Source organism: Meriones unguiculatus, chromosome 14, assembly GCF_030254825.1.
Source record: "Meriones unguiculatus strain TT.TT164.6M chromosome 14, Bangor_MerUng_6.1, whole genome shotgun sequence".
NCBI classification, from domain to species: domain Eukaryota; kingdom Metazoa; phylum Chordata; class Mammalia; order Rodentia; family Muridae; genus Meriones; species Meriones unguiculatus.
The window spans coordinates 3,691,594-3,752,541 of record NC_083361.1 but is presented as its reverse complement, the minus strand read 5'-3'; the positions used below and the strand labels follow the sequence as shown (position 1 = coordinate 3,752,541).

At 53.6% G+C, this 60,948-nt stretch overlaps 4 protein-coding genes and 1 non-coding gene across 7 annotated transcripts; 3 read left to right on the top strand and 2 right to left on the bottom strand.

Annotated features, from left to right (window-relative positions):
- Positions 1-524: 524 nt before the first annotated feature.
- Samd4b (sterile alpha motif domain containing 4B) lies at positions 525-38,328 on the top strand. The gene is made up of 13 exons (XM_021662234.2): positions 525-704; positions 14,045-14,446; positions 24,846-25,316; positions 30,363-30,602; positions 30,948-31,057; positions 31,195-31,281; positions 31,918-32,236; positions 32,563-32,648; positions 32,992-33,110; positions 34,622-34,820; positions 34,940-35,063; positions 36,663-36,746; positions 36,952-38,328. Exons 2-13 carry the CDS (start codon positions 14,251-14,253, stop codon positions 36,978-36,980), a joined length of 2,064 nt encoding a protein of 687 aa, XP_021517909.1. The 5' UTR covers positions 525-704; positions 14,045-14,250; the 3' UTR covers positions 36,981-38,328.
- An 878-nt stretch (positions 38,329-39,206) lies between these two features.
- Positions 39,207-45,062, bottom strand: Paf1 (PAF1 homolog, Paf1/RNA polymerase II complex component). The gene is made up of 14 exons (XM_021662243.2): positions 44,537-45,062; positions 44,151-44,180; positions 43,147-43,239; positions 42,759-42,880; positions 42,603-42,669; positions 42,425-42,526; positions 42,234-42,339; positions 42,089-42,157; positions 41,904-42,007; positions 41,592-41,708; positions 41,371-41,499; positions 40,054-40,159; positions 39,847-39,937; positions 39,207-39,772 (listed from the first exon to the last, which is right to left on the bottom strand). Exons 1-14 carry the CDS (start codon positions 44,581-44,583, stop codon positions 39,348-39,350), a joined length of 1,608 nt encoding a protein of 535 aa, XP_021517918.1. The 5' UTR covers positions 44,584-45,062; the 3' UTR covers positions 39,207-39,347.
- Med29 (mediator complex subunit 29) lies at positions 45,051-54,587 on the top strand. Of its 3 annotated transcripts, XM_060366544.1 has the most exons (6): positions 45,059-45,296; positions 45,909-45,967; positions 46,152-46,236; positions 49,030-49,221; positions 50,874-50,975; positions 52,027-54,587. In XM_060366544.1, the coding sequence occupies exons 1-6, from the start codon at positions 45,084-45,086 to the stop codon at positions 52,132-52,134; spliced, it is 759 nt and encodes a 252-aa protein (XP_060222527.1). In that variant the 5' UTR covers positions 45,059-45,083; the 3' UTR covers positions 52,135-54,587. The 3 variants fall into 3 exon arrangements, with proteins under 3 accessions (XP_021517920.1, XP_060222527.1, XP_060222526.1); XM_060366543.1 differs by having other exon boundaries at positions 50,874-54,587; XM_021662245.2 differs by lacking the exons at positions 50,874-50,975; positions 52,027-54,587 and having other exon boundaries at positions 45,051-45,296; positions 49,030-49,544.
- Positions 54,588-55,591: 1,004 nt separating this feature from the next.
- Zfp36 (ZFP36 ring finger protein) lies at positions 55,592-58,096 on the top strand. The gene is made up of 2 exons (XM_021662244.2): positions 55,592-55,890; positions 56,347-58,096. Exons 1-2 carry the CDS (start codon positions 55,867-55,869, stop codon positions 57,205-57,207), a joined length of 885 nt encoding a protein of 294 aa, XP_021517919.1. The 5' UTR covers positions 55,592-55,866; the 3' UTR covers positions 57,208-58,096.
- A 2,681-nt stretch (positions 58,097-60,777) lies between these two features.
- On the bottom strand, positions 60,778-60,870 carry Trnai-uau (transfer RNA isoleucine (anticodon UAU)). The gene is given in 2 exon segments: positions 60,778-60,813; positions 60,833-60,870. It is a non-coding gene; the product is annotated as a tRNA-Ile (tRNA).
- Between the last annotated feature and the right edge of the window lie 78 nt (positions 60,871-60,948).

Sequence of the window (60,948 nt, the reverse complement as noted above, 5' to 3'; positions counted from 1 at the left end):
GCAGCACCGTGCCCCCTCCCCAACCCCCAAAAAAGCGCAGGCACCACAGGACGCAGACCCCGGGCGGGGCGTGACCGCGGGGCGGGGAGAAGCGGCCCTTGAACGCCAGAATGAGGAATTGTGACTCGGCCCGCCGCCGCCGAGCGAGACGGGCGCGAGCCTGCCCCCTGCGGGCCCGGAGGCCCAATCGCGAGCTCCGCCGGCCCGTTGCCCGGGGCAACGCGGCGCGCGCCCCGCCTCTTCCCGGCGCTGTCCCCTCCGCCCGGGGCCCGGCCGTCTGCCCGTCATCCTACGTCAGACCAATCACAGTGAGGAGAGGGCGGGCCCGCCGGGCCTTGTTCCAGCCCCGTCGCTCCCCTCCCTGCCGGGACCCCGCCCTTCTCGCCGCACACCTCCCGCCCTCCGGGCTGCCCCGGCCGCCAGTTGGCTGCGCTCTCCGTCTGTCAATCTGGTGTGAGCTAATGCCGGCGCACAGGGGCCCTCCGGGGCGGGGCCAGGGGCGGTGACGCACGGCGCGGTGACGCAGCGCGACGGCGGCGGCGGCGGCGGCGGCGGCGGTGGTCGGTGCGGGAGGAGGGAGGGGAGCTCGCGGGCCGCAGAGGGGGCGACGGCGGCGGCAGCGGCGCTGGTGGCGGCGTCTGCCTGAAGAGGCGCAGGTGGCGGCGGCGGCGGCGGCGGCGGCGGCGGCGGCGGCGGCCGAGGCGGTGAGTCTCGGGCAAGGCCGGGCCGGCGGGCGCGGGGCGGCGGCGGTCGAGGCGCGCGGCGCTCCCCTCAGGGCGACCCAGGCCGCGCGGCCGGCCCCGCCCCCTCAGGGACCCCGAGCCGCGCAGCGCGGCGGGCGCCGGGCTCGGGCCTCCGGGGCCGAAGGACCCCCAGGACCCCTCGGTCCGGCTTCTCCCCGCCCGGGCCCCTTCCTCAGCTTCCCTCGCGAACCCCTCACGCCCGGGAGCCGGCCGAGGGGCTGGGCCCGGGGACCTCTGCCCCGCTCGGCACTCCTCCGCCTGGCCCTCCCGCAGGGCGCCAGCGGCCTCCCCGGAGACCACCTCAGCCCTCAACCGCCTCCTCTGGGGACCTTCTCCGTGGATCCCCGCCCTTTGGTCCCTAGTTCTCCCCCCACGTCTTCCTGAATCGCAGCACATCCCTTCGTGGCTACTTTTCATCTGTCTCCACGGCATATATACTCAGGCGTCTCCCTCAGGAACCTCCCTGGAGCCCCCAAACCGACCCCAGACACTCCCTTGGCATTTACGCCCCCCCCCCCCAATTTGCATCACATATTCAAGCTATCTTCTTCAGACTTCCTCATCACATACCCAAAGAATGTATCATCCCACCTTTCACCATTCCAGAAATATCAGGGATATTTCACTCTTATCTCCCAGATCTTTCAGGATGCCCCTGGTGAACCCTACATCTTCCTTGAAGGGCTTGCCTATCCCAGAACAGTCTTCTTCAGGTACTACTGAAGTGCTCATTAGATACCAAAACTCATCTGGAGGACCCCTCCTCTCAGTGCTTCCAATTCCCGTATGCACTCCATCCTCTTCTCATACCTCCTGGACCTTTCTGTCGATATCCAAAATCTGTCCCCAGATCCTCTAGAGTGCTCTAGAGATCATCTCTCATGTACCCCAACCATTTTCTCCTGAGCCCCACACCTGCCAATAAGAGAGTCTCCAGAGAATTCCTCTTACCTTTTAAAAACTCTTCCAAATCCCCTCATCCGTATCCCAAATTCTTCCCACACACTACGTGTTTTAAAAATTGTGTGTGGACGCCCAAAAGTTCCCTCATAGCCTCTGTTCTTTAGAACTCTTCTTGGATAACCTGAAAATCTGAAGCTGCTCACTTGTAGCCTTAGATAAACTTTGTGAAGCACCTCCCTGAGGTAGCGCTTTCAGGATCACCTCTCATCAGAGACCCAGGAACCTTGAAATGGCCCTTAAAATACCCCTTAGGGATCCTGACACCCCTAGGACCTTTTGAGTTATTTCAAATATTAGTAAAAGACTTTTCTAGCTAGCTCTTCCTCAGTCTCCCCACCCACATTCTCTAGAGCCATCTTTAGAAAGCCTTACACATCTACCCATTCTTTCTTCAGTATAGCTGAACACCCAGAATTCCTTGTGGAAAACCTACTCTGATGCTCCTAGGTCTTCACTAGGAGTCCCCTAACCCTTTCTCCCTCCCCTGTATGCTTTATTAAAATTTTACTTGAGGTTTCTCATCCCTCTGTCAGGACCCTTCTCAAGACTACTCCCCAAGATATTGTTTTAGAGAATTTCTTCCCAAGCATTGTGTCAGTAATCTCCAGCACTTTCTGGGAACCCTCCCTCAGTTTTTTCCTCTGACATCCCCAGTCTTATTTCAGGACTGTGAGATTTGTGCAAGTTAGGATGAATCTATTCCTACTTTCTCTTATGTCCTCATTCTCATTCCTTTGAAATCATAGACCCTTCTAGATTGCCAGCCTACTTTCCCAACTATTTCTTCAGAGGCCACAGCATCCTTCAGATTCTCCTTTCCCAGACTTCCTCTACTTCTGGAAATCCCAGTGCTTGGAGACTCTTCTCTCGATAGACCTACCTACCAACCTACCTTCCTTTCTTCATTTATATATTTATTTTTACACCTGACCCTTATAGGTCTCTCCTTTCACAGTTGGGAGGATCCTTAACATCCACTTAGAAACTTCTTGTGAAGGATTCACTTCACTTTCTTCCCTTTCATTTTAGAGACCCCTTACTGAAGAATGTCCTTTCCACTCTGTCAGTGGCTCCTAAAGTATGGTTAGACCTGCAGCAGCATTGGTTGGAAAATGTCAATTCTTGGGTCTTACTCAGACTTACTGAATCAGAAAGCCTCGGAGCAGAGCCCAGCAATCTGAGTTTTCAACAAACACTCCTGGTAATTCCGATGTATGCTTAAGTTTGAGAGCCACTGCTTCTAAGAGGATCTCCCTCTCTCTATAAAAAGCCCTCCTGGAAAAGCTCTAAAGGTGTGCCTCTAAGCCCTGCTGTACACCCCCTTTTGCCTAAGAATCCACTATGTGAAGTAGCCATCCTCCAGAAAGACTTCTTACCCACTTTGGAGGGATCCTGGCGTCTCCACAAGCTTACCCCACCCTCTGAGTAATTACTTCAGATTCTGCCTTTGAATGGTTCCCTTTCAGCCCTTCCTCAGCACTTTCTCCCTCTCACCCCAGAGCATTTGCTGCTTTTGCTTTAAATTGCTATTCCCATGAACACACATGTCCCTCTCATCTCATTTCTCTTTCCACATGGTCTTCCATTCTGTGCCTTAACTCCCAAGGACTGTCCATGCTTCATAGAGCACCGTTCACTTTCCTGCTTGAAGTTTTTTATGCGATTGCCCATTTACCCTCACTGGACAGGAAGCTAGAAGCACAGGATGTATCTGAATGTGCCAGGTGTTCCTCAGGAGTTAGTTGGCATTGGAAGAATGGGTACTCCAAGTTTCTCAGATCCCATTCCCTTTCATGTCTGGCACCCCTTCCCTGCCCCTTCCTCTCTTTCATCACTCTGTCCAGACTCCTTGCCTGTCCTCCTGCCCCACAGCTTCTGCTCATGAAACTTTTCTTGGCACTGATTCTGAGCTATCCTGTATTCTGTTATGGTGTCCTACCTCACTCCATTGTGGTTAGTGTTGCAGTCTCTGTAAGCTTCGGGTCTCTCTAGTGCTCTCAGCTTTTTTCAAGAGGATCCATGTCTCTATAGAGCCAAGAAGAGGAAATAAAGACCCCAAGGTAAACACTGTCTTTAGGGAGTCAGTAGAGGGCTTGGGCAGGTGTACCACAAAGGACATGAGGTACACATTGTATGCTTTGGGGATTCAGCTATTTGAGAAGACTTCATGGAAAAGGTGGTGTTTAGGTGAGGTGGTGTTCCGTGGGAGGGGCTCCTAAACAGGTGACACAGTTTCGACAGTGTATGTTTTTATTTTTCTCTGCTGAGAATTGAACTTAGGGCCTGGGGCACAAAAGGCAAGTATTTAATGACTGAGCTACATGTGAAGCCGCAAGTATCCCATAGTATCTTCTGTATACTGGGCAGAGCTAAAGGAGGGCAGCACGCTTTCATTTGCGTGATATCCCACAGCTGTGCTGGGGTGACCCGCAGCTATAACAAGGGATTGCTGGTTACTGAATTCTTACTGTGCTGGGTGCTGTTTAATCGTTTCTCTGTCTCAGATCCACAGGAACCTGAGGTAGATAAACTAAGATTATTTCCATTTTACATATGATGACGTGGAGGACAGGTGGGACTAAAAGCCAGTCTGTGGGTCCTGCCTGTTTCAGAATGATAGTGCTCTTGGGTCAGAGAGTTGGATTTTCTTTTCAGACAGGGGTTGGGCTTGACCCTTAGTCTCCATAGCTGGGGGAAAATGAAGGCGATGACATCTTCTTGTACTAAGTTAATGCACATGAAGTGCTTAGAACAGCATCTTACACACACTGAGTGCTGTGAGCAGAAGGTAGTTGGTGTTAACCAAGGGCCTAGAAGGTAGTGGGATTTTACCACAAAACACTTAAAAGGGGGGATTTTGAGCCTCAGCAGACAGAAAGGAGGTGTGCAGGGGAGTGGGGTGAGGGCTAATTGGTTCATGTTCCTGAAAAAAATCCAGACTACTTGTAGTTGCACCCAGAGGTTCAGGTAGGAGTCCCGGTGTTCACATTCTCCACCGAGTTAGTGGCTTCTTCCTCAGTAGGTTTCTGCTTGTGGTGACAGATTCTGCCCTCAGCAGCCCCAGCTTTAAGCTCTACCTCTTTAACAGCTGCAGTGGGACAACAAAACCTCTAAAGAGTCCCAATTTGAAACAAATTTCCCTCCCTAGTAGGTGTGAGACAGTTGATGGTAGAAGATCCTTGGACATACCTGGGGTTCTGTACTCCACAACTGGGGTTCTTACTTGCTGAACCAAATAGGATTGTGATTCCATCCCGTGAACTCTGAGTACTGACGGTTCCTCCTTTTCTTTGTCCCCATCCTCAGTAATTCCCTGCTCTAATGGCCAGAATGACCCTATTGACTTTGTTTCAGGGTCTTATTAGGAGAGGCAGGAAGGAGGTGAGTGGCCTCCCTTGCTGGCCTTACAGCATAGAATGCAATAGTCCTGGGATTGAGACCCTTCATCCTGGCTTTGGACTTCTGGAGCCTAGAACTTTGGAGATGTTTTGTTTATTTTAGTGCAAATTTGTCAAATTGTGGTTGAAGTTAGGTCATAAAACAGTATATGAAGATTGTAAGGTTTGTTTTGGTTTGTTTTCCAGACAGGGTTTCTCTGTGTAGCCCTGGCTGTCCTGGCACTCACTCTGTAGACCAGGCTGGCCTGGAACCCAGGTCTTCCTGTCTCCGCCTTCCAAGTGCTGGAACTAAAGGTGTGGACCACCAGTGCCTGGAGAACTAGAACTTTGTAGATCTTAAATGTCCCTACCTGCAAGTGTTCATTAAGTAATCCTCGGAGGGAGACTTTTTGGGTATTAGAGATAAAGCTGAGGAAAAAATAGTGAAAGGCCTGAAACTCATAAAGTTCCCATTCTGACAGGGGAGAGAAAAAATACTGCATTAAAAGAAATGTGAACCCCAGTGAGGTGGTTCATCAGGTAAATGCTCTGCAAGTCTGGCAGCCACGTTTGATCCCCAGACCCATGTGAAAGTGGAAGGAGAGTGCTCACACCACATGCATGCTGTAGCACATGTGTGTTCACATACACACAGTAATTTTTAAAAAAATATGAGTGTGACATATGCTCTGAAGGAAATGAACAAGTATAAGAGGTCATTGAAGACAAGAGCAGCCAGAAATGGCCTGTTGAAGAGGTGACAGCTGAGCCTTATAAGCAAGAAAGGTGAGTGGTATCAGTTGTGGGAAAACCAGGAAGTGAGGCTTTGTAAACCTAGCATTGCTGCAGGCAGGGGAAGGACTGCTGTGCAGTGGGGAAATGTGTCATAGCTGTTCAATGAGAGCCTGCTCTTTGCCAGATGCTATGGTGTACCAGTGGATCCTATAACCACAACCCTCCTTCCCTCTTACAGTCTAGGCAGTATGAGAATGGGAAGAGCTGCAGCCTTTGAAGAAACACCACCTGTGAAGATATCAGATTCCTTTTTTTGAGGAAAATTGGGGATAGGTCTTACCTGAGGTCTGATGAAGAAGATTGAGAACATTTATTTGTGTTTAAGAACATATCTGTGCACACAGTGACAATGCACACAAGTGGCAGTCAGGATAACTTGTGGGAATTGGTTCTTTCCAATAAGTGGGTTTCAAGGGTTAAACTCAGGTTACCAGGCTTGGTAGCATGCTTCTTAACCTGATTAGCCCTTTTGCTCACACAGATAATGACGAATGAAGCTGCCACTAAGAAAAAAGAGCCAGGGGCCAGAGTGATGGCTCAGCAGTTAAGATCACTCACTGGCTGTTTTTCCAGAGAACCTGGGTTCAGTTCCCAGCATCCACGTGACAGGTCACAATTATCTCTTAATTCTGGTCCCTGAGAATCTGATACCCTCTTTTGGCCTTTTGGGGTATGGCACACATGTGGTATACATACGTGCAGCAAAACACACATGCACATAAAATGAAAATAAAATAAACCTATAAGGATGAAAAAGAACCAGGGAGATAGTTCTTCTGTTACTGTCATGCCTGCTGTGCCCAAGTATGCTCAATGAACTTTTTTTTTTTTTTTTTTTTTAACTTAAAAACAAAAACAGGTGCATTTGGTGGCTTATGCCTGACATCCCAGCATTCCAGGGTTTGGGGGGGCAGAGGCAGGAAGTTCATCATCATGAGTTCAGGGGCAACACTGGCCTATATGAATTCCAGGCCAGCCAGGGTCACATAGCAAGACCCTGTCCATTCTACCTCTCCTTACCCCCTGAAAAAAATGTGATTGTAGAGGCACATGCTTGTCATCCCAACACTCAGGAGGAGGAAGATCTCCAGTTCTAAGCCAGCTCAGCTACAGAGCAAGACCCGGGCTCTGGAAAAAAAAAGACTGTGTCTTCAGGAGAGGAAAGAAACAGAGACAAGAGTCTGAGATGTCCACAGAAGTGACGATTTATTTTATAGGAAGAGAGGAGAATAGGGAATAGTCTGTGAGAGGCAGAGTCAAGAGATTTTGGGATAGGAAGAGCAATAGCAACTTCCTTTTACCCCAGGGTTTCCCAGAGTCTCCATAGTGCACTTAGCTTCCAGTGGCCATGCTTGGCTTCTCCTCTGTTTCCCCAGAGCACTTCATTAACAGAAAAGGCTCCTTTTTGCTGAGGCAATGGTGTACTTTTTTGTGTGTATTTTAGAAGTTTCTGAAAACAATAGTTCTTATGAAAGAGACTTTGGCTTATTTTACTTATGACAGGTTCCTGTTTGTTAACTAGCCTGTTACTTTGTTTATAAACTGTCAGAGACCTAGGTCAGAAGCTATAGAAGAGCTAGGAATGGATGGGAGTCTGATAGGACCCTTAGGTCTGGTTGGTATTAAAGGATATCTTATAAGCCCAACTTCTGGTCACCAACAGGGACTTCCAAGAAGCTTCAGCATTTTTATTAAGAGCAAGAGTTCTGAAAGCATAATGCCTGGGCCTTGCAGATCCTACACAGTCCCTTTCAAATTCATTTTTTCTATCTGTAAAGGGAGACTATTCATGTCTTACAATTGTATGTGCCATGTATGTGTTGTGTGTGTGTGCGTGTGTTACAGGGTTTAAATCTCAGACTTTCACATGCTAGGCAACCATACTGCCATTGAGTTACACCCCTTCCCCCAAGCCTTACATATATTTTTAAAATAGATCCCAAGCACTTGATACATTGAAGGAGGGAGGTTGTAAATTCAAGGCCAGCCTGGGCTCCACACAGAGAATCTGTCTCAAACAAACAGCAGAGATGTCTGGGATCAAGGTGAACTCACCTGTGAAGAAGTGTTAGCATAGGGTCTGTGAGGGGCAGGGTGTGATGCAGGAGAGGAAGGCTTCTGGCTAGCTGTATTTCTGTACATTGTTTCATCTCAGTCTTCTCACAGCTTCACTGAGGAAGAAGCTGAAGTCATAGTAGCAAGTGTCAGTGGGAGAGCTAGGAGTTGAGCCAGGTCACCTGACCATCCAGTTCTGTTTCTAAATGAAGACAGCTGGCTGAGCCCGGCACTGGTGGCTCAGGCCTTTAATTTCAGCACTGGGAGAAAGAGGCTGGTGGATCTCGAGTTAAGGCCAACCTGGTCTACAGAGTGAGTTCTGGAACAGCCAAGGCTGCACAGAGAAACCCTGTCTCAGGGAAAGAGCGAGAGCGCTGACTGAATGCTTGCCCTGTCTGTGATCCTTTCTCATTTTGGAGGGCCAGAGAAGCCTGGGGAAAAGTTTCCCTAGAGCCTCTCATCTTTTTGTTTGGTTCCATTTTTTACCTCTGGAGTTGGTAGGCACTTCCCAAGAAAGGTACACATTCCAAATCTGGCCAGATGCCAGCCCTGTTGCTGGATGTCTATAGGCTTGCTATGTAGTAGGCCCTTTCTCCTGGCTTTCCTCAAAAGCAAGGAGATCCTGGTTTGACCATGTGAGGACAAAGAGACCAGAGCAGCAGTGAATGTAGTTTTGTATTTAAGCAGCCAAGACCGTGTTAGGTTTTAAGTGGTAAAAATCCAGTTCAAACAGGCCTACGGAGTGTAGTTACTGGCTTGTGAACCGAAAAGTCTAGGGACTTCAGGCTCTGTGAACCTAGGTCTTCTCCTGCCCTTACCTCTTGATGTTCCATCTGTGTTGGCTTCACTCAGAAGCAGGTCAGCCCCAAGGTAGCAGAGGTAATAACTAAAAAGCCAGAGCTACTTTCCTCAGTAGTTACATTCAAAGCTCCAGAAGAACTCTCCTTGTTCATGCTTTATTCCATGTCCACTTCTGCTGCCAAGAAAGATGATTGATTGTTGAAGAGAGGAACTCATTGCTAGAACCAGAGGCTAGAATGGCTGTTTGACAGATGAACCTGTCGTAATAAGATGATACTTCCATGATATGCCATGGCACAGTTGGTCCTGATGCCTTATCCAGGTGCTGTCTCACTGTAAACAAACAGCTGGGCTGCAGGGACCAAGGGCCTCTGGGAAGCAGCAGTCCATTTCTTCTCATAGTTACCATCTACACCCAACTCAGCATCCTTCTGTCCTTAAGATAGAGATCACTTTTTTTATTCTCTTTCTCTTTCTCTGTGTGTGCGTGAGAGAGAGAGAGAGAGAGAGAGAGAGAGAGAGAGAGATCGATCTGTGGGTGCACTTGTGTTTATGCCATGGCAGGAATTAAGAGATCCGAGAACAACTTCAGGTATCAGTTTTTGCCCTCTACCGTGTTTAGATAGGCTTGCCTCTTGTTCACCATTTGATAAAGCTGGGCTGTGAGTTTCTGGGGGCTCTCTCATCACCACCTCTCACCCTGAAGTAGGAGCACTAGGATTGCAGACAGGGTTATCATATCTGACTTTACCTGGATTGTAGCAATCTGAACTCAAAATCCTCCAGCATGTACGGCAAGTACTTTACCTCTGAGCTTCTCCCAAGCCTAAGATCATTACTTTTAACTTGTTTTTTGAGATAGAATCTTGCTTTTTAGGCATGACTGGCTTCAAACTTGCTGGGTAGCCCAAGTTGGCTATAAGCTTCATGCCAGTCCTTGTCATTGTTTCCCCTTTTTTTCTAATTTTTTAAAAGATTTATGTGTAAGACTGTGTTGCTTGTGTGTTAGGTACACATGCACAATTATTTGCAGAGAACAGAAGAGGGCATTGGATTCCCTGAAACTGTGTGAACTGCCATATGGGTGATGGAAACCAAACGTGAGTCCTCTACAAGAACAGCAAGCGCTTTTAACCACTGAGCTCTCTCTCCAGCCCCATTAGGGTTGATTTGTTTATTTTTATTTCGTCTAATTTTTTAGACACTCTTACTATTGGCTGACCTAGAACTTGCTTCATAGATCAGGCTGGTCTCAATTCATACAGCTCTTTTGTTTTGTTTTTGTTTTTGAGACAAGGTTTCTCTGTGTAGCCTTCACTGGACTCACTTTGTAGACCAGGCTGGCCTCGATCTCACAGAGATCTGCCTGCCTCTGCCTCCCGAGTGCTGGGATCACAGGCTTGTGCCGCTGTGCCTGGCTCACAGAGATCTTTTAAAACAAATTGCTTTTGGATTACATTTTACTTAGTGTGTTGCAAGCAGTGTGCTCCGTGTGCGTGTGCATGTGTGTGTGTGGGTCAGAAAGACAATTTGGAGTTGTTTCAATCATGTGGATTTTGGAAAATCAAACGATCTTTGGGTTTAGCTAAGGGATGGTTTTTCCACAGTTTGTCTTTGGTGGATTTTGGAAGCCCTGGTGCCCACTGCAGACTATTAGAACCCTGCTTCACCATTGTGTACTCACCAGTTATCTTCCTTGACTATCTGGGGGGCTTGAGGATACCCAGAGAGGCCCCAGGGAGGGAATTTTAGTTGGCTTTTGGTCTATTTCCAGTTTGTTTCAAGGACCATGGCCACAATGTTTTGGGGTTTGTTGTTGTTCTGTGTAGTAGTTCACAGTTGCTGTTTTAATGTGAATTAGTTTCCAGCATTTAAAAATAGGGAATGTTTTTTTCAAAGCCAGATTTCGTCTCCTATTTAAAAAAAAATGTGAAGACCTAGTATGAATCTATTCCCACATGGCAACAGTTGATTAGAGCAGAATAGTGTATTCTGCCTTTAAACGGGCTGTGTACTTTGCAACTAGCTCATTGTAGTCCCTGGTGGGCAGCTCTGTTCAGAGGCTAGTCTGGTAAGCATCACAATTGAGACCTCATTCTGTCCCAAAGCTTGCCTGGAAGACACTGGATTGATGTTTAGTCAGCAGTGGGAATATAGTGTTGTAGCTTAGGAAGAGTAACAACTCAGTAAAAGAATTGATGGGTGGAAACGTGCGCCATTTTTGCCTGAGAATTTGGTCCTTTTGCTGTAAATGCTTTTGGCATATCAAACCTCCCATCACAAATGTCCCCCCCCCAAATAGTAACATGGTCTGGTATCACATGAGTTGTCACCCAGTGGAGGAACCACTCCCACTCCCAAGGGGTGTCCACCAGCTTCTGCTTGACCACTTCCAACAGCCAGGCACTCCTCCTCAACGGTGGCCAGTGCCGTCCTTGGGTGTCGTTACATAGAAAGTCTTATGTTGAAAGCAGCTGCTACCTCCTTGGGACCCAAACCCGAAAAATGCCGGAGCAGGGAAGGCAAATACTGCTTCCAGGCACATACATTCCATTCACCCACCCTCAGACAGGGCAGCACAGTGCTCTCTCACTTTTTTTTTTTTTTGCTTTGTTTTTTGTTTTATTGTGTGGTTCTTGTTTTTTCAAGGTAGGTGTTCTTGGTGTAGCCCTGGCTGTCTTACTGTATCGACCAGGCTGGCCTCCTTGAATTTATAGCATTTTTATCTGCCTCTGCTTTCCTGAGTGCTGGGATTAAAGGCTTGCTCCCAGCTGAAAAATCCTTCTTTTTTCTTTAATGACAAAAAAGAGTATTGCTCACGTGTATGTAGTGAAATGGTGTGCATTTTAAAGCATCAGTGACTCCCCTGTCTCCCCAGAGTAACCCTTCTCAACAGCGTTGAGCTTGGCCCTCCACATGTGAAGCCCTGGCAGTGTACTGTGCATAGTTCTAGATAGCTTTCTTTCACAGGGTCTCACTTTGTGTCTAGGGTCAGCCTAGAACGCACAGCAATTCTCCTGCCTTAGCCTCCTGGTGGCTGGCATTCTAAACAGTCACTGCTAGTGAATCCCATGTCAATCCCATGCTGTTCCTCTTCAGTAAATAAGCTTTTTACACCCCCGTCCCCCCCCACCCCCACTTAGTATCTGCCTTAATTAGTCATGCCCTGTTGATGGATATTCCCACCGAACCAGGTAGGTAGTACAGGACTGTAATCTCAGCTTTTAGGAGTCTAAGGCAGGGAAGATTTTAAGTTCTTAAAGATCCTGTCATCACCCCACCCTATTATTTTGGGTTTTGTTTTGCTCTGAGACAGAGACTATGTAGTCCTTGATGGCCTTATAACTCTATATATAGAGAACAGGCTGTCTTTAAACTCACAGAGATCTGCCTGTTTCTGCTTCCCAAGTGCTAAAATTAAGGTGTATGCTCCCACAGCTGGCCGATTTTGTGTTTTAAAGTCTATTTTGGACCAGCAAGAAGACTCAGTGGGTACAGGTGCTTTCCACCAAGCCTCAATTTCCTGGGACCCACATAATTGAAAGGGAGAACCAGCTCTCACAGTTGCCCTCTGACCTATATGTGCTCTGTGGTGTGTGCCAATACAGGCATTCAAACACAAAGTAAATAAATAAAATAATTTTTTAAGCGAGTGAAGTATTGTTTTAGGCTCAGGTTGACTGCATAGCTGCATTTTGGTGAGAAAAATGGAACATAAGACAGCATTTCATAGTGTCGTGCTCTAAGGAAATGAGGCACTAATAGAATTGTGACCATGGGAGAGTATCAGGCATACTGTCTCTGAGGAAGTGATATTGTGCTGAGACACAAGTAGCTTAGGAGCTAGCCTGTAGAGGACGGGGAGTCAAGTGAGCAAGAAGGAACTTGACGTGTCATGAGGTTGGAGAGACTGTCAGGGTCATGCAGGGCACTTTTGGTCAAGGCAAATTTGGATTTATTTAGGTTTACGTGCAGTTGGAGGTCATTGGAGACTTTAAGCCAGGAGGTGACTTCTGATTCCTTCTCTGAAATGGGTGGTGGGAGGTCTATGTAATGATTAACAGCTGTAATAACTAGTTTCTTTTGAGATCCAACAGGGATCCTTCAAGGCAACCCAGCCACACACAGCTATCCCCAACAGGGCTGTGTAATGTCAGGGTAATGGGAGTCATGCCTAAACCTGGGCCCTGCAGGTTCTAAACACAGCAGGTCTGTGTATAGAGTTCTTGGTTGTTGGGCCCCGGGGGAATGGAACTGAGGACACTGGTTGCAGAGAGGTAGATGGGGAACTGTTGATACTTAAGCTGCAGACATGGGAGAAGGGCCTCAGAGTGTCTAGCCAAAGTTAGACACTTCCCTTCAAGTTGGCACGCTGTTGGCTCTTGGATGGCAATCTGTTCTGAAAAATCAAGGGAACTTTCACCTCAGAGTCTTGAAGTCTTAGGCCTGAAGCTGACTTTAAGGACTGAGGAGGAAGGCTGGGAGGGTTTTACCTCATAGTAAGGAGGTAGAGTCTTAGAGCTCAGAGCCAAGCCTGTTCCAAAGCAGAAGAGCTGAGTTGAAGGGAGATCCCTTCATGGTGGTGATCTTTAAACGGGCCTCTCCATGTTCATGCCCTGGCGCTCCCATTTACCAGCTGGTTTGTGACCACATAGTTCTCTGCTGTCAACATCTGCTCTCTGCATACCTGAGACCTCTACTGGGTCACTGCCTCACCTTCCACCCTTGAGCCAGAATCGTGGGTTTAGCTTAGAGTAGTCAAGGAGCCCTTAGGCTCTTTTCTGGTGGTGAACATCCGTGTCCAGCTCTGAGAGGAGGCAGCATGAGATAGCAAGGTCATAGTTCCGGGTCACATGTCTGCTTGTCAGGGCACCTTGAGCTACACCTTTCTTCACTCAGATCTCTTCCCAAGTGCACAGTGTCTCTCCCTCCCTGTTTCTGAAAGCCATTCTGACTTAAATCTTTTGATTTGAGGCCACCTCCTTTGGCCCCTGTGCTGTCCAGGAGTGAGGCAACTTTTTCCCTTGGTTCTGGTCTTGGGTGCCAATCATACCCGTTTCCTGAGTCTACAGTGGGAGAGCAGCTGGTTCAGTGTCTGAAAGTCTGGTCTTGGGTGCCAGTCATGCCTGTTCCCTGGGTCCTCAGTTGGAGAGGAAGCTGGCTCAGTGTCTGCTGCAGGCTTCCTCCTTCTCCCAGAACAAAGTCCATGAAACATGAACAGGGTCCTCAGCCTATATTCGCCATGACAATTTTATTCCATGACAGTTTCAGCCCCTGTACTCCCTCTGATCCCTTTGCTTTCTTTTCCAGGAGCCTGGAGAGGTGTGGCTGGACCAAGACCTCCCCTGATGTAAGCAGGCTCCCTCCTCCCCCCACCACCCGTTGCCACCACGCCAGGGGACATCTTCAAGCCCTGGCCCTTAGGGGAGAGGTAACAAGAGCCCAGAGCCGAGACCATGTGACGGCGCTGGCCCTTGCCACCGCCGTCCCCCAACCCTGGCCCCAGGCCTGGCACCATGATGTTCCGAGACCAAGTGGGCATCCTCGCTAGCTGGTTCAAGGGCTGGAATGAGTGTGAGCAGACAGTGGCCCTGCTGTCACTTCTGAAGCGGGTCACCCGTACCCAAGCCCGCTTTCTGCAGCTCTGCCTGGAGCACTCGCTGGCGGACTGCAATGATATCCACCTGCTGGAATCAGAGGCCAACAGTGCTGGTGAGTTCTGCCCCTAGAGATGGTAGTACAGCAGGGAGAGCAAGAGCAGGTGCCAGGCACCAGGTGCCACAGAGGCCAACCAACAGTGGTGCTGAGAAGTGTATGTTCTGTGCTTGTCTAGTATCCTAGGGCTGTGTTGTTGTCAGTTGTCCTCAGGTGTGGGATGGGGACTCCCAGAAGGAGGAAACTGCCCATATAGAGGATGGTCTTGGGTAGCTTGTTTGAGCTGCTGAAAGGAACAGGAACGTCATGAAGTAGCTCAATGAAGGCGAGCAGAGATCTGCTCTCCTAGCTCTAGGACAGCAGAGCTAGGAGAGGATCTCAGGACTCCTCCGTAACCCACAGGGTTTCTGTGCCGCTTCACCTCCAAAAGCAGATGGGTCTTGGTCATGACCAGAGTTCTGAATGTGGATATAGTCCTTTATGTCAGTTCTCTAAGTACCCAGGAAAGAGGCACTCTGTCCCCGGAAGCTGGCACTGGGGTGGGTGATCCAGGCATCCTTAGAACCTGTCCCCAGAGTCCAGGAACTGTCTGTCCAGAGAACTGTCAAAAGGGCAGCTGCTAAAAATGTAAGAGCCTCCTGAGCCTTGACATAGCTGAAGCTGCGTGCGGAGCTACTGATTTCAGTGACACAGGATGGAGATGGTGGTCAAAGAAGTGGGGAAGTTGTTGATAACCAGAAGCTAGCTGGGAAGGGGCACCAAGGGACCCCTTCCACAGTCAGCCTTGTTCTTTCTACCTTTACCTTCATAGCAGCAGTTTTCCTGAAGCCCTTGCAAGGCAAGTGCCCCTTAACCTGTGTCGAGTCCTTTGGTGGCTCTTAAGTCACATTGCCTAGACTGAAGTCACAATTGTTATTTGCCGTAATTATGCCTCAATTTCCTTTAAAGCAAAGATGATAATTCCACCTGTGTTTAGGGTGCTTATTAGGAGCCTGTGAGTTCATGCAGTGGGGTTCTTCCCACAGGGCCTGGTAAGCAGTAAATACTTAGTAACTGTCTGCTGTTTTTATTGTCAGTCACACTCACCCTCCTCAGAACTACCCTGTAAGGTTTGTTTCACAGGTGAGGACTCCAGCATGGGATTCTAAGGTGGGGATGTGGGGAGCCACAGAGCTACTTGGCCTCTGTTATCTCCCCAGGCCCACTCATAGAAACACCCTTACTTCTTACGGAATTGGATATAAAAAGGCCAAATGTGGGGTTGCACACCTTTAATCCTAGCACTCCGGAGGCAGAGGCAGGTGGATTTTTGAGTTCTGAGCTCCAGGCCAGGTCTACAGAGTGAATTCCATGATAGCTAAGGCTACCCAGAGAAACCTTGTCTTGAAGAAAAAAAAAAAAAAAAAGCTGCAGAAACATCACAGTACAACAGAAGATAGTTATATAGATTAGGAGTCTTGTTGGCCTTGATGCTCAGTAAGGCAGACAAAGAACAGTCAGAGCCCAGCTCAGCTGCAGCAGGCTCAGAGCTCAGTCACCTTCCACCCTTGCCAGCCTTCCACACCAGAGAGAAAGGCTCCCCTGCTCTGGCACCCAAGGATGGAGGTCTGTATGATAAATGGCTCTACTGCACTGGAGAGGCAGGGTGATGTTCCCTGAGACAAGTCAGTACTTTACACAGCTTCATCACATCCTGTGCTGTCATCCCTGAGCACCAGCCAGCCTTATCTGTCTAGCAGGTCATGCTTTATTGCTGTGGTTTATTAGAGACTTCCAGTTTTTGCATTTGTTTTTAAAACTTTCAAGAAAAACCAATAGATAGAGGAGGTTAAAGGTGGGGGTCTCCTTTCCTGATTCTCATGTTATGAGATGCTCTGTGCAGTATGAGCACACACATTTTGGGGTTTTTTTGTTTCTCTGTTTTTTCAGACAAGGTCCCATTTTGCAGCCCCACCTGGCCTGAAACTTTCCGTATAGATCAGGCTGGCCTCAAACTTGAGGTCCACCTGCCTCTGCTTCTACTTCTTGGGTGCTGGGATTAAAGGTGCACATCCCAGATTTGGCCTTTTGAGACAAGATCTCAGCTTATAGTCCAGCTTAAGATCCAGTTTATAGTCTTATAGTTGGCCTCAGGCTTGCAGTACAGTGATTCTTCTGCCCCTACTTCCTTAGCTGAGGTTACAGGCATGCAGTCATGCTCAGCAGTGCTTTGTCTTTATTGCTGTCAAACCCTCACAGCACCTGCAAGGAAAACCTGTATTATGGATGAGGGAGCCGAGTGACTTGCTCTGGGTCGTAGATTAGGCTAGTGCAGTGGTTCTCAGCCTTCTTGATGCTGCAGCTCTTTAACACAGTCCTCATGTTGTGCTGGCCCCAACCATAAAGTCAGTTCATTGCTACATCATAACTTTGCTGTTTTGAATTATAATGTAAATATATAGAAATGTAGGATATCTGATATGTGACCCCCAAAGAGGTTGAGAACTGCTGGGTTAGAGGATAGGAATCCACTTTGACTTGGGAGCAGTTGACCTAGCTCTGTCTACCATATGGCCCCTTGGTTTTGCTTCTCCAACCTGTAGTAAAGATGTTTTAAGCAGCTCTAGGATGAGTCTCTAGGGGTTTCTGGAGCTGCTAGTTTGGAGGTATGTATTTCTAAAGTATTTGCAGTTGCTCTATTGCCTGTGAACAGTATGCTCTACAGAACAGTGAATGCCCTTTCCAAGCAGTTATACTGGCATACTGGGGAGGGCTCGGCTGGGACTGGAGGACCGCTGTTGAAGGAATTGCATGAAGGTGGATATATGAATCAAGGTCTTACACCCTCTCACACGTTGAGAAGTTTTCTGTGAAGCTGGGGCTTTGATGGGTAAAGAGGTAAGGAAAACAGGATGAGGGGGGAGAGGGAGGCCATGACATATCCCATAGTGAGCTGGAAGGATGCCTGCCAGGATTATAGCAATGTATCACTTTCAGGGAAGTGCTCATGGGGCCTTGAATGCTTCTTCCTAATGGATTTGAGTCTAAAGAGATGGCCTCTCCTGTTACTTCCACCCTCAGGTAGACTTCCCCACTCTCCAGCTCGTTTCTACCTCTGGGAGCTAGTATCTGGCTCTTGGGAAGCTGTCTCTCCTCTGATAATTCTCTGTTTCTGCTCATATGTCTCTTCATTCTTTTGTGTTTCCCACACTTGTATTATCAGCATCTCAGGGAACAGGGTCAGACTGACTTAAAATCCAGATTCCCAGTCCTCACCCCCAAGACACAGTAAGTGAGACTCCTTAGGGAGTGGCCCAGAGAGGGATCCAGATTCTTGTAAGGACCAAGCACTCTGACACACGTCCTTCTGATCTACTTGTCTTGAAATGGCGGGTACATTGGGGTTCGGGATCCAGGTCTGCCCCTTTGGCTGTGTTGTGCCATGGTGGGCTTTCTGAGCATGCTGCCTTTCTTTTTTTTTTTGGGGGGGGGAAAGAGGTTCCAGCAAATTATAAATCAGTAGCTCTTAGTATGCACAGTGGCATGTAGTCCAGTGTAGATTGCCTAGCAAATATAAAGCCTTGACTTGTCTACCCTTTGCACTAACAAAAATAGATGAAAGCATAATGGTGCCTCATGATATCTGTCCTCCCCAGAAAGTTAGTCCTCAGTTAAGACACATGTGTGCCAGTGAAACTCCAGTGGGGGTTTCTCTGAATCCTTTGGATTTCCTCAGATCTGGATGCCTGAGCAATAAGGTGCCTTGTGGTTTTTCAGGACTTCATGGCCCTGCTACTTCCTCCAGTTTAAGACCTCTGGGTTTGGGTCTTTGCTGCCCATCTTCATAGAGAGGTCAGGGAGAGAAATTGACCTAAGTATGTCCTAGTTTTGACTTCATGTGACAGGGACTTCCCAAAAATATGCACCCAGTGTTCTCTTAGCTTTAACACTCCTAGGTTGGCTCCAGCGTACGCCCAGTGGACAAACACTAGGCTGGGTGCTGGTGCTACTGCAGATTCTGGGTCTGTCCAGGGAGGTGGTGAGGGAGCAGCCATGTGAATGACTTACCAAAATAGGGAATGGTTTTACTGCTGTGCAAGGGGCTCCATCTCAGGCCTGCTCTTTACAGAAGCATCTGAGAGGGTTGGGGTGACCCCGAGGCCAGGGAGCCACATCGGTTTTAAGGAAGCAAAATCTGAAATGACATCCAAGCCCAGAAAAGAAAAGCAGGACTGCAGGTCCCTGAGCATAGGAGGAGAGGCTCTTAGTTTGCCTTCTATTGCTGTGATAAGACATTGATCAAAGCAGCTTGGGAAGGGAAGGGCTCATTCATCTTACAGCTTCCAGTCCGTCCTGAAGGAATGTGAAGGCAGGGGCTAGACACAGGGACCTGGGGAATCAGGAGCTGAAGCAGACACCCCAGAGAAACACTACTTGCTTTTCTTCATGGCTTGCTGGATCTGCCTTCCTTTTGGGGGGAGTTGGGGGAGGGGTCAGGGTTTAAAACAGAGTTTCTCTATGTGGCCTTGGCTTTTCTGGAACTCACTCTGTAGACCAGGCTGGCCTGGAACTCAAAGATCCACCTGTCACTGCCTCTGAGTGGTGGGATTAAAGGTGTGCGCCACCATTCTCTTGCTCAAGTTGCTTGCTTTTTTTTTATTTTTATTTTTTATTTTTTTAAGAGTTTCTCTTTGTAGCTATACCTGTCCTGAACTCAGCTTTGTAGACCAGGCTGGCCTCAAACTCACAGAGATCTTCCTGCCTCTGTATCCCAGAGTCCTGGGATTAGAGGTGTGTGCCACCATACCCTCCCTGCTCAACCTGCTTTCTTGTACCACTCAGGACCAACTGCCCATAGTAGTCTGGGCCCACCCACAGAATTGTATCAAGAAAATGTCTCACAGGCTTGCCTATAGGCCAGTCTTCTAGAAGCATTTTCTCAGTTGAGGTTCCTCTTCCCAGAAAAATTCTAGCTTGTGTCAGGCTAAGGAAAAAACCAACCAGGACAGAGAGGTGTAGGGCTTTGCATTTGTCATCGTCCCTACTTCTCCCAGTTTTAGTCTGCCATTTGGAACTCGAACAGCGATCCTGACCCTCCTTTCCACTGCCTGTGCCTTGGACCATAAGGGTGTTCCCATAGTCTGGTAGGAGGAAATTGGGCCTAGGCAGCTAAGATCTCTTCTCCCTCATTCTGTGGCTTCCTGGGCTACATTTCCTGCATTTCTCTTACATCCAGTCTTCTGAGTCAGCCCCCATTTCCAGCAGGTTTAAGCCTCACCCTTTCTGGCTCCCTGAGTTTGGGTGGGAAAACTGAGGTCAGAAGGGGCCATGGCGAGTGAGTCACCAGAACTCATCCTCTGATGCTCCCACCCTTCCCTTTCAGGCCCTGGTGACATAGTTCATCAAACAAAAATGTGAACCCCTAGCCCTCCCCCATGCTTGTGTGAGCTGGGGTGAGGCAGAGGAGTATGTCTGAAGCCAAGCTCCAGCCCCACTAACTAGTGCCAGAGGCCAACATGATTGTTGCGACAGCTAAGCACGTCAAAAATGGGTTTACTCTTATGATAGTCTCAGAGATATATTTGGCTCCTATGATTTGCCAGGACCCAGGGTCATGACCTACTTTGCTTGGGTCACCTGGCCAGTCCTGCCCTGCAGCCATTGTATTAAGAACACTCACATAGTCCTTTACCCTTCCCATGCCCTCTGAATCCACTTTGCATCTCTGAGGGAAGCAACTGCTGGCATCCCTGTATTACTTGGTCCCACAACCCCAGTCCACCCATCTGCAGAATTTCATCACTACAGATTATGGCTGTACGACCAGACGTGTCTGGTTTTGGGTAAATAATTGTGCAAAATTCCCCATCCCTGTGGGGAATCTTAAGGGGGAGTCTCACATGTGTTCTGCTAAGTGAAGCACTGGCTCCACGGCCCCGAGACAGCCTCAAAGATTTCCACCCAGGAGCAGTGTCTGTAAGATTGTATTCATTTGCTGAGCTCTTGCTCCTACCAGGTGCTTTGCATCCTAGTGTTGACTCTGGAATCGTCGTGTGATCTCAGGTCTTTACAGCCAGCGTTACGTAGACAAATGACCGAGATTCAGAGAATTTAAAGGTCTGGCCATGGTTACAGTACAGTGGTCATGAAGACAGAAGTAGATTTTTTGCCTGGCAGGTTTTTCCTTTTGAACTTGCAGAATATGCTCTGCTGGAAGTAAAGGCCTGAATCTGTGAAACCCCATAGAGGGCACATTATACACACATACTGCTACCTACCAACACACGATCTGGGTTCAGTTGTGCAAGGTATTCATTTGGCCCCTGTGGTGTCTTAACTCTGGGCCAGAGTTTTCTGATCTGGGCAGGAAACCAGAAGTTCCATCCCCACCCATCATCTGCGGCCCCAGCTGGGCTCACCCCAAGGGGCCTGAGGCCGTGCACATTCCTTGGACTCATTCCAGTGCTCATTGATGCCTCCCAGCCCTGGGAGGCCCGCCCTTCCCACCACCACTCAGACCCATGAGCACATTTCCCTAGGGTCAGCCTTCATTGGTTCAAAATTACTCTCTCCTTTCTGAGCAGGAGAACAAGGTCCTTCTTTGAGCCCAACCCTTGAGGCTGTTCTGTCACGTCCCCTGGCAGTACCAGAGGAGAAGCTGCATCCCGTAGCCCTGGGGTCCTGGCAGTACTCTGGGGGTGGGGGAAGTTTTAGACAAGGCTTCTCTCTGTCCTAGATGCCTCTGGCTGCACTGTAAGGCCTAAACAACAGCATTGAGAAGTCAGGGTAGGGATGAAGGGGCTAGCTGACTACAAGAGGAACACGGAGAAAAACACCCATCCCTGCGCCACATCTGCACATTTACCACAGTCACTGTTAATCCTTCATGAATACTGTTGCCTAGAGCTGAGCAGCCCAGATCCCAGCAACCCTCTAGCCTTGTACAGAGGAGGAAGCATATTGCTCTGACAGCTAGAATGCAAGGCCTTTGACTTTGTCCTTAATATTACTCTAGTTCTTCATGCTAGATATTAGGAACTAAAGTTCGGGAACTAAGTCCAAAAAAGAGGGATATCAGACGATCATGGTGCCAGATGGAGGCAGGAGGCTAGCGCAGAAAAGGCTTCCTGACCTGAGGAGGCACTGCCCCACTTTAAGGGCGTGTAAATACTGGGATGGCTGTAGGAAGAACTTTGTAGGCACTGAGAGCTGGTTCACATGAAGGTGGATGAGGGGCCAATTTCCTGGCCTTGAGTGGCAGGTACAGGATGAGAAGAGTGAAGGCTGCATTGGCACTGGAAGATGGAAAATTACGGTGAGGGCCGGAGGGGTAACTCGGTAATCGCTGGCTGCTCTCACAGAGGCCCAGCTCCATTCCCAGCACCCATGTGTTGGCTCACAAGGGTCTTAACCCCCAGTACCTGGGGATCTGATCTCCTGACCTCCACAGGCCTTGCATGCACGTGCTGCACAAACATACAAGCAGACAAAACACCACGCACATATAATGACGGAAAATGTTCTTAAAGTTGTGGGGAAAGTTCCTTCTAGCTGTCAAGGCAGGACATGCAGCTTAGGCCGTAGTTTTGTCACTTGCCGGTTCTGTCACTTCACCTTCTCAAGTCTTACTTGTATGTAGAAACAGTAAAATGGTGAAGGTGAGGGTGGGCAGCAGTCATGTTCTTAGCATGTGCTCAGTATCAGGCATCGCTGCTGACCTCAGGAGTGCTTGCAGGACTGCTTGCTCTGTCACTCCTGGGCGGCTGCTGTAGTTACACAGTGAACTGTATTTTTAAGTGGATGGACTCCCTGGTCCAAGAGAGTACAGAGAAGAGACTTGCAGGCCCCAGGAGTTGTGAGTTGTGAGATTCATTCCGAGAGCTACAGATGTACATAGAACTAGAAACTGATGTGAATTCCAGGCTACAGAATTAGGATAAAAGATACAGAGGAGCAATTTGCACGTTATCTACGTGTTCATTCTGCACTCTGGGGCTGCGGAACAGATCGATTTGTTATGTGTACAATGTTCTGTCTGCACGCCAGAAGAGGGCACCAGATCTCATTTTAGATGGCTGTGAGCCACCAAGTGGCTGCTGGGAATTGAACTCAGGATCTCTGGAAGAGCACACGGTGCTCTAACCTCTGAGCCATCTCCAGCCCTTTTCCCCCATTCTTGAGTGTGGGGCCTGATACAGGTTAGGTGTGCACTCCACCACTGAGTGTGCCCCAGGGCATGCTCCCTCTGTCCTCCTCTCTCTGTCTGTCTCTCTCTCTCTTTCTCTCTCTCTGTAGGATCTTGCTAAGGCTGCCCTTGAACTTACCCAGTAGCTCCTGTGGGCCTTGAACTTGAATAGGGATTATAGGCTTGCATCACCAGGCCTGGCTCTATCTAGGTTTCTGAGGTCTAATTCCGTTCTGTTTCCTAGGCTGACTGGTTGGCCAATACCTTTAGAATCTTTGGATATTGTTAAAACGGAAGAAACCACAGTAAAGTATATTAGCTGCAATACTAGTAATAAATGGTAGACACAGCTTCCGCAGGACTGGCCTTACACTGTGGATCTCACTTAGTTCCTGGCAGCCATGCAGAGCAGGATGATTCTGAGCTCCCTTTACAGCGACCGTAGAGCTGAAGCTGTGGCCAGCAGGGCGCTCAGGAAACTGAAGCAAGAGGATTTAGAGTTTGGGGCCAGCCTGAGCTACCTAGTGAGACCCTGTCTCAAAGAAAAGAAAAAAGATGTGGGATTTGGAACTCACTTTTAACAGCACATATGCTAAAATTGGAAAAATATAGGGGAAATTTGCATGAGTTCCATGCAGTGATGATACTCAGATTCATGAAGTATTCCATATTGGGTTTTTTTGTATCGTGTTAAAATGCCAAGCTGGGCCTGCAGATGGCTCAGTTGGTAAAGGCGCTTACTGGCAAGCCTGACACAGTAAGTTGGATTCCTGGGATCCATGTGGTGTGTGAGGAGAATTGACTCTACAGGTCGTCTTCTGACTTCCATGAGTGTACTATCACACATACACTCACTCACACACTCACTCACACTAACCGATCTGGGCCTTGTGTCTCAAGCTTGTAATAGCAGCTAGTTGGAAATACTGAGGCAAGAGGGTCACCGTTTCGTTGCTCCTCTGGGTTATAGAGTGAGTTCAAGGCTAGCCTGGGTCACTGTTAGTGAGGCCCTACCTTAAAGTGCAAAATAAAAAGAAGGCTGGGTTTGCAGGATAGTGGTAGAGTGCTTCTTTAGCACACTCAAGGCCACAGGCTCGGGCTACAGTTCTGCGGGGAAAGAGGAAGACCTAGGCTTTGGCCAGGAAAAAAGGGATGTTACAGCTGAAGCCGTGAACCTCAGCCTCACTGTGGGAGCTTGAATGAAGACAGTGTCTGGGGAGCCCTAAGGAAGGCAAATGGCCCCCCAGCGCTGAGTCAGCATCTGCTGAGTGGAGGGGTGACCTAGAAATGAAGCTGTTGTTGGACTGTGGGTCCTTGGATTTAAGTCTGGGTGCAGGCTGCTGTAGTAAACTGTGCAAAATCTGATGTAACTTGAGTGTGATTTAGAAAGATAAACCCGCCTATGTGGACAGGACGGACTGAAGGTAGTCACTTGGAGGCAGAGAAGCCAGTTAAAAAACGGTAGCAGCCATTTATTGTATTTTTGATGCCAGGCCATATTCCATTCTTTTTAGCATTTATTCTTTCATTCATTTGGAAGATACATTTGTAAGCCATGGCAGTATGGAGGTCAGAAGACAACTCACGGGAGTTGGTTCTTTGCAGACTGTGTCTCCTGGGAATCAAAATCAGTTTGTCAGGCTCAGGAGCAAGGGCTTTTCCTTACCCACTGAGCCATCTCACCAGACCTACTTTACTTTTCTTATTAGCTCATTAAGTCTCAAACCAGCACTGTGAATCAGGTGCTATAATTTTCTTTCAAGTTTTGCAGGTAGCAGTATTTTGGGAGTTTGAAGGCCAGCCTGGGCTACATAGCAAGACTCTGCCTCCAAAAGCAAACAAAGAAATCACTGTTCAGTGAGATTTAAGGTGACTTACTTAAGATCCTACTGGTGAAGAATCTGGGCCATCTTATGCCAAAGAACAAGGTTCTAACTTGTATTCCAGCACCTTCTTTTCTGTTTAGCCAGCAGCCTGTGTGATGGAGGAAGTATTGGTGATGGTGGTAGGCAGGTAGATACAGCAGAGGCACAGACAGGCCTTCATGTTGTAGGAGGACCCCCACATGACCGACTGGACTGTAAGTCACTGCAGGTTTTGAGGCCAGCTGTGATAGAACTAGGAAAAACAGCGTCAGTAGCAGGGAACATGTGCTTGGTCTCAGTTCTGTGAGCGACAGGTCAAGGGTAATTGGGTAAAGCAGAAGAGACTAGAGCTGAGGGGAGGCCGTGGGCTTTGGGTTTTCATAGTGTCTGCTCACATTCCTGATGTCCCTCCTTACTCCCTCTGCAGCCATCGTCAGCCAGTGGCAACAGGAGTCCAAAGACAAGGTGGTGTCCCTCCTGCTGTCCCACTTGCCCCTGCTGCAGCCAGGCAACACGGAGGCCAAGTCCGAGTACATGAGACTGCTGCAGAAGGTGCTGGCCTACTCCATCGAGAGCAATGCCTTCATTGAGGAGAGCCGCCAGCTCCTCTCTTACGCCCTCATCCACCCGGCCACCACTCTGGAGGACCGCAATGCGCTAGCCCTCTGGCTAAGCCACCTGGAAGAACGACTGGCTAGTGGATTCCGAACCCGGCCAGAGCCTTCCTACCATTCACGCCAGGGCTCAGATGAATGGGGGGGACCTGCAGAGCTGGCCCCTGGAGAGGCAGGGCCAGGCTGGCAGGACAAGCCACCCCGGGAAAACGGACATGTACCCTTCCACCCATCCAGCTCAGTGCCGCCGGCCATCAACAGTATTGGGAGCAATGCAAATACAGGTGAGGGCTATCTTCCCAGGTGAAAATAGACTGGGCTGTCTGCTCTTGCTCTGTGGCCTTGGCAAGTCCCATGACCCTTCTGAGCTTCAGCTTTATGAGGGAAGCGGTGCAGAGGTTGTGAACCAACCTTCTCAGAATGTGACCTGTAGTTGTGTCTTAGGAACTCACATTTGATTTGGTTTGTTGTTGTTTTTTGTTTGTTTAATTTTTATTTATTTACTTATTTGGTTTTTCAAGGTAGAGTTTCTCTTTGTAGCCCCTGGCTGTCCTAACACTAACTCTGTAGCCCAGGCTGGCCTCGAACTCAAAAGACATCCACCTGCGTCTGCTTCTTGAGTGCTGGAATTAGAGGTATGTGCCAGATGGCTCCTGCTGCTGCTTCTATTCCTCCTCCTCCTCCTTTTAATCTTTACTTTCTGTATATGGTGCTTTGCTTGCAGGTATGTCCTTGTACCATTTGTTTGCTTGCTGCCCTTAGAGGCCAGAAGAGGATATCAGATCCGCTGAAACTGGATCCTTGATTGGACAGTTGTGAGCTGCCATATAGATGCTAGGAATTGAACCCAGGTCCTCTAAAAGAGCAGCCATTGCTTTTAACCACTGAGCCATCGCCCCAGCTCTTGATTTGCTTCTAAATAAATTTAGTATACAAAGTTTTAAAAACCAGATTTCTAGCAACTCTTGAAAGTCCTGAGATCTGGAGCTTCACAGCCTATAGTCCTAGCGGCAGCCCGAGAGAGCTCCGTAGCCACACCTGTGTATGAGCCCCGGTGACCCTCTCAGCATTGGTTAAAACGTGTGGTGGGTGTTTGCAAGCTTGTCTGTACCACCTACATAGAGTTGCAGAGGCCGGAAAAGGTGAACTCCCCTGGAACAAGAGTTGTGGGTTCTCTGCAGAAAGTTGAGATGTTGGTGTGTGAAGAACTGCCCAGGTGATTCTTTAGAGGCCGTGTGTAGTGGGCAGCACAGTGAGGGCTGTGTTTCCAGGACAGGCTGGGCGGCCCTGGGTGGGAAGGCTGTGTCTGCTGTGCACCAGGGGAAACCTCAGAGGCTGTCAGAATGTCATATATGCTCTGTGAGGTCTGTTGGTACATGCACTTGGGAAGCAGAGGCTGGAGGATCTCTGAGTTTGAGGCCAGCCTGGTCTATAGAGTGAATTCCAGGACAGCCAGGGGCTACACAGAGAAACCTTGTCTTGAAAAAAAAAAAAAAAAAAAAAAAAAAAAAAACCAGAGAGGGAGAGTGGCAATTTGGTTTTGAGCCACCACGTGAACCCTAGTTTTCTGTAAGAGAAGCAAGTGCTCTTAATCACTGAACCATCTCTGCAGTATTCCCTGTCAACATTTCTGATACCTGACTGTCTGCTGAGGACTCCTGGCAGGGATGGATATTATATATGAGTTCTCTAGCTCACTCAGGGTTTTTATCTTTGGTCTTAGCTTCCAACAGGAGAAATATGTCTATAAACTTCTCCTGCAGGGCATCAGCTGTCGACGCTGAGCAGCAGTGCCTGGTGCTCTCGGCAGCCCTGTTACACACACAGTCTCAGTCAGCCTTCCTCATAGACCATTAGGCCCATTTCACAGAGGAGCACTTAGAACGCAAAGGGCTAAAATCACGCAGCTGAAGTCACACAGGTAACAGAGTAGAACTGGCAAGGTTCAGACCTGAGCAATCTGAACCAGTCACCTGTGACCAGTGCTGTCCTGCGACCAGCTAGGCCCGGAGGCGGGGTAAGACAGGAGTTGGTATGGGGGTGTCTTTTTGATGTGTTACCTGAGATGAGCAGTGTGAGACAGTGTGGTTTTCTAAGCCGCGGTGAGTGGCTTGACCTGACTGAAGGTAAATGCTCAAAATGTAGCGGTAGGCGGTCGGCCCCTCTCAGCAGGCACTGCGGTAAGCAGCCAGGGAAGACAAGGACTCTGAGCATTTCCAGGAGACGTTAGCAACCCTGGTTACTTTGGGTTTGTTTCTGATTTTGCAGTCCCGCACTTCCCGTGCTAGGTTTGGAGGCTACGTTGACCTCAGTTGTTCTGATTGGGAAGTATTGAGCAAATTGCTAGGAGTTATTCTGGGGATTCATAACTATAAACTTTAAAACTTGGCTTAGTCTTAGAAGTCATCTGCCCAAGATGCTGTCAGGATTAAATCAGCTAGTATGGCTCTGGAGCTCAGAGCCCGAAAAAAAACCTATGCTGCACTGCCTCTGCCTAAAAATGACCCGTGTAGCGACTACCCCACACCCTCTGTGTTCCCAGTGTGCTCCCCAGTAGGCTTTTTGGTTTTGCTTTTCTTTTTGGCAACACTGGGGGTAGAACTCAGAACCTTGACCATACCACTGGACAAGGCTGTGCCACTGCTTTGAAGGACTAAACTTCCAGTGTTGAATGAGGTTACGGGCCACTCTAGGTAAAGGGCACAGCATGACTGACAGGCATGCTGGTATCCAGTAGAGGTTCTGTGTAGCAGGTCTACAGCTTCTGTGAGTGACCATTTTGACGTGTGCTCGGCTAACTTATACCCAAAAAGAGACACAGCCCTGTCCAAGAGCACAGATATTAGAGGTATTGGAGTTAGGATTTGAACTCAGATCTTAGGGTCACAATTTGGGGCTTTGAAGAATAAAATGAAACTTTTGGATATCAGACAGTTGCAGGAAGCAGGAAACCATTAAAATATTTTTGAGTGGGAAGCAAAGATTGGCCCGGGAGGGCAGGCAGGGTGAGGTTGGTGTACTGCCAAGGACAGACCAGGATTTCTTGGAGAGCGTAGGGCCATGCATCTGCAGCCGGCATTCCTGTTTTTATAGTCCTCTGGCAGTGGCCAGCCTCCACCCCAGCACAGGCCAAGCAGGGCTCCTCAGGAACTGCATGGTCATTCTAGTCGGGGTAATTTCCTGCCCCCTCAGCCTCACCAACCCACTTCTTGGCTAAGAAGGGAGGAAGGAGGTGGTCAGGAGCACCAAAACAGGCACAAAGGCCTGCATTGAGGGTTTTCCAGCCCTGGGGCCCAGAGTGCCATCTTCTTTTAAGAGGCCCCAAATGGGGCAGAAGCCAGAGTCCACAGTGTCCAGAAACTTGGAAGGAACCCTGAGTGGAGGACTCAGCAGGACCCCGGGCAGTAGCAGAGACTGACATTGCCTGTGTGCAATGGGCCAGTCAGTATCCTCTCCCTTGGGTAACTTTCTGGCTAGGAGCATCAGTATTGTCGCAGATGGTAACAGAAGGCGCTTTGGGACCTGTACCAGGGTGGCCTCCTGGGTGGTATGTCACTGGGGCAAAGACAGGGACCTCAGCCTCGCCATCAGAGCAAGGCCTATACTCTTTCTCTGGTTTTTCTCTCCTAGTCCCCTGTGGGAACTGGAGCAAAGAAGTTCAGCTTCCTGGGCCTTGTCCTCACCTAACCAGGCTTTTTGGCTTTCTCTGTTTCTCTCTAGGCTGCCACGGGAACTTGGGGAGTCCCTGTCCTGGTCTCACAGGCCCTCTTAGCACCCATTTGTTCTTTCTGACACTCGGTTGGAAGGCTTCTGTGTGTTGTGTGCTGCCCCTGAACCTGGGAAGCAAAAATGATTAGGCTAGGTTGCCAGCCTTCATAATAAGCCCACAGACTACTACAAGAGGCTGGCTAGCACAGAGCAACAAGCACTTGGCTTATAAAAGTGGGTGCTTGAGCGAGACCCAGAGGCAGAAGCAGATAACAGAAAAGGATGCTGAAACAGTGATAGGACAGGGAATAGGCAGTGGCAAGGTCTGGGTGTTTGAGGCCCAGTCACAGAGGTATTGGAGAAGCAGTTGATTAGCTAGGTGTGATGGTGCACACCTATCCTAACACTTAAGAGACTGAAGCAGGAGGACCATGAGTTTGAGGTCAGCCTGGGCTACATAGTGACTTCCAGGCCACCATAGCAATACCCTGCTTCAAGCTCCGTCCTCGCCCTGAAAGTAAGAAGAGACTCCGTGTACTGTGAGGATACGGTAATGCCATGTGCAGGTCTCTGTCTCACAGCTCACATGCACAGGCCTCTCCAGCGATGGGTTAGTTAAATCAGCAGGAGAATCTGGGTGTCTAAAGAAAGATGGGAGAGTGGTTGGAATGGAGGGTTCAAGGGCATTGGCAAGATGGAGCCAGTGTAGGCCTCAGGAGGTGACAGGTAACTAAGGCTGCTAAGAGTGAGTGGTTGAGAATGTGGGGCTGGGTTCAGTCGCATAGTACTTACTTGTCTAGCCCTGGGTTCTTTTTATTTCAGTATTATAGAAAAGGGGACAGAAAGAAAGTAAAGAAGTAGAGCAAATGCCAGAGTCCTTTGGTAAAAGTTTGAGTGTTCCAGGAGCAAGCATTTGGTGCTCAAAAACCAGGGTGGTCACATAATCTGCAATCCCAAGCACAGAAGCACAAGAATGCTGTGAGAGGCCCCATGTCAGAAGAGGAGTTGGGTGGTTTTAGAGAAGTGAGGACTAGAAAGGCTTGAGCCAGGGGGCTGGGCTGTAGGAGACGGGAGATCAGAGGTGACTATGGGCCAGAGCTTTCAGGTGTGTAGCAGAGTTTGGATTTTGTTGTCAGTGTGAAGGAAGCCATCAGGATCTAAAAATGGGCCAAATTTGCACATTTGGAAGTGTCTGTGTCTAGTTGAATGAGGTGGCACATGTCTATAATCTCAGCACACAGGAGAATCACTGAATTTGAGGTCAGCCTGGCTACAAACGGAGAACCAAGCTTTGACAAGCCCCACCTTTTAAAAACAATCAGCATGGTGCTGTAAGGCAAGGGGGCTGTGAGCGGCAAGAATGAAGGGAAGTTAGACATGAGACTAATTCCAGCCACAGCTACCGGGGCTGGGATGAGAAGAGTGAAGGAGTGGGCAAGTAGAGAGATGCCTGGCATCATGCTGGGAAGTTGGGTGTTTGCGCGGATGTTGAACAGTATGGGCAGTTCCTCTTGGGGCTCCTTGCCTCTTTTCCTTTGGAGGACTATGGGATTGAGCAGGCTGCGGTCTTTTTTATGCTCAGATCCCTCATCCTGACCTCTCACTTTTCCTTCTCTGGCCAGGTCTCCCCTGCCAAATCCACCCTAGCCCACTGAAGCGCTCCATGTCACTCATTCCTACGAGCCCTCAGGCCCCTGGTGAGTGGCCGAGTCCAGAGGAGCTTGGGGCCCGGGCTGCTTTCACCACGCCCGACCACGCACCCCTCTCGCCACAGAGCAGTGTGGCCTCCTCTGGCAGTGAGCAGACGGAGGAGCAGGGCTCCAGCCGGAACACTTTCCAGGAGGATGGCAGCGGGATGAAAGGTGCATCCAGAGGACGGTGCCAGAAACCCTTTTCCAGGGCTTGGGCCGGGCTGGGCTGGAAGGGCAGAAAATTGCCTATAGCTGCTCTCAGGGAAGGGACATGTCTGAAAGCAGTCCCCTTGCCCTCGTGGCTAGCAAACGCTCATGAGATAAATCATGGAGGCCATCCTGACAGCTCAGCGGGTCAGGTGTCTTAGGAAAGGCTGTCTAAAAGGGTCTCACTGGACAGCTTCTGGTCCCTTCCAGCTCGCTGCAGTTTCTAAGGCTTATGCCTGATCTGTGCCCACAGTCCCACGCTGGTCACCAGTAGCCATTTCCTGACCCGTCCTCCCTCCTATTCCACAGATGTGCCCTCATGGCTCAAGAGCCTCCGCTTGCACAAGTATGCTGCTCTGTTCTCACAGATGAGCTATGAAGAGATGATGACCCTAACTGAACAGCACCTAGAGTCGCAGGTGAATCTGAGAGGCCACTTGGGAGGTGTTGGGCCAACAAAACTAGGTGTAGTTCTGCCATCTGCGTCTGTCTGTTGGGCTACCCCGGTGTGCTCCACCTATTTTCAGCTTCTTGTCTGCTTCTGTCCTCACCACAGAATGTCACCAAAGGTGCCCGGCACAAGATAGCCCTGAGCATCCAGAAGCTGCGTGAGAGACAGAGCGTCCTCAAGTCCCTAGAGAAGGTGAGGACCTGGTTTCCTCATCTGCAAGGCTCAGTGGTCAGGCACGTGGAAGGCTCTGGGTCAGCCTTTTTGGTGGCTGCCTGGGCCTCCTCATTCCTGCAGTCTGACTTCTGCTGCTCCCAGCCATGGGCAGCTGGATTCTTGAGCAAGTTACCAAAGGGCACACTAGCTGCTGCCTGAGAGGGTCCCTCCCATCCTCTCTCCCTGTCCCTCCTCCCACCCCACCGCTACCATCCTGGTTTGTGATTCTAGAATGTCTCCCATCTTTTTTTTTTTTTTTTGTCTCCATCTTTTAACACTAGATATGATAGATTTTTAATTTTGTGGGTGAGTTACAGAAGTACCATCGATCTTTTTTGTTGTTGTTGAATTTCTCTTCCACTCAATCCTGAATCTGCTTTCATTTATTTTCCTTCTTTCCTTGCTTCCTCTTCCTTTGCTGTCTTAGTCTGATTCTTTGCTTCTTCCTTGGAGGGAAGGAGTTTATCTACTGAGGTCAGAGCTGCCCTAGTCTGACCTCTGCTGGAACCTTGCATACCATGTGGACTCCCCGGAACCTCATCTGACCACACAGTGTAGCCATTTTTTGTGCCACTGTGGGGTCTGTGCCTGACCTAGCTATGTCCTTCCTTGCAGGATGTGCTGGAAGGCGGCAATCTGCGGAATGCTTTGCAGGAGCTGCAGCAAATCATCATCACCCCTATCAAGGCCTACAGTGTCCTTCAGGCCACCCCTACTGCCAAGGACGGGGGTCGGGGGGAGCCGCTACTGCCAGGTGCTGAGCCTCCCCTCACCCACCCTGGACCAGACACGGGCACTGAGGCTAAGGACCCTCCAGCTGCAGAGAACTATCCTCCTCCACCAGCTCCAGCCCCCGCTGATAGCAGTGAGCCAGCCCCAGCTCCTGTCGCCGACGGAGACATCCCCAGCCAGTTTACACGGGTGATGGGCAAAGGTAGGAGCAGCCACTGCCTAATTCAGAATCCTAAGGCAGAATACCAGGTGAACCTAGACACCAGGGATCAAGTCCAAGTTAGAGAAAGGGAACAGTGTTTCTTTGTTAAAGACCTGAAGGGGAACCTTGGAGTAGCTGAGTGTGACTAGGCCTCTTCCTGCAGGTCTGTCTGGGCTGATGGTACTAGCCCTTGCCCTCAAAGCTGAGGAGTTGGGACTCATCCAGCCCAAATTTCTTGTCCCTCTGTACCCACCAGCTGGTACTGGGGTGGCTGCAGTGTGGCAGAGGGTATGGGACTAAGCTCTGTCCTTTCCCATGCTCCTCAGTATGCACCCAGCTGCTGGTGTCCCGACCAGACGAGGAGAACATCACCAGTTACCTCCAGCTCATCGAAAAGTGCCTGACTCATGAGGTAGGACCTTCAATAGGGCTTCTAAGAGGGAAAGAGGCCGCTCCACCCCTCTCAGGGCCCAGGTTCCAGACATTCCTCTTCAGCGTTGCCTTTAGAGGCTTTTGTACACACCCTGTGGGGAGTGGCTGCCTCCTAGCTGCTCATCCCTGCTCTGGGTGCCAGCATCTGTTCAAGTTTCCCAAGGCACCTCACGAAACGCTCCTGCTGATTCAGGGTTCCTTGCCTCTTGCTCTTCTTGCTCACACAGAGAGATGGCTGCAGTCAGTTACCACTGTGTACCTGTTTCTCCCAGCTAACCTGTAGGCATGGTCCTCTGTGTCCGTCCTTCCCTCCTCCTCTCTAGGCTTTCACAGAGACACAGAAGAAGCGGCTGCTGTCCTGGAAGCAGCAAGTGCTGAAACTCCTGCGGACATTCCCTCGCAAAGCTGCGCTGGACATGCAGAGCTACCGGCAGCAGAAGGGGTACGTGGGCACCTCCCAAGGCCCGTGGAGTTGGCGTGTGGGTGTCTAAAAGGGTGATTGCATTCTGAAATGTGCCCCCTGCTTTACTCGCTCAAGCCACCCAGTCTAGAGTTTCTAGAAAATCAAGATGATGTACGTCTTAAAAGAGAAAAAAGGCCAGATGTGGCAGCACACTCTTAATCCTAGCACGTGGGAGGCAGAGGCAGTTGGATCTCTTGAGTTTTAGGATATGAAGGGCTACACAAAGAAACCTGTCTCACAAAAGTCAGAGGGAGAGAGAAGCGGAGGGAAGGAGAAAGGAAAGAAAGGGTGAGTGTGATGTTTCACAGGACTTCAATCCCAGCAGAGGCAAGTAAATTTCTGTGATTCGTGGGAAGAGCTTGTTTAGTGGAAAGACACTAACGTTTGATTGCCCTTCAGAAGAATTGTTTGCTTCTCTGTGTAACCCTGGCTGTCCTGGACTTACTCTGTAGTCCAGGCTGGTCTCAACCTCAGAGAGCTACCTGCCTCTGCCTCCCAGAGTTCTGGTATTACAGCTGTGCTCCATCGTGCTCGGCCAGAAGAATTTCTTAAGTGATGGGACCCTGAGGAGGGAGAGCAGGCCTTCAGGCCAGAGAGGCTTCATTTGGAGAGATGTGCCAAGGTCATAGGCAGCCACAGTGGGGCTGTGGGGGGAGGGGAGAGGGAGTTCAGATCTGGAGAACAAAGTGAAGTTCTGGCTGTAGCAGACTTTTCAGGATGGTGGGCAGCCTTATGCCACGTGATGTAGCTTCTGTGCCGTGGGGCGCATAAGTAGAAGTAGGCACTAGGGAGAACTGTGGACTGGCTCTGGAGCTGTTAGAGGGAGGGCCTGCAAGGTCACAGCACAGTGCTCGGTCTCAGCATTTGTTTGTGTGTATTTGCGAGTGCACCCCTGCTCTGTGTGCTTCACATGAAGGTCAGTTCTCACACCATTTTAGGTCCCAGGGCCCAAACTCAGGTGTCAGTCATGTTGGCAAGCGCTGTTACCTGCTGAGCTGTCTTACAGACCCACTGTACACTTTCTTATCGTTCTGGGTCCCAGAGAGAAATAGCTACAGGGAGTATTCCCTGACTTCTGGCACAGAGAGCAAAGAAGGACAGCTAGAGTGTGAACCAACAGGGCTGGGCATTGGGACAGAGAACTTGCCTGCCATGCATAAGGCCCTGGCTTCTGTCCCCAGCCCCACATGGATGCTGAGATGGCCAGAACCCAGCACATACCGGTCAAGTAGACCATGTTTCTGTACCTCTGTCTCCTTACCTCTGAGGTCCCTTCTCACAACAAAAAATTTACATTTGAAGAACTGCTTTGCGGGTACTACAAGGAAGCCTCTCTATGCTCCCCATGTTTATCTTGGGTCAGGAGGAGACAGAAATGTAGGGTGCAAGGGAATCCTTGCTCAGAGCGCTGTCCACTGGAGTTGTGGGAAGGACAAGAGACATGCACCCCTTCTACCCAAGCTAATACCCTGTGCTCTGCTCTCTGACAGCTGGGCATTTGGCTCCAACTCGCTCCCCATAGCTGGCTCTGTGGGGATGGGTGTGGCCCGGCGGACCCAGCGGCAGTTCCCAATGCCTCCTCGGGCCCTCCCACCTGGCAGGATGGGCCTCCTGAGCCCTTCAGGCATTGGGGGCGTCTCTCCTCGACATGCCCTTACCAGCCCCAGTCTTGGGGGTCAGGGCCGACAGGTGAGCCGGCTGGGATTAAGGTCCAAGTACTTCTGGGGTTGAGGTGGCAGAACCTGGGTGTGTGTTTGGGCCTGGCCGCCTCCACTCACCATGACACTTTCTCCCCGTGTCCTGTGTAGAGCCTGTGGTTTGCCAATCCTGGAGGCAGCAACAGCATGCCGAGCCAGAGCCGCAGCTCTGTGCAGCGCACTCACTCGCTCCCTGTGCACTCATCGCCCCAGGCTGTTCTCATGTTCCCTCCAGGTGAGGAGCCCTGCCTCTGTCACTCAGCCTGGCCAGCCTTCTCACCTGAGTCTCACACCCACTGTTGCTCTGGCTTTGTAGCGGGTCTCTCCAGGCTGTGCACCGTCTCCCATCTCCCTGCATTTGTGAGAGGCGATCTGTGTCTGTTGAGTCTTCACAGCTCTCTCCCCTTCCCTGAGTATCTTACCTCACTCTGCTTGGATGTCTTTCCTTCCCTGTGCCATGGTCTCCGTTTTGATATTGATCTGTCACTGTGTTTTTATATGCTTACTTAACGCTCAGAAGGGGTTAGTCTGAGAGGTCAGTGAGGATTTTGTGGAGGAGGTTGTGACCTGTCAGCATTGCCTGTGTTCTGTCAGAGGCTGGTGACGCTGAAACCAATGACTCTACCTCTTCATGAGGCTCAATGGAGAGAGGGTGGAGAAGGTGGGCTTTTCTCCTCTGCTCACATCAGCCTGGAGGTCAGAGGTCAGGAGGGCTGAGTGGCAGATCAAAAATCTGCTATCTCTGTGTTCCTGCTTGACTGGACAAGGGGGTGACTTCTGTCTGCTGTACCCCTGCATGCTTGGGCTAGGCATGACATCTGTGACAGGGTGCTGCCTCGGTGGGCTGCTCTGGACAGGGCTTCAATTTGCAGGAGACCTAAAGTTCTTGCAGTCAGAAACTTGGTAGCCTGTGGAGTTTTTGAGTTGATGAAATACTGTAGGCCTACGTCTGTGATGCCAGAGAGTGTGTTCAACCTAGGGCAGGGCTTGGCCACTGGGCATATATCGTGTAAACGGTATTGAGTGAATGGGTGCACCATAGGTATGAAAGGTAGGAATTGTCCCAGCCAGTGCCAGCCCATCAGGCAGCCTTCCTGTGCTTGTTGGCTGGAGCCCTCCCTGACAGTTCATGGGAGGCTGTCCAAGTCTGTTCTCGCCTCACCTGTTACCCCTCAGCTTGTTTTTAAGAGAGACAGTTTTCCTGGGGCCTAACCTTGGGGCTTAGATGGGGGTGAAAAATGAGGCTTGAAATAGGAGCCAGAAGCTCAGATGAGGCAAAGTGCTTAGCAGTGTGGCACCTGAGCTCCTGCACAGTTCCTTCTGAGAAGTGCTTTGAGGGCAGGCTCCATGGCAGCTGTCCTCTTTTGAGCCACCCGTTCAGCCTTGCCTGGCTTGCATACTGTCTGGAAGAGCAAGCCCAGGTGAGCATAGGAAAGGCTTTAGCTTTTACACCACACGTAGGGGGTGGCCCATCAGTCAGCAAGAAGCTGCCCAGGATCTGGGGCAGGTGCCCAAATTGCCCAAGGCAACTTGGAGTCTATGTCTAAAATAGGCAAAGCCTGTGTGTGGCCTCCAGGAATGCTCCCTCAGTTTCACATCACTTCCTCTGTCTGCATTGCCAAACCCCTACTTTGGCTGTCTCCCGACCTGCTTTGTGACACCCTAGGCCTGTCTTTGTCACCTTCCAGCTCTGTCTCCCACCCCTTTGTATGCATACTTTCTAAGCTCATTATCTCTTGGCCCCAACCCCATACCAGTGTTCTCCCAGCCCTTCCTTTTTTCCGTTCTGGTTGGTCCTCCTCTCACCACCACTCTTTTCTTCTCTCCCACTCAGACTGCCCAGTACCTGGGCCTGACCTGGAGATCAATCCCACCCTGGAGTCTCTGTGTCTGAGCATGACAGAACACGCCTTGGGTGGTGAGCATTTCCTCTTTCCCTGACCTAGCTCCCACCTACCCAGCATCTCCAGCTCTGAACCCAGCAAATTGGAGCCATCTTGAGGGTCCCAAGGGGAGGCCAGACTCCAGGGAGGGCCCGCCTGGGATGACAGGCTATGTGAGTGCCTTTCCTTGGGCCTCCCACCATCTCCTGATCTTCCTCCCTTCCTCCCTTTCTTACACAGATGGGACAGACAAAACCTCCACCATCTGACGGGACCCACAGCCCAGCGCACCCATAGGCTCCCCGGGCGGCGGGCGGGGGCCATCCCCCAACAGGCTTCTCCTCGGCAGCAAGAGGGTGGGCTGGTGCAGCTATACATTCTGATATTTTTCTACTCATCCTCTTAACTTTTGTTTAACATTGGCACACGCCTTGCTCACTCCCAGGCCCATTGAGGGATCTTGGCTGAGGCCGGGGGACAGAGAGGGCAGCCAGGGGCAAGGGGCAAGGACTGGCCAGACTGCCTGCCCCTTCCCTCCCAACCCCCACCCCTGGCCCTATCCTATCCCTGCCTCCTACAGACAGCTGTCCTTCCCCAAGAGAGCAGTCTTCCTCAGAAACAAAGCGACCACCACCTTGTGCAGCTTGCCCCTCAGAAACATGACTGGGCATGAGCAGTGAGCAGCGCGCTGCACTAGTATGTCACTGAGGAGAGCCCTGCCCCACCCTGTACCTCCTCCCGCCATTCCCCAGACAGGCACCATCTTCTTCCCCGTCCTGCCCTGTTAGCAGAGGTTCTCTACAATTAATTTCTTAGGCCTATTTAAGATACATATTTATATAGTTAACAGTTTTTCTCTGATCATTCCCTGTCATTTTTAGAATCCCAGGCCTCTCTCTGAGCCAGGACTGTGGCAGGGGGAGCCTGAACTTTATGAGAAGAGAGGGCGGAGCCCCCTCCTCCAGACCCCCCTGCCCGTCCCCATCCCAGCCCCGGCTCCCAGATGCAGAGGTTGAAGGTGGGCAGCCCCGGCCCGCAGTGAGGTCAGGAAGTCTGTTGCCTTAATGTCCCCTCCCCCCACCAACATAACCCTTCTCTGTTCCTCAGGTCTGTTGGCAAAAGACTTGTGGGTAGGAACCAGGGAAAAGGAGTTGTTGGGTTTTGTTTTCTTGCCTCCCCTTCCTTTCTGTCAGCCTTTGACACCCCATTATGTCATGACCTCATGTAGGTGGAACACTATGTCATAACCCAGAGGTGCAGCCCAGCCTGAGTCACACAACCTTGCTCTGCTCCCCGTTCTTGATGAGGGCTGGTGCTGGGGCCCAGGTGGAGGAAAGGAATTTGGGGTTCAGGCTGTGGGGAAGCCAGGGTCCCCTATTCCAAACTCCTCTTCCCCCCTCAACCTACACCCTCATTGGGACATTCTCAAGCTTTTCACACGAAAAGGAAAAAAAACGTTATTTTTAGATACATTTTATGAATAACTTTTGTTATGACTATGGCTGGTAACCATTGTGTATGTTATTAAAGATACAAAATGTTGAGAAAAAACAAAAAACCAAAAAAAAAAAAACAAAAAAAAAAAAACAGGAAAAGAAAGAAAAAAAAAAAAGAAAACCACAGCCTTCCCTGCACTATCAGCCCATTCCCCCAGACCTTGCCCCTGCCTCCTGGTCTGTGGACCTCCCCTGCTCCGAGCCCAGGGAGGGAGAAGAAGCCAGGGGGTAGAGTGGCACTGGGGACCTGCCTGTGGTCCCCACCACCTCTCCCAGTGCCGGGCTGGGCGGGGTGTCAGGTGTATTTATGTACCTCTTGCACACTCATCAACCTATGCAAGTCCCCACCCCGGCCCTCCAGGTTTCTGTGCCTTTGCTCATTCCCTCTCTAACTCCTGGGCTTCTCCGGCCTCTCCCACCAGCTGTGGGAAGTGGGGTGAAAGGCCACCTGTTTAGAATATGCAGGACCCTTCCCTCCACAAGCCGGTCTAGTCTTGTCTTGTTCACTTCCCATCAGGGTGACTGACCCTGCCTGGCACTGAAAGGTGATGAGGGACACCTCCCCCAGAGGGAGGTGGAGCTTCCCCCACCCGACAGCGGAGTGCAGGACGCAGGCGGCCCCACTCTGACAGGCAGGACCCTGACCCTCCCGCCCCTAGAGCCCCTCCATGGTTTCACCCTACCCTACCTACTTCTGTCCCCAGCCCCACTGGCAGAATCAGCTTTGAGTAACTGTACATTTTTCTCGCTGTTGGAGAAGACTTATTTGTTGGAGTTTGAATTGTTAATGGTCTGGGCTTATTTTGGAAAAAAAAAAAAAAAAAAAAAAAAAAAAAACAAAAAAAAACAAACCAACAAAACCAAAAAGATTGTGATTTTTGTTTTTCATTTCCTGGGAAATCCATGGGGACTTGCTTCTGTGCTCCAAGTGGAGATCCTTGAGCACCTTCGGGTGGGTCGGGGGAGAAGGGATGGTGAAGGAACAGAGGCTCGGGGAGGTGAAGTCAAGAGAAGTTAGCTTTATTAACAGCAAACATTGAAGGTAAGGGATAAACAAAGGGCTCACGAAACGGACAACTAGAAAAGTGCTTCCCTGCCCTAAGAATGGTGTCTGCTGGCTTCACTGGAACGTTTTGAGGCTCAGTCACTGTCACTGTCCGCTTCACTGGAATCAGAAGCTGCAGCTTCGCTGCCATCCTCCTGAGCCGAGTGCTCACTGCCACTTGCGAAGGGGCTGGCACTCCGACTGCGGCTCCTGCTCTGGCTACGGCTCCGCTGGCCACCACCATCACTGCCACTGTCCGAGTCATTGTCACTGCCCCTGTGGGCCTGCCCTCTGTCCTCCTCATCAGAGTCAGCATCATCTTCTGAATCAGCATCGCTACCGAAAATCTCCTCTTTGTCCCGGGCAGCACGAGCTTCATCCTCGCTGCTCTCATCCTCACCACTGCCACTCTTGTCACTTGCCTCATCCCTGTCGCCCTCCTCCCGGTCACTCTCACTGCCAGAGCGCTCATCCTCGCTGCCTTCCTTCTCACTGCTGCTGCCCTTCTCGCGCTCCTCATCTGTGAGAAAGCAATGACTGGTGAGTCCCACTGCCCACTCTCCCAGCGCTCCCAGGATGTGGCTTGTCCTTTACCTGAGCCCCCAGCCTCTTTCTCTTCGGCCTCCATCTCTTCCTCCTCCTCTTCCTCCGGTTCGTGATTTTCCAGCTGGGCTTTGCGTGCCTCCTGGAACGAGCAAATTGGGAAGGCGATGGGAGGTATTCTGTCAGACCTCTGACCCTGTCCTCCCCCACCTACTAGCCTCTCTTTAGTTATCCTGGGCCAGTGGAGCTTCTTGTTACCTGGGCTTCTAATTCCTTCTCGTTCATGTCACGGTGTTTGACCACAAGCAAGGCATTGGTACCTGACTGAACCCCAGCCTTGGCTCGGCGCTTACTAAGCCGGACCCTGCAGTGGACAGTTGCAGAAAGGGGAAGATTCAGTTAGACTCCACTAGGACCAATCTCAGGTGTCACCTATCAGGGCATGCCCAGAGCCAAAGAGAGAGTATGCATGCAATGTATGTGAGAGTTAATGTCTGTGGTTTGATTTGCCCAAGTCTTTTGGTTTGGGTTTTTTTTCCCCCCCATGTGTGTTAGTGTCAGATCCCTTGAAATTGGCATTACAAACAGTTGTGAGCACCATGTGTGCTGGGAATTGAACCCAGGTCCTTTGGAAGAGCAGACAGTAATCTTAACCACTGAGCCATCTGTCCAGCCCTGGTTTTAGGCTCTTTAGGATTTGCTGTGTTTTACCTGCAATTTATGTCTGTGCACTGTGTGTACAGTACCCTCAAAAGCCAGAAGAGGGCATCACATTCTCTTGGCAACTAGAGTGAACAGTTGTTAGTTGCTATGTGGGTACTGGGATATGAAACAGGGTCCCCTGGAAGAGTAGCCATCCAGAGTTCTTCATTGCTGAGCCATTTCCCAAGGCTCCTTACCAAATCAAAAACAAGACAATGGCAATTTTTCAGTTTCTGGCTTTTAAATAGGAAGAGCAGTGGACTGAAGGTGGATTGTAATGCTGTGCTGTCACCCTGCCTCCAGCCAGACAACAGGATCAGAGCCTGCCCTCTCTGTACTGAGCAGAAAAACCACAGGCACCAGGACAAGTTAGCTTTCAGTCCCCAGAGAAGAGTTCTGAGGTGACACTTTGGAAGTTGAGTCAAGTAATTAAAACCTGCTGTAGGGTTGGGGGGTGACTCAACGGGTAAACTGCCAAGGTGGAAGGAAAGACTAACTTCCCCCAAGTTATGTAGACTTCATGCATGCCATGGCATGCACCCAAAATAAGAGCAACAAAGGAAAACTGATAGCAACCTCTGGTCTCCACATAGGTGTACACCCATGAACATAAACACATCACATACCAAAACCACTAAAACTGTTGAGAGCACAATGTATCTTAGAGCACTTGCCTAGCATGTGTAAGGAAAATGATTGGGTTTATATCCTGCATCATGTGAAGGTTCATGGTATTAGAGGCAGCCCAGGCCAGCCCACATAAGTAGGCTCCTGCTGCTTTCACAAACACAAAAATCCTTAGGTACATACGACCTCAGTGTAGTTCTTGCATGACCTCAAAAAGCGGCAAACTACGGAAACAGTGCTGAGTACCTGGTCTCCAGCTCATTGTAGTAAACCCCATCGCCCTCTCGGAAGATGAAGAAATAGTTCTCTTCGTAGCCCTTACTGGCCTTGTTCTTCACATTCCAGTTGTATTCCCGAGCAATCTTATAGTCGTACCTGAGGAGAAGGTACACGGGCAGCCCATTTGTTCCTCGAGGAGTAAAGGAGACATACCTCTGAATTCCAAAACCTAACCCTAAGCCACTTACACATCATCTGGTGCATAATCCATCTCTTCCTCCTGGTCCCGCTTTCGTTTCTTTAGTGTCTCTTCCACAGGGAGAAAGTAAGCCACAAACTGGTTCCCTTCCTCGTCCATCATGCCCCTGGTTGGAGGGAAGAGGAAAAGGTCAAAGGCAAAGAAGGTGTGGTAGCATGTGCCTCTAACATTCCAGAGGGTGAGGCATGAGGAATGCCAAGAGTTGGAGGTCAGCCTGGACAGTAGGATCATGCCCTATCTCAAAACACCCAAACACGGGAGATGCCACAAGCAGGCCAAGGTGGAACGCAGGACCACTGACCTGATCATGGCCTGAGACATCATCTCTAATGCAGCTGCCCCACTCGTGTCCTTGGGGGCCGGGTCTGAGTCAAAAATGACCTGAGCACATGGGTTGATCCACATCTGGCAAACAGAGGGTACTACAGTTAGTCTGCACTGGATGGACAGGCACAGGAGGCTGCCCCACCTTCCATTGAGACTGACCTTAAAGTCTGGGAAGACGGGCATGACTTCCACCGGAGTCACTCTGGGCTTACTGTAATGCTGGGAGATCTGGCAGAACAAAAAGCGTGAGAAAGAGGAAGAATCTGAGCTACACTTTTGCCTTTATTCCCATTCCCCCAATTACCGATTTCTGGGCGTCTTCAAAAGTCTTTTCAATGGCTGTGATCTGGCTGTCCCTGTCTTTGTATATTTCTTCCTCTGTGAACTGCTGTTTCACTGATACCCCAATCCTAGGAATGAAGAGAAAGTCATTAAGGGTCGGTCTCTGGACACCCGAAAGTCTTGCCCTCTTCCCTTCCTGCTGTTTGTACTTACTTGACCTCAGGCTTCTCATTGGAGATGCCATATCTGTTAAACTCAGTGGAGATATATTCTGTCTTCCGCATCCATGGCACCACTTTAGCATGCTGCTGGGATCTGGAAAAGAAGACCAGGCACCTCAGGGTCCCATGTTTGACAGAGCCCACCCAGTCCCCATGTGGTACTGCCTCACCTCTTGGAGCTGGTGGGCGCCTGAATCTCCTCTTCTAAAAGTTTCTCATCAGCTGGATCCAGAAGAACTAGGGGGTGAGGGGCAGGAGGACCATGAGGGATGCCCAGGCCTGGCCTTTGCTGGCCTAGAGCAGACCCTCCCTGCCTCCCCACACACCATTGGGATCGATGCGGTAGGTGTCAGGGTTGATGAGATCGATGGTGACCCCCAGGTCTGGCTCAGTCAGGAGGTCGTGTTTGTGCTGTTTCTCCAAGGAAGTTGCTTTGTACTGAACAAACCTGGGTGGGAACACATGCCTGTTGTACTTTCCTGATCCATCCTCACGACCTACAACTACCCTTCCTAGAAGCTAAGCTTCTATGGAAAGGAACTCAGCTTTCATTGCTCCCAGAGTTGGCAGCTTCTCAGTAAAAAAGGTGTCGCATGCTGCTTTCTCTATTAGTATTTATTAAACATTTCCAAGGGAGGAAGATGTGACGAAAGCAGCAGCCCTTACCTTCACTGAACTATTTCATAGTTTCTCTGTCCTTGAGCTCAGTCTTACCTGTTCTGGTCAAAGGGGTAGGTGATGAACTTGGGGTCAAACGGGATGTCAGGAAGGCTATTGCAGTATTTGACTCGGCAGACCACTCCAGACCTAGGAAAACACTGGCTCAGAACTAGGTCTCACAGGCCTACAGAGATGCCTTAGCAGTTAAGAGGGAATATTTATCCTGTAGAGGCCCCAAGTTTGGCTCCAAGCACCCACATCAGCCTACTGACTACCATCTGAACTCCAGATTTGAGGCGCTCTGACACCCATGGCCTCTGTAAGCAGTTGCACAAACGTGCGCACACTCACACCTAATGATAAATAATAGAACTGGCTGAAGCTGGTGGCATAGGCCTTTAATCCCTGCACTTGGGAGGCAGACAGATCACTGATACATAAGGCGTTCCAGGCCAGTCAGGGATAAGAGTGAAAATCGCCTATCAAAAGAAATAATAATGCTGGGCAGTGGTGGTGACAGCATCGGTGGCCCACCCCTTTGATCCCTGCCCTGTAGAGGCAGGTGGATCTCTGAGTTTGAGGCCTGGTCTACAGAGAGAATTGGAAGACAGCCAGGGCTACACAGAGAAACCTTGTCTTGAAAAACCAAAAAAAAATAATAAATGTCAAAGCAACCACAAACAGCTACAGGCTGGCAAGATGGCTCAGCAGGTAGAGGTGCCTGCTGTCAAGCCTGTGGACCCCAGTTTAATATCTCAGGCCTATACCGATATGGTGGAAGAAGGGACTCCATAATAAGTCTTCTGATTGCCACACACAGCTGGGGTATGCGCACACAAAGTTGTTTTTAAACAAAAAAACTAGGCCCCTGCTGCTGGGAACGGACATCGGCCTCCGATCCCAGTACCCGGGAGGCTGCGGCAAGAAGACAGCGAGGTTGAGGCCAGTCCGGGCCACTTCATGCGACTCTCGGAAGCACAAGCACGCGCGCGCACACACACACACAAAGGGCCCTGCCACCGCGTCCCACCCCTCCAGGGAAGCGCAGCGGGGCTCACCTCTCAGGCAAAGTCCGGTGGGAATTGGGCCTGGTGGGGGGGGGGGGGGAGAAGAGAGGCTGATGTCAAGGGCTTGACAGCGTCAAAATGCAAAGAAGCGTCCCCGAATTTCGGAAGGGGTGATGGTTTCGTGCATGAAGCCAGATGCTCATCCGCTTAGCAGGGGGATCCTGTTGCTTCACTAAGGGGACTGAGGACTAGGTCCCTTCCTGAGAACCCAAGGTGGAATTCCGAAGTTGGATGGAAGGGGAGCAGGAGTGAACCCTGAGGGGCCGCCCCTTCGCCAGGGGTGAGCGCTGCGCGACATCGTAGCGGGGGCCCCTCGGCCTGGTTCCCGGCTTGCCGCTCCCAGCAGGAGAGGGAAGGGCAGGGGGCAGGGGACCTACCTGTGGCCATCTTCCCGCTGGGCCTGAGTCTGGATGGTGGGCGCCATCGCGACCAGGCGACGGCGGCGCCGACTGCGTCCTGGCCGGCCGCGGAGGGGCGAGCCGACTTGGAGACGCCGGACCCGAGGGCAGGCTCCGGCGGACGCCGGGCTCCGCGGGGAAAGGCTGGATGAAGGGCTCGGGTTGCACTCGGGGAAAAGCGCGGGCAGCGCCGGACGGGGACTCGCAGCTCCCACTCGGGCTGCTACTGAGACGCTGTGGAGCGGACAGATCGCTCCGAGCCGCAAGGCCTTCGGGGAAATACAGTGGGCTCAGTCCCTCGCAGCGATTGGCGGGCTGTGGGCGAGGGGGCGGGGATACGGGAAACCTCCTCCTCTGATTGGTCAAACGACATCCCAGGCTTGGCCGCGGATTTGAGGCGGCCGAGGCCCACGCACAGCCTCTCCTCCCATTGGCTAAGCCGTCTGCAAGGCAGAGCCAACTGAAGAGGAGGCGGCCCCGGAGCAGTCGCGCTTGTGACGCACTTCCGGTGTTCCAGCGGACCAAAATGGCTGCGCCCCAGCCGCAGGCTTCGGCCGTTTCTTCTGCTGCCGGTGTGTCGGGTCCGAGTTCGGCCGGTGGCCCGGGCCCCCAGCAGCAGCCGCAATCGACGCAGCTGGTGGGACCTGCCCAGAGCGGGCTGCTGCAGCAGCAGCAGCAGGACTTCGACCCCGTGCAGCGCTACAAGATGCTCATCCCGCAGTTGAAGGAGAGTCTCCAGGTGACGGCCGCGCGCCGCGGGGAGCGGGAGGGGCGCGTGCGTCTGCCCAAAGCGAAGCGCTGGCCGGCCGTAGTCGTGGCACGCTCTTAACAGGCAGAAGGATCTCAGAGTGCGAGGCCAGCCTGGTCTACAGAGCGAGTTCCAGGCCAGCCAGGGCTACACAGAGAAACCCTGTCTTGAAAAAAAAACGGCAGGGGGACCCAGGTGTGGGGGTCACACGCCTGTAATCCTAACACTCAGGGAGGCAGAGGCAGGCGGAGAAACCCTGTCTTGAAAAAGCAAAAGAAAAGGGAGAGGGGGCGGGGGGCGAGAGAGAGGAAAGAGAAACCCTTCTGGTCGTTAAGTTCCGTGGGGGAGACAGCCGGGGCGTCATTTCTGGCCAGGATGACTTGGTAGAGGGCATGCCCAGGAAACGATTGGTGAGACGTCCAAAGGACAGCAGGCCTCTGGGAAGATACCAGGAGAGATTGCTGTCGGGGCCGCCGTGAGCTTTCGCCTGTATCATCAGGACTGAGCTGCCAGCTGGAAGGAAGGACTGTGGTTGTCATGAGTGTGGGTCCTACTGTGCGTCTTCTCCCGAGTCTTACTTTTCTCTCTCACTGTCTTATCTAGACTTTGATGAAGGTAGCAGCCCAGAACCTGATCCAGAACACTAACATCGACAACGGACAGTGAGTGACTCCCCTGCTGCCCCAGAGCCCCACCTCAACCTTGGAAATGCCTCCCTCATTGCCCTGCCCCTTCCTCTTTAAGCCCTGCCTGGATCTCCTGGCCTGGGTTTAATTTCTTGGTGTTCGCTTACTGTGCCAGAGACTGGAAACTGTTCCTGAAACACTCTTTTTTTCCCGGCTGCAGAAAGAGCAGCGATGGACCCATACAGCGCTTCGACAAGTGTCTGGAGGAGTTCTACGCGCTCTGTGATCAGTTGGAGCTCTGCCTGGTGAGGCACTCTCTGAAATACCTTGTGACCAGGCCCTGCTTAGTTCCCCGCAGGAACATTTTTAGAAAGGTGCTGTGAGGTAGCATCACTCAGTAGTCGAGGCTCTCCTGACACCGGGACTCAGCAGGCCTTACAGTGACCCTTCCTCCAAATTCTGAGTAATGCACCCACCGTGGCCCGCCAGTCAGCCTGTCACTCCTTGGTTACCGCCTCTGTGCCAGATAGGTGCTTGAGCTGGTGCTGGGGGCTCTGTCTTCCTGCCTCTTGCCAACAGAGCTGCTAGTTCAGTGGAGTGACACAGACCAAAGAGGGACAGCTCAGAGTTGTCAAGGCTGTGATGGTAGAGGTCTGGACCAGAGTAGTCAAGCTCTGTAGGATGAGGAAGTAAGGAGAAAGTGACTCCCAGAAGGCCACTGGTGGAGCAAAGAATTCACCAGACAGTCTGCCTAGAAGAGCAGCAACCACAGGCCCTGAGGGGAGGCCATGGGGTCCTGTACTATGTCACCAGGGACAGCCAAGAGCTTGAGGCTGGAACTTTGGCTGATTGGGAGCAGGGCAAAACACAGGAAACACTTGAGTGGGCAGGCAGGGAAGCTCCATGATGGAGCACAGGCCAGGAGGGTGGGGGATGTGAGGAACCCTGAGGAGGTAGTGTAGTTGGAAAGTGATGGCCATGAGTCCCTAAGTTCCACTGCCAGCACCCACATGAAAAGCTGGGCATGGAAGCAGAACCTGTCGTCCCAGTGCTGAGAGATGGAGATAATTGGGACTTTGAGGCTTAGCAGCTGGCTAGCCCAGTCTAACTGGCTAGCTCCAGGTCCCAGTAAAAGATCTGTCTCCAAAAAGGGGGGAGGGCCACCCAGGTCTTGAGGAACAACATATGAGGTTGACCTTTGGCCATGCAGCCTCACCCACATGTGAGCACACACACAAAAAATCCCTTAAGTGACCAAGCCTGCTGGTATTTTCCCAGCTGCCTAAGAGGCAGAAGCAGGAGGGTCAAAGTTCAAGACCTGTCTGGACGACTAGGTAAGCTTCCTTTACAGGTAAAAGGAGCTGGGCATGGTGGTTCCCAGCTGATATTAACTTGAGAGGCTGATGCAGGAAGACTACCATAAGGTCCAGGCTAGCCTGGGCTAGGAGCAAAGCCTGTTTGGAGAAAAGAGAAGAAAGAGGACTGGGGATCTAGCTGAGAGTTTATCTAGCGCAAGTAAAGCTGTGGCTTCACCCTGCAGTGCCACACTCACACCCGCTCCCTCCAGGAACGGCAGTGGACTGCTGAGGTGTAGGGTGGGTCTCCCTACACTGGAGGCAACCCCAGTGCACTGGAGAGTGCGGGGGGGGGGGGGAGGGCGTGGAGGGAGGAAAGGCCTGGGTCCAGTTCCTTTCTTAGGAGAGAGGGGCATGCTGAGACTGGCTGAGACTGGGTGGGGGGGGGGGGTGAGGGGACAGTCAGTGGCTGCGCTGTGAGGACCGACAGACTGTGGGGAAGGACGAGGAAGTAGGAAGAGAGGGTGAGCATCAGGACTGTTTTTGGAATTAGGAAGGGTGTCAAATGATTTCTCTGGAGCTACAGAAGCCGCAGCTGTTCACCCTCCAAATGAGGGCACAGGAACAGGGGCTGCCGGGTTCAGAGTCCAGCGTGGTGACGTGAGCTCTTGAGCCGCTGACAGTGGGACAACCAGCTGCACCACTGAAGTTTGAGCTTTCCTGCATTGGCCTCAGTTTTCCTGTTTTGTTTTAAAGTAAGCTGGCTGAACTGTGGACCCGCTGATCCACCTCAGTTGCTGGGAGTACTGGCAGGTCCCCCACGCCTGCCTCTTATCAGGGTTTTTGCTGGCCTCAGCAAGTCCTGTCTAGCCGTGGGAAGGACTGTGTTTCACTGCACAGAACAGCTAGCTGGAGTTGTGTTGCAAAATGGAGTTATTTTGGGCTGGATTGGGAGGACTCTTCCTACCAAGGGAGTCAGCTCTGAGACAAGCGGCCAGAGAAGCAGCAGTCTGGGGAGGCGGTGGAAGGCTGGGGAGGTGGTGGAAGTCTGGGGGCTGAGGTGCAGGCGCTATCGGTGCTGGGAGGGACCTGCCCCCTGGGGAGAGTGGCAGCCTTGGGAGGAACCAGGATGAAGTGCTGCCCCTGGGAGAGGGGAGAGGACAGCTGCTGGGTGCAGGCGCTGTCAGGGGAGTGAAGACCAAGGCCGGGTGTTGGGACGGGAGCAGCAACAGCTGCTGCTCAGCAGTTGGTGTAAGCACCGTATCCTGCTTCACACATCTGCACCCGTTCTCACCAGACAGGAGGAGGTTACCCATTTAAGGAACTGGCCGTGTGTAAAACTACTGCCTGTTGTTGTGGGCAGGGCATGTCAGCTGTGCACATGCAGGGGTCAGAGTACATGCAGCTAGTGGCTGATTCCTTCCTTTGGCTGTGTGAGTCACGGGGAAACAGAACTCAGGTCCTCAGGCTTGGGAACAGCACTTTACCTGTCTGACCAGCTCGGCTGTGTACACCCTTAAGCCCAGCTCTCAGGAGGATGACGCAGTAGGGTAAAAAGTTAGAGGACAGCCTTGTTTGCCTGCATAGCAAGTCTGTGACCTAAACAACAGCGAAAGCACTCAATAGCCGAGTCCCAGAGGGCTGCAGCTATGCATCCTGGCTGACCCAGCAAGAGGCTGGCCAGGCCAGACTCTAACCTCGGAGACCCAGAGCCAATCAAGTTAGCCACAGGTCGGGGGTGGAGATGGTTTTGCGGGTGCCTGGAAGTGATGCTGCTGCTGTCCTCTTTCCTGCCTTCCACAGCGCCTGGCCCACGAGTGCCTTTCACAGAGCTGTGACAGCGCCAAGCACTCTCCAACACTGGTACCCACAGCCACCAAGCCAGACGCAGTGCAGCCGGACAGCCTGCCCTACCCACAGTACCTGGCTGTCATCAAAGCCCAGATTACCTGTGCCAAAGACATTCACACTGCCCTGCTGGACTGTGCCAACAAGGTCACTGGCAAGACTACCGCACCCTCAGCTGGCCCTGGGGGCAGCCTCTGAGGGGGGCGGGGCAGAATGAAGTATGGCTTAAGGCAAACAGGTGCTTCCCATTTCTGTTTCCCTTGCCACACAGGAAGGCCGAAACCAGCAGGGGGCAGCAGAGACCTGGTGCGAGCCGGGCCCTCCTGTCCGCCGCCACAGCCCACTCTGCCCCTGCCCTGAGTAGACTGAACCTCTGTGCTGGGGCCTCCACCTCCCACCTGGGTCTGTAGGTCTTCCTTAGGCTGCCCCTGTATGTGGAATCCCTTTTTTTTCAATCCATCTCCTCCCAATTCTGCCTCTCACTTTCTTTTTGAAATGGTGTCTCACTATGTAGCTGAGCTAGTCTTGAGCTGGAGATCACATGTGTTTTAGGGAAATCAAAATGTCTGGGTCACCTGCGGCCACAGGAATGGACTTTCTGGCCCAGAAAAGGGAAGTGCAGGAACGCCGGTCCTGACCTCAGCACACACAACCTAGGAGCACCCTGGGCCCCCATTCGACCCTGCGTCAGCAGAGTGCGCTGCCGGGGGCATTGTGCAACGTGTGGGGAGGCCTCCTCGCCAAGACTCCTTGGTGTCTGTATTTTTAGCCCCAAAGCAGAAGTGAAAAGGCCCTAGCAGGAGTGAATCATGGGTTCTGGGGAAGAACCCAGCTCCTCCGGGAAGCAGGCCCTGGGGAGGGGTCTTCAGGGAAGGAGGGCCCCACAAACACCCCACTTTCCCAAGGACTTTTGGGGGCTCAGCCTGCAAGCCTGGACAAGTGCTAGATGGAACTCCCAACCCACGGCCAGCTGTCTGTCTGGGTGACAGGCCGGGTGACAGACTGGCTGGAGAACTGCCCCCCAGTACCTTCCGCGCCCTGCTTCCCATGCCACCAACAGTGGCCTCATGACCTGGACCTTGTGAGCCTGAGACCTCTGATTCACAGGAGCCCAAGCCCCACACTGAGCAAACCTGAGAGTATACACACCTCCCAGCGCACGCACACACACCTACCTTCAATGGTGATGCCTAGTTTTCTCTGCAGGGAAGCCCAAGTTCCAGCCGTCTGTCTAGTAAAATCATCCCCTCCAGCTCCCCAGGCGGCTGGGGTAGAAGGCCTTGCCTCAAGTCCTCCATCATGAGCCTTGTTGTTTTCTTTGGAGTTGCAGAGAGCAGTCTGACTCCATAGCCCAGCCTAGCACCACAGCATAGTTCCGGCTACCCTCTAACTCAGGACACTTGATTCAGCTTCCCAAATACTGCTGTGTGTGTGTGTGTGTGTGTGTGTGTGTGTGTGTGTGTTCACCTGTGTGCAGAAGGGCACCCATGTGTGGAGGCAGAGGCCTCTGGGCGGGGCACGGCCCTCTTGCTCTGGCACAGGTTCTGTCACCCTCTTTCTCCTGCACACCACCCCAGGCCACTCCTGGGAGCTTCCAGACCTCTAGCCTTCACCTTCACTTCATACAAATGTCACCATTACAGAGGGCACGGCCACGCCCCGCTTTCATTTTTTAAACAGGGTCTCTCATGTAGCCCAAGCTAATCCTGAACTTGGGATCCTCCTGCTTCAGGCTCCCAATTCCTAGGGCTGTGGGGTATGGCACTGTGGGCACTTAGGATATACCTTGATGTCTTCAGGTGGAGGCAAGAAAACTGCAAGTTCAAAGCCATCCTGGGACACATAGTAAGACTTCATCCCAGCCAAAAGGAAGAGGTGACCCTTCAACACCTAAACTCAGGGTAAGATTGATGACTGGAACTACATCCCAGAGAGATACATCAAATGGTTCCTGTCACTGGGCACCCACCACAAATCTTGACCCTTGTTTGTTTCTGGAAACAGTTTGGGGATTAGTGATCTTGCATACAGCTGAAAACACCCTAACCCTGTCCAAGGTAGAACAGGCCAGTTTCCAGCCAGGGACTCTCACTCTGTATTGGCTGGGATATGACAGTCTGTGGCGCCAAGAGGACAGGCACAGCTGGCCCCAGGAGCTGATGTCAACAGCATATGCAGGGAGGTGTGGTACCCAGGATACAGGGCCTAACTGCTTAAAACCACAGTGTGGGTGACAGGCAGTTTCCACCACCATACAAGACAGGCACCAAGTCACAGCCATTAAATATACGCCAGCAGCTGGGTGTGGTGGTGCACACCTTTAAACCTAGCGCTCAGGAAGACAGACACAGGCAGATCGCAGATTGCTGTGAGATCCAGGCCAGCCTGGTCTACAAAGCGAGTCCAGGACAGCCCGTGCTACGCAGAGAAGCCCTGTCTCAAAACAACACATGGCAGCCTTTTGTAGGGCCCTGTTCCGTGAGAGCTGAAAATCCCTAGAGTGGAACAAAATGCAGCCTGGTACATAAACCAGAATACAAGTTTTGAGGCCAGACAGGGCTGCAGAGTGAGCACCTGTCTCCAAAGAGAAAGAGAGGGCTGCCTGGGCACTGAAGGGGCACAGTGGGTGGCCTCGCTTCTGCCCAGCCAGGGGAGCCACGCTCAGTCCCTGGGACACCCAAGTCCGAAGGACAGGGCTGACTCACACGAGTCCTCTGCTGGCCTACACTCAGAGTACTAGCAGTTGAGAGCCTCAGGCAGGTGACAGAGAAGGAATTAGGGTCTCATGGACCCTCCCCCAGCAAAAGTGAGGGATCCACAGAGCACACGCCTCCCCCTCTCTCTGGCAGCAAGAGTGAAGAGGCTTGGGCAAGGTTCCAGGAGCCCAGGGGAGGAAGCCTGGGTGGGTCATGAAGGGCCTTGCTGAGGCCTCACCTTTTCCCGGCCTCACAGGCACAGAGGGAGGCTGTGCAGGGCCTTGCACCACGAAGGGCTGTGTTTGAGGAAGAGAAGGCCGCAGAGCCAGCCAGAGTGGCCCCTGCGTGTAATCTCAGCACCTGAGACACAACAGTAGGCTTGCTGCAAGTTCAAGGCCAGCCTGCTTCACACAGCTACAGGCTGTCCTGTCCAGAAAAGAAACCCAGGGCGGACACGGGCCCAGGCTCCACCCCCAGCAGAGAGAGCACACTGGCCATCCTCCCACACACTTGGACCCTGCTCCATGTGCGAGTACCACAAACACCCAAGCAGCCATCCAACCACGTGACTACCCAGCCTGCAACCACCACTTAAGCCGCTATCTCTCACCCCATCAAGACTTTGCCCATCACCGCTGACTCAGCCCTGCTGCAGAGCGCCCGGGCTCACTGGGGACGGAAGACTGGCTCGTGTAGGTGCGGGAGCGTGCAGGCTGCGCTGCCCACAGAGGCAGGCACGGGAGGGAGCTCACGAGCGGCCTGCCGTCACGCGCCTGGTGCTACGTCAAGCACCAAAGTTCGCTGGTTTCACGGCCTTGTGACTGGTCCACTCAGGCCTTCCACACTGTCAGGACCCACAGACACACACGGAGCACAACAAACAGCTCAGCCGCAGAGAGCCCACACACACCTCCAGGTCCCATGTGCACACCTGCCAGGACTCCCTCGGTGCCCCCCAGCCCACGGTGGCCCAGTTACACGCAGGCGGGTGGGGTGAAGTGACGGTTCTCATGAAGCCCCTTCAAAGGCGGCGGCTGCGGCGGTTACAGTTGGCAGCTCTCCAGGGGCCACCTGCAGCACACAGGGCAGGAGGCTTCACCTCCATTCCCAGGCCCCTGCGCCACCGGAGCCCTGGGCACACTCACGGGCGCGGCCCACACCTGTGTCCCCAGCTGCTTACCGGGAGTTCTAGGACTGACTCCCCATCACACACACACACACACACACACACACACACACACACACACACACACACACACACACACACACACACGCCTCCCGGCACCCCCGGGGAACACTGCAGTTGGCAGCGGCTGTGGCCCTGCAGCACCCTGCCAAGCCCACACTCGCAGGCAATCACGACGAGCACGCACGTGCCGCGTGGACGCGGGCCCCGGCCCGCCCCCCGGCTCTCACACCCCCGTGTTTCCCGTCCCCGCTTGTTTTTCTGGAAACTCAGCTCTGGGCTCACCTCCCCCCGCCGCCCGGGCCGGAAGTGCTCGCTGTATTTTTAGCCTCCCTGGTTTCCGCCCCTTTCGCCTCCCCCAGCCCCCCCCCCCCGTCGCGCGCGCGGACGTGGCCGCGTGCCCGGCGGGCCTCGGCCGTCCCCTTCCCCGCCGTCATTCCAGAGGGGATTCCCGGCCGCCGGCCGCGCCGCGGATTTTCCCCGCTGGCTGCGTGGGGACAGGGAGGGGTCGGCGTGAACTTCCTTCTGGGACTGGGTCCCCGGGCGGGGGCCGGCCGAGAGCCCCGAGTCCGGGGTGCCGGGACGGGCCTGCACCCCCCGGCGGGGAGTGGCCTGGGCCCGAGGCCCCGGTGTGAGCGGCGCCGGCTGAGCCCTGCACCCCGTGGGGTAGACGGTGGCGTCTCCCTGAGGCCTGCGGCCCGGCGGCGTCCGGGACCGGAGGGGCCTCCGCGCTCACGTCCCCCGGCTGAGCCCCGGGCCCGCCCAGCCCCCTCCCCGGCGCTCGGCCCCAGCCCGGTGACTCAGCAGATCGAGGAGGGGGCCGGGCTGAGTCAGGCTGGCAGAGGCCCGGGTCTCCGGGGAATCGAAACCGGAGCCCCTCCTCCGCGCCCCGTCCAGCCGCCTGACCCCCGCCCGGCGCGCGCCCCCCGCGGTCGCCCCGGAGCTGCTGCTCAGGGAGCTGCGCACGGGGCGGGGGGGGGAGGTTTTGGGGCGCCTCCTCCCCGTCCCTTCCCGTTGTCCCCGAGACTGTTTACAACAGACGGCAGCCCTGGTTACAGGAGAGGAACCCAAGCGTCCGGGCTGAGCGTCACGGCTTCCAGGAAGCCCCCCCGCCCCGCCCTAGCGAGTGAGTCACGGGCGAGCGGGAGGCCGCAACCGTGCCACCACAGCCTACGGCCTGCCCAGCTCACGGGACCGGCCCGGGAGGGCCCTGGCCCCAGAAGGCGCCGCAGCAGGGGTTCCCCCTGCGCGCCCGCTCCGACGAGGGATGAGGCGGGCCGGGAGCTGCCCGGTAGCCTCTCCCCGCCTCGGTACCCGCGCGCGCCGCGCCGTGCGCGAGGTCCCCAGCATCGGAGTTACACCCCTGCCCACCAGAGCCCCCCACGCACACTCTTCCACGGGGGATACCCTTCAAGTAACACTTCTCCCTCGGGCGTGGCGGCCCTGCTTCTCTCTAGTCCTAACTCCTGGGTGGTGAGGACTGGAGAATGGCGAGTTCCAGGCCAGCCAGGACACCCGGCTGGAACGCAGAAACCTTCCAGATGTGCTTGCTCTTGCGTTCCCAGAGGCCCACTCGGCGTTCAGGTGGCCTTTCAGACGCGAGCTTTCATCCTAATAAAAGACTCGGGCTATTTCAGTCTTGAGATTTCGGAAGCGAAACCTCTTAACGATTTAAAGTGCAGCTTGGGTAAAGGGGCCCTGCCCAGCCTGCCGGTCTGGGGGTTGGAAAGACCACTCCGGAGCTACAGCGAGGGGGAAGGCTCTGAGTGTTCCTTCCTGGGCCAACTGTCTGACGGGTTCTGGGCCCAGAGATTGTAGTTTTTATTTCACCTTCCCTCTTCATCTTTATGTAACCTCCTTCCTTTTCTAAGTTTGTTTACCGACCCCCTCTCCTACTGTGTCCACTCTATGTAGGTCATTTTTCTTTCTTTTCCCTTTCTGTAGTAGGGACGGATCTAAAGAGTGCGTGCCAAGTAATCACTGCAGCACGGAGTCTGTTCACTCCCTCCCCCACCTCCGTGGTTCCTCTCTTTTCAGAAATAGGACCTGGACCTTGATCAATGGCTGAGACTGGCTTTGCCTCCACCTCTGAATGCCAGGATCACAGCCATATGCCATATGTCACTGGCCCTTTCTTTTCCAGGACAGTTTTTCTCTGTGTTTTTCAAGACAGGATTTCTCCGCGTGTATTCCTGGTTGTGCTGGAACTCTGTAGACCAGGCTGGCCTTGAACTCACACAGCTCAGTCTGCTGCCTCGCAGGGGCTGGGAGTCATAAAGGCTTGCCCCGCACCAGTCGCCTTCCTACTTTTTAAGACAGAAGTCTCTCTAGGCTACCCAGGCTGCCCTGGAACTCACTGTGCAGTCCAGCCAGGCCTTGGTTTTGCCAGCCTCCTGCCTCAGCCTCGCCTGGTGTCCCAATCACAGTCCTAAAGCAGCGGGCCTGAGCGCGTACGTCTCTCACTTTTTGTTTTTCTCTCGGCTCCTGGCCATCTCTGTCTCTCCCGGCTTGTCTCTCCCCGCCCCCGTCTGTCTCACACACACACGCCCTCCCAGTCTCTGCCCTTCTCAGTCGTCCCGGGAGCCCTGCCCCGCTCCTGCCCCAGTTCTCCTCAGGGTGTCTTCGGCCCTGGAGAACGACTCGCCCCGCCGCCACCCTCCCCACGGTGGGTCACACCCCCAGCCCTCCTCCCGAGAGGGCGGGGGGGGGTGCCCACGAGCTAACCAGCAGCGGGGCGGAAGGGGCCGGGTCGGAGCGGGCCGGGCTCGGCCGCGGGGGCGCGTCCGGGAAGCTCCCGAGGCCACTCCCTCCCCCGGCCTCCCCATAAAGGGCGCGCTCTCTCGCCTCGAGCCACAGCCCGGCTGCCGCGACCCGCCCGTCGCTCTGCCCCGCACGGCCGTCCGAGCCACCATGGACCTCTCCGCCATCTACGAGGTGAGCCCTGCCCGCACGGCACCCCCGATGCGCCGCGCTTCGACCCGGGACGCCCGCACGCCGGGCCCCGGGGGGCTGCGCCGCTCCGCACCTGCCCGTGCCCCGCGGTGCCCCCGGAGCCCGGGCTGCCGTGGGCTGGACGGGGCGCCTTCGAGGCTCCCCCGGGCTGTGACACCGGGGCGCCCGACGGGCGGTTGTGGCCGGGTTGGGTGTGGGGGGAGAGAAGGGGTCGAGAGGCCCCGGGGGGGGACAGTGCCATGCTTTGATTTGGGGGCCCCCGGGTCCGTCCCGTCTCGTGGGAACGCCCAGTTCTCTCCAGTCTGTGGGAGCCGGGTGGGGCGCCCGGGCCGAGAACCCACAAACCGGAACGGCGAGCTCGCGGGGTGCGCTGCCCTAGGGGCGGGGCGCCGCCCCCCAGGCCTCCGCGGGGCCCTGACCGAGCCCTGTTCCCCGCAGAGCCTCCTGTCGCTGAGCCCCGAGCTGTCGTCCGGCCCCGAGGCCCTGTGGGCCGCCCGCCCCTGCCGCCCGCCCGGCCGCTCCAGCAGCCTGGTGGAGGGCCGCAGCTGCGCCTGGGTGCCGCCGCCGCCGCCCGGCTTCAAGCCGCTGGCGCCGCGCCCGGAGCCCGCGCCCGCCTCGCCGCCCGCCGCCGCCTCGTCGCGCTACAAGACCGAGCTGTGCCGCACCTTCTCGGAGAGCGGGCGCTGCCGCTACGGGAGCAAGTGCCAGTTCGCGCACGGCCCCGCCGAGCTGCGCCAGGCCAACCGCCACCCCAAGTACAAGACGGAGCTGTGCCACAAGTTCTACCTCCAGGGCCGCTGCCCCTACGGCGCGCGCTGCCACTTCATCCACAACCCCAGCGAGGACGCGGCCGCCCCGCGCCCGCCGCACGTGCTGCGCCAGAGCGTGAGCTTCTCGGGCCGCGGGGCCTCGCCGCCGCCCGGCCTGCCCGGGCCCTGCCTGTCCGCCGGCTCCTTCTCGCCCCCCGGCTCGCCGCCGCCGCCCGCCGACCTGCCGCTGTCCCCCTCGGCCTTCTCCGCCGCCCCCGGGACGCCCGTGGCGCGGAGGGAGCCCCCCGCGGCCTGCTGCCCCTCCTGCCGGAGGTCCACGCCCGCCGGCCTCTGGGGGCCCCTGGGCGGCCTGGCCCGCAGCCCGTCCGCGCACTCGCTGGGCTCCGACGCCGACGACTACGCCAGCAGCGGCAGCAGCCTGGGCGGCTCGGACTCGCCCGTGTTCGAGGCCGGGGTGTTCGGGCCCCCCCAGCCGCCCGCGCCCCCGAGGCGCCTTCCCATCTTCAACCGCATCTCTGTCTCTGAGTGACAAGCGCCGCCTACCCGGCCCGGGTCGGCCGGGCCTCCAGGCGGGGGAGGGGGCCCGGGGGGCTCCTCGGCCAGTTAGCGGCCTCCTTCGGACATTCCAAGATGCATTAACCCGCTCCCGTGGTGCTGGGCTGGGGCAGGTCCCCAGTCTGCCAATTCAGTGTTCGGGTGGCTCCGGTTCCTGGGCCTGAGACTGTCTGCAGGACGGTTGACCGTTGGCCCTCCGGGCCGCGTCCTCGGTTGCTTCGGTGAGGGGCTTGGTTCCCCAGGCTGGCGTTGTGCAGCCCTGCCTTATCCCGGAGTCCTGGGGCTACAGCTACACCACCCCTCCTGGCCTCCTGGAACCTTAAGTGCTGTGAAGAGCTGGCTCCCACGACCCCGTTCCCACCTTTATTTTTTACCCCCACCGAGAGAGACAGGGTGTCTCTGTGTAGCCCTGGCTGTCCTGGACCCACTCTGTATGTTAGAGCAGGCTGGCCTCGAACTCAGAGATCCACCTGCCTCTGCCTCCCAAGTGCTGGGATCACAGGCGTGCGCCCCGGCGCCCGGCCTCACCCCGTGTTTTCAGTAGACCCCAAGGTTCAGTGTCTGGTGGTTGGAGCCTCCCCCGAGGGAGAATCCTGGTGCTCGAATTTCCCTCCCAAAGAACATAGCCAAAGCCATTGCCAAAGCCCTTCCCCCAACCCCTGGGCCCTTTTATTTATGACGACTTTATTTATTGTAATAAGATTTTATAGTATTTATATCTATTGGGTCGTCTGCTTCGTTTTTCTTTTTGTAACGTTAAGACGGATGCTTTACCAGAAATAATATAATAATATATTGTTGTACAAGTCTATTTTTGTGGGGTTCTTTTTGAATTTTTGAATAAAATCTTGAGCGTGAACGGAGATGGACTCTGGCTTTTCCTGGGGGTCACAGCCACACCGCAGCGCTGTCAGCGGGCCTCCGGGCCGCGGCCTGGGGGCGCTTACCTGGCAGGAAGTGACGCCGGCAGCGCGGAGGTTCACCTGAGGGGGCGTGGCGAGATGAGGTCACCGCGTGGAGCCGGGAGAGCGGGTTCTGGGGCGTGGGGCCTCGGGTCCTGTCCCTCCGGCTCCTGACCCGGCTCGGGCGGAGAGACGAGATGTTTCCGTCCCCCGGGGCCAAGGCGGGCGGGGCGGCGCGGCGAGGACGGAATGTGCCGGAACGCGAGCCCGGGCGGGGGTCAGCCCGGAGCTGGCCGGCCCGCGGGGACGCTGCGCCCCGCCCAGGAGGCCGGGCCCGGCTGCGGACGCACGGACGCCGCCTCGTTTATAAACGTTGGCAGTCCCCTGCCTCAGCCTCGGAGGCGCGGGGAGGAGGTCGGGGTGGCGCCGCTGAGCCCCTCGCCCGCCTCTGGACGGCTTTCTGGGGTGCCTGGGTTTGACCTCTGAACCCGAGCGGCTGGAACTCTTGGCCGGCCTCCGGCCTCGACCTCAGCGCTGCTTGGGGGGCCGTACTGCGCGCCCCCCGGGTGTGGACGGGCTGGGGAGACGTGGGAGGCCCCGGGCTCCGCGCGCCCCTCCAGCCCCGGCCGACCCCGCGGCCTCGGGCCGACCGCGATCGGGCATTTCCGGAGCTCCGTCGGGCTCGGCTCGCGGGGCGCAGGGCTGGGCGAGCCCCGTCCTCCGACCATACAAGGCAAGGGCTCCGGCTGGGCCGGCCGCGCCGGAAGCTGGCCGCGTCAGGGCCCGCGCTCCGCCCTCGCTCCCCTCCCTCCCCAGCTCCTCCCACCTACGGCTGCGGCCCGGCTTGTTTCCCCTCAGCCTCTCGGCCTCTAGGGCTTCCGTTCGGCTCGCTCTGGCTCCCTCCCTGTTAGGCCCTCTGCCTCCTAACTAACCTCTCCTTTCCTCTGTCTTTTCCCAAAACTGTGCTTAACCTTGCTCTTCCCCCCACCCCAGCCCTGTCCGTCTTTCCCTTCTGCCCCCCTCTGCTCACCTCTTCCAGGCAACTGCCTTCCTGTGAGAAGGGGCCCAGGCCCTGCTTTGTAGGAAAGGGTTGGGAGAGGGAAACAGAAACTCACGGAGCTAGAGGCATCGGGAATGTAGGGGGAACGAGGGTAGTCAGTGCCGGACGCTGAGAGGAAGAGGGTGGGTGGGCCCTGGCCCTGGCCCGTCGTCCTCTCCTCCTCTCCCCCAGTCACCGCGAGCCGAGGATGTAGCCAAGTGCTCGGTGTCTGCCCTGGCCCAGGAATATGCCTCCGGGTCCTGGAGAGATGGCTCAGAGGTTAGGAGAACCTGCTTCCCCTGCAGAGGACCCACATGACAGCTCCCAACCCCGGTTCCAGAGGACCCGGAGCCCTCTCCTGGCCTCCCTGGGCACCAGGCATGCTTGCGACACCCTCGCACGCAGAAAATAAAAACAAGGACTTAAAAGGGCAGGACCCCGGCCCGTTGGCCAGCCACACTCCGGAGACAGACGCACCCACGCGCGCTCACTGGAACCGAGGGCCCCGCCGAAAGCCCACCTGCGCGCTCCTTCCCACCCCTGTACCAGCTGCTCTCCCCCATCAGGGAAGCGTGTTAGAACACCAGGGTTCAATCACAGTCGGGACTCCGCAGCCCGGCAGCCCGCCCCCTCCCCCGACACACCCTCCGCCTGCGGGGCCTGCTCTGCACTCCGGCCGCACTGACACACCCATCTTCCAAGAGGGTGTCACCTGGAGCCCGCCCGCCTTCCCAGGCTCACTCCTCTCCCCCGGGGGTCTGTTCCAACAGCTCCCCCGCGGCTGGAGAGATGGCTCCGCAGTTAACACTGACGATGGCAGGTCCTGGCTTCTCCCTCCTCCACACGGCCCCAGCTCCAGGGTCTAACGCCCTCCTCCTGGGTACCGAGCGCGCACGCGGTTCCCAGACACTCACGCAGGCAGAACACCCACGCCCGTGAGATAGACCCCACGGCCGGCCCGAGGCCTGAGGCAGTCTGCGTCTGTGTCACTCCCTAATCTGAGCTTGTCCTCTCGCTCCCAGGTGGTGACTAAGGCAGGAGTCAGGCTGGGGAACACTGGAGGTCGGGTTTTAAATGCTCTTAGCACCTTTTCAGCAGTCCCGCAGGCCTGGGGGACAGAGGTGCCCGGAGAGCGCTCGCTGTGCGTTGGGAAAAAGCGATTCGGAAAGCTGACGGGGTTCGCTTTGGAGGCAGGGCCTGATCCGACCTTCCTTCCACCCGACAGTCGACGCCCGGGCCATCCGACGAGGCGGCGTCGCCCCCTGGCGACCGCAATGGGGATCGCGCCGCCGGTTCGGTTCCAACCGACCGACCATCGCCAAACACTCGCAAGGAAACGCTCCTTCTTCAAAGTTCTGTAGGTCCTGGGACGCACGCCTGCAATCCCAGCCCTCCGGAGGCAGCGGCTGGAGGACCTCTGTGAGTTCGAGGCCAGCCTGGTCTACAGGCGGAGTCCAGGGCAGCCAGAAGTTACCTGGTGGGACCCTGTCTCGAACAAGCGAAACCGTTTCGTGTGGTCATAGAAATGTGAAAGACTCGTAAAACTGGATGAGACCACATCACGAAAGCACGGCCACTTAGGGCAAGGCGGGAGGAAAAGGAGTGCTCCAGGTGAGGATCGAACTCACAACCTCGGCATCGCCCCGCTTGCACTGACATATAAGTACCGCGCGCTAACCGATTGCGCCACTGGAGCTCCGGCCGCACCCTCGCGCCACAAAGTCCTTCAGTCAGTTCCAGTCGCGCGGCTTTCCGCGCGGACCCCGCCCACCGC

Excerpts from the sequence above, each read along its gene's own strand:
- Samd4b (XM_021662234.2), top strand. The coding sequence starts at position 14,251 with ATGATGTTCCGAGACCAAGTGGGCATCCTCGCTAGCTGGTTCAAGGGC. Across the intron at positions 30,603-30,947 it reads GGATGGCAGCGGGATGAAAG|ATGTGCCCTCATGGCTCAAG; the intron begins GTGCATCCAGAG and ends CCTATTCCACAG. Across the intron at positions 33,111-34,621 it reads AGCTACCGGCAGCAGAAGGG|CTGGGCATTTGGCTCCAACT; the intron begins GTACGTGGGCAC and ends GCTCTCTGACAG.
- Paf1 (XM_021662243.2), bottom strand. The coding sequence starts at position 44,583 with ATGGCGCCCACCATCCAGACTCAGGCCCAGCGGGAAGATGGCCACAG. Across the intron at positions 40,160-41,370 it reads TACAATGAGCTGGAGACCAG|GGTCCGGCTTAGTAAGCGCC; the intron begins GTACTCAGCACT and ends TGTCCACTGCAG. Across the intron at positions 39,938-40,053 it reads AGAAGGAATTAGAAGCCCAG|GAGGCACGCAAAGCCCAGCT; the intron begins GTAACAAGAAGC and ends TGCTCGTTCCAG.
- Med29 (XM_060366543.1), top strand. The coding sequence starts at position 45,084 with ATGGCTGCGCCCCAGCCGCAGGCTTCGGCCGTTTCTTCTGCTGCCGGT. Across the intron at positions 46,237-49,029 it reads ATCAGTTGGAGCTCTGCCTG|CGCCTGGCCCACGAGTGCCT; the intron begins GTGAGGCACTCT and ends TGCCTTCCACAG. Across the intron at positions 49,222-50,873 it reads TGCTGGACTGTGCCAACAAG|GTGGAGGCAAGAAAACTGCA; the intron begins GTCACTGGCAAG and ends TGATGTCTTCAG.
- Zfp36 (XM_021662244.2), top strand. The coding sequence starts at position 55,867 with ATGGACCTCTCCGCCATCTACGAG. Across the intron at positions 55,891-56,346 it reads ACCTCTCCGCCATCTACGAG|AGCCTCCTGTCGCTGAGCCC; the intron begins GTGAGCCCTGCC and ends TGTTCCCCGCAG.